The following is a 72,089-nucleotide window of genomic DNA, read 5'->3' as shown; positions in this document are numbered from 1 at the left end:
ACTACTGTTATGTTTTCTGGCGGAAACGGTACCCATTTAATTTAAAGTCCTGGGGTGAATCCTTTGTTTTGCTAAATGTTACAGGGATGGAAGTGTGTTACTGGGGACACCAGACCTTTCCCTTTTTCTTTACATTTCAATGATCTATTCCCAATTGATCACTAAATCAAATACAATTTTACATACATATGTAACTAAGTGGGAAAAAAATACCTTGATTGTACGCTTGATCCTAAGATTTGGTCTCATATCTGGTCTAATACAAAATCTTCTTCTACAAACATATTGGCGGTTGAGACATCATATAAAGTTCTTACACGATGGTATTTGCGTCCTGCCAGAATAGCCAAATTTACATTAGATGATTCAGGCCTCTGTTTTCATGGCTGTCCAGAACAAGGTACATACATGCACATTTGGAGGCAGTGTCCAATTGTGCACACATTCTGGAAAAAGGTCTTTCTGATAGCCTCAACATTTTTTGATTGTTCTGTTCCTCCGGACCCAATGCCAGCTCTTCTTGATTTAAAGTCTCTCACTCAGAAACAATTTAAGCTATTCCTCACGTTCCTGAGAGCAGCAAAACAGACAGTAGCTAATGCATGGAAAACACCTGTTGTGAATATCACAGAAACCAATTAGAATGATTCAATCTTTTATACATGCAAAAATGGACGCTTTAGATACAAATCATTTCACGAAGTTTAACAGCATATGGAAACCATGGATTGAATATTACATGCCAGACAGTTTTGATAATCGAGCACTCTCGTCATGGTGATTGATACTCTTTCAGGGATTATAACAACAAAATGCATTTACAAAATCTGCCTTCGGAGCTCTATAGTCTTCCCCTCCCCTCCCATGTGCCCTTATTTCCTTTTATAATTTTCTTTCTCCTTGTTCCTTCAAAGACTACTATCTTTCTCAAACTCAGTCTTTGCTTTCAATGCAGTATTTGTTATAAACATATATTTGAAATTATGGTCAAGATTCAGTTTAATTCAAATCTCTAAATGGATATGTTCATGCCTACTCCAGTTTATTGAGATTCCCAAATCTTCAGTTATAAACAACTTTTACACTCAAGATTATCTAATATATTTCCATTACACAGAGTATTTGTCATTCTTTTTTATTAACACTTTGAAAACTGAAGTCTAATATAAATTGAATTCATTTCCATTTGTTGTAAACATAGAGTAACATTTTTTCTTGCAACATCTGTACTTCAATATTATACTCTAATAATTTTGTCAGATATTCTGTATTTGTTAATATTCAATGTTTCTAAAATAAAAAACTTTTGAATGAGAAACAAATTTTTCGGTAGTGCACATGTCTAATCTCATTTAGACACCTTTCACACTGGAGGCATTTTTCAGGCTCTAAAGGACTAAAAATAGCACCTGTAAAATGCAAGAAAAATGGCTCCCCTGCAGCCCCAGTGTGAAAGCCTGAGTTCTTTCACACTGGAGGGTGTGCTTGCAGGACGTTAGTGAAAGTCCTGTAAACAGCATCTTTGGAGTGGTTTAGGAGCAGTGTATACACCACTCCTCCACTACCCCTGCCCATTGAAATGAATGGGCACCTCTGCCAAAGCACCTGTAAAGCTCTTTGGCAGTGGCGCTTTTTGGGCACATTTAACAATTTATTCGGCTAGTAGCGGGGCTTAAAAAAGCTCTGCTAGCGGCCAAAAAGAGCTACTAAAAAAGATGGAAGCGGCCATACTGTGAGTGTGAAAGGGGTCTTATAACCAAACCCTACTTGTTTAAATAAAAGCCTATTGAGCAATGCCACCTTTAGAGAAGCCATGCCCATTTTTGTACATTCCCCTATGCCATTTGGTTTTTCATGGGACAGACATTTAACAGTCCTAGAGGGAGGAATAAAGCACTGCAAAACAGGAAACATGACCTGCAAATGTATTAAGCAAATATGGCTGTCATCACATACAAATTATTATGGTAAGCTTTTTAAAATCTTAACAAGTGTTGGTAATAGTTTCTATATCAAGTTGTTCCCTTTTACATGTTTATCTATAAAAGGATACTATACATTATCTTTAAGACTCTCTTTAAACACTGCAGTATCGTTTTTCCTACACCTTTAGAAAACTCTAGGTCACTTCTAAGGTCTATGCATGAGAATCCCATGGAGCTTGACCCAGGGGAAGATTGTACTGCAGCATCACCAAAGTGTTAAAATGCTATACCGTATATACTCGAGTATAAGCCGAGATTTTCAGCCTCTTTTTTGAGGCTGAAAGTGCCCCCCTCGGCTTATACTCGAGTCATCGCTGTCTGCCTGCTCGATCAGCGTGTCGAGCAGACAGACAGCGGCCATTCTATTCTAATTCAAAAGCCGCGCCTCCGGCTCCGCCTTCGCCTGTGATAGGCGGAACACTGAATTTCCCAGCAGCCTGTGTTCCGCCTATCACGGACATCCGCTCATCCTCGTACTACGGACGAGGATGAAAGGATGGCCGTGATAGGCGGAACACAGACTGCTGGGAAATTGTGTTCCGCCTATCACAGACAGGGAGGCGCGGCATTTGAACAGGAAAATGGGCGCCGACGAAGAGCGGTGATCCTGGGACGGGACCGGACGGAGGCTCGGCTCGGCTCGGGACGGGACGGGACCGGACGGAGTCTCGGGACGGGACGGGACCGGACCGGACGGAGGCTCGGCTCGGGACGGGACCGGACGGAGGCTCGGGACCGGACGGAGGCTGGGGACACAGGTAGGCTGGACACACAAGGCCTCACACACACACACACACACACACACACACACACACACACACACACACACACACACACACACACACACACACACACACACACACACACACACATGGATGGACACACACACAGGGATGGATGGATGGATGGATGGACGGACACACACACAGGGATGGATGGATGGATGGACACACACACACACACAGGGATGGATGGATGGATGGACACACACACAGGGATGGATGGATGGATGGACACACACACAGGGATGGACAGGCATATCTCACCCTCGGCTTATACACGAGTCAATAGGTTTCCCAGTTTTTTGGGGGTAAATTGGGGGCCTCGGCTTATACTCGGGTCGGCCTATACTCGAGTATATACGGTACTTACATTTACAGTACATTTACAGTAGGTACTGCTAGGATTGTGCACAGTGCAGCAAGGTAAAGGGAAAAGAACAAAGCACAAGATTTCTATTTTATAGCTTTTTTTCTTTTTATTCTATCCTCTGAACATGTATCGATGCAGTTAGCAGTGGAACTGATAAGAAAGGAGTACAATAGTCACTGAGATCACAAAGTTCTATGGAGTCAATTATTATGACACAGGTTATTACTTTCTATATCAATATCAAAATATCACTAGCTTCTAACTGGTGATAATTCTGAGGTTTCTGTGAGATGAGCCAGAAAAATCAATTTAGGCAATTAAATACTTGTTATAAGTTAAAATACTGATTAATAATAAATCAAGCTTTTCAATAAGTAAATATGCATGTCAAGTAAAAAAAAAAAAAGTTCTAGTAATATAAATACATTTATGAAACTGAACATACTAATGAGAAAATTAATTAATTTTAATAATATTATTTTGTACATCCTGTGAATTTGTATATCTTTAAATGAAGAAATACCTGTACAGAGAAAGATGTACTCTAACATTTTCAAATTAAAGCGGAGTTCCACCCAAAAGTGAGAGCTCCATTTATCTGTGTTCTCTCCTCCCCTGCCCCCCCCCCCCCCCCGTTGTCAAATTTGGCACCTTTTGCGGGGAAGGGGGGAGTGGGTGCCTGGTTTTGGCAGGTACCCATCCCCACTTCCACCAGACCTCGCTGTAGCGAGGTACATCAGAAGTTCGGCCCTCCTTCTACTTCTAACAAGTGATGGTACATGCAGACATCAAAAGTCTGCAGTATTAAAGCATCATCATTTCTATTAAGTGGCATGCTGTAAATGTCTACTTATACAGTGAGAACCTGGCATGCTGTTGTCTTCCTAATTAAATAGCACTCACTGTGGAATAATTGCAGCCTAATGATGCCAATGCTAGATAATTGCAAATACTTTATAACATTGGAGGTTTCCTTGGCTCATATTTTCCATAATTGTAGCATTCCACATGTAGAATTTTTTTTTGGAATACCCCTCAAATTACCTCATTGCTATAGTTAGTTCTTTGAGCCCTAAACTGAATAACCAAGCTCAATATTCCGCATGCACACTTTCAAGAAACCGGCTGTTCAGTGATGCTGGGTGCTGTAGTGACCATAGACTGGAAACCATGGATGATCAAAGTGAAGAAAATGTCATCAGCACACCAAGAATTCATCAAAAGGGTCTAAAGCTTTATTTTGTGGTCAAATTATACATTTTTTACCATGTGACCATGCAATAAAGCTTTGGACTCTTTTGAGGAATCCTTGGTGTGCTGATGACATTTTATTTACTCTTAACTAAATAACAGCACAATTAACATGCATTTCGTTTTGTAAATTATGCCTCAATTTTGGAAAACACCATTAAAGAAGAACTCCGGATACAGACAAATGCAATATACAGTTGTTTGATTTATACTTTGAATACATCCAAGTATATTGTATCAAAAATATGTGATACCTGCTGATGTTTCAGTATACAAATCCTTCTGACAACAGGGATAATTAGCTTTCAGCATAGGATTAATGGCTTCTCTCTAGGACATGAAGGAGGTGAGTTAAGGAAGTTTAAGTAGAACCAGCATCTATTGTACGTGGTAATTCCCAGTGGATTGATAGTACCGACTAGTCATCAGTGTAGGTCAAGGGTGTCAAACTGGCGGCCCTCCAGCTGTTGCAGAACTACAAGTCCCACAATGTCTCTGCCTGTGGGAATCATGCTTGTAACTTGCAATGCTTGGAGGGCTACCAGTTTGACACTTGTGGTGTAGGTAATCAAGGGATGCCAGGTTTCATTTTTTCAATTACTCAGACCTGCTTGCAGTGACATGAAGAGGAGAAGGGGAGCCACACAGATATGCTAAATGTTTACATTTATGTAAGTGACTGCTAGACCATGTGGGTCTCAAAAACAATAAGGGGCCTAAATTTACAACAGCAAAGGCACACTTAAATGCCAAATAAATCACAATATGACACTTTAAAACGGATTGGTTACCTCGACTCAAATGTGACTCTATGAGTCCAGGCAGGAGGAGAGCAGAAGACTGACTCTCTTTATGTCAGACCTCTCTCTTTTGTCCCCTGACACCACAGGCCCAACTTCAAACACTGTATCAAACACTATATTCAAATCAACATTCAATGGATCAGTCCCCAAGATAAACTGTCCTGCACATTTACTTCATATACAGAGCCCTGAACATGTGTGCGTGGGCCTATATGGCACTAGACATGTGCATTCATTTTCGTCCGAATGCATTTTCGTCCGAATTTCAGCTATTTACGTTATCGTTTTTACAAACGATAACGAAAGTGCAGGATCCCAAAAACGAAAGAACCGACATAAACAAATGCTTTATTTTCATTTTCGTTGTGACAACAGTTCGATATAGATAGGAGATTCAACATGATGCTGACAATAACAATCTGTGTCCATCGAACCTGTGGTCGAATGTGCCTAACCTTAACTATATTAGTCCAGGATTATTCTACATAGAGAGAAAAGATTCGACATAGACTGAAAATAATCGACATAAAGAGGAAAGATTCAACATAGACAGAAAAGATCGCTGCTGGAATTGGGTGGGGGAAGAAAATTCAAATAATGATGATGAATGTTATTGGCTGATTGTAACCAAAGAGGAGGATAATTAAAATAGCTAGAACTAAGTACACATGTACAGCCAACTTACTTTCACTTACGATTGCTGGCAGAGAGAGACACACACACTGAATCATTTCAGAAGACAGTCAGAGAACCTAAATTATTTCACAATTAAGCATAAGCACAGCAGTAGAACAATAGTGAAGCAAGCTACAGTTCAACTTAACTTTTTCATAATCTGCTGCTATCGTGTTAGTGTTGTAAACTTGATAGTGATACTAGTGTTGCTAGTGTTGTGTTGTGGGGGGGGGGGGGGGGGGGGATTTATTATTATAGATTCTATATTATAGATTGAGATTCTATATAGATTCTATATACCCTATCTTGTTACCTGTCTGATCAGTGATCACTATCACTAGTCCATTTTATATTTGAACTATATACATTCAACATGAACAACAAAGATTCGACAAAGCAGCAAAAAACATACAAACGTTGAATCTTTGTCTTATGGTGTCTGTCGAAAGTTCTAAGAAGATTCGATGGAGCAGCTAAACTATACAGAGTCATACAGTTTAGCTGTAGAGATGGCCTTGCAGTTCGGCCCCGGCGGTCGGTTCGTGGCGAATTTTGCACGTTCGAGAAACCGGCAGACTTCTGGCGCTGTTTGCTCGGCGGATATATGCGTTTACATTGTGAAAGAACTTTGACCCATGATGACACATCCATCATGGGGTACAGGACAGCCAATTGAGACATTTCAGCACATGTACAATTGGACATTCCCCCTACCTTATAAATAAACCTGATCTGGCGGCCATTTTACATTCTGTCTTATGTCAGTGTAGGGACAGGAGGTTGTGTGGAGCAGGGAGAGACTGTAGTGGCACAAATCACTAGCTATTAGGTCCACAAAAGTCCTTTTAAGGACTGGTATAGGTGTACAGGATATATGGTTCTGGTGATTGCTGAGTGCACTGCTGACCGATTCTGCAGCTGTCTTTTGTCAGTGTAGGGACTGAGGGACAGTCTGCAAATCAGTAGCTACTAGGTCCACAAAGGTCCTTTTAAGGAATGGTATAGGTGTACAGTATATAGGGTTGTACACGTATAATATACTTTCTTCCAATATAGAAAGAATATTATACTTGACTGCTGCCCGATTCTGCAACTGTCTTTTATCAGTGTAGGGACTGAGGAACAGTCTGCAAATCACTAGCTACTAGGTCCATAAAGGTCCTTTTAAGGACTGGTATAGGTGTACAATATATAGGGTTGTGGTGCACTGCTCCTGACTGCATTGCTTCCCAATTCTGCAGCTGTCTTTCTGCCCGATTCTGCAGCTGTCTTTTATCAGTGTAGGGACTGAGGGAAAGTCTGCAAATCACTAGCTACTAGGTCCACAAAGGTCCTTTTAAGGACTGGTATAGGTGTACAGTATATAGGGTTGTACACGTATAATCTACTTTCTTTCAAATATAGAAAGAATATTATACTTGACTGCTGCCAGATTCTGCAGCTGTCTTTTATCAGTGTAGGGACTGAGGGACAGTCTGCAAATCACTAGCTACTAGGTCCACAAAGGTCCTTTTAAGGACTGGTATAGGTGTACTATTTGGTGTGCAGTATATAGGTGTGTAATACACGTATAAAATACTTACACATATAGAAAGCATAGTATTGTGCATTTTTACTGTGCAGCATTGTGACTGCTGAGTGGTTCTGCAGCGATACTACAAAGAGTGACAAACGCAATAAAAAAAAAAAGTATTATAACTGGTGTGATAGACCAGTGGCCCCCAAAAACGACAGATTGAAGTGGGGTGTTATATACCTTCTTCCACATACATACTGCACTTCTCTAGAGACTTTTGTCACAGGGTCATTTAAAAAAATGACAGGCAGAAGAAGAGGCAGGCCCTTCCGCAGGGGTGGTAGGGGTAGGGCAGGAGCAACAGACTTGAGCCAAAGTGGCAAATTGCAGAAGGTGAGTGTGATTACGTCAAAGGATGCACCAGACTTGGTTGAGTGGCTCACTCAGCCTTACTCTTCTGCACCCTCCTCATCCTCTCGATCTGCACCCTTTTCACTCTCTGCTGTGTGCACCCCCAAAGACACTACCATCAACACCACCACCACCATATATCTTCCGCTTGAGTCACAGGAATTATTTTCCGATCCATCACAAGACATTGCCGATGCGCAGCCACTCTTGGCATGGGATTAGGAAGAGGAGGTAGCAACAACCGCCACTCAGCAGTCTGACGACAGTACCCAGATCAGCCCAAGGAGGAGGTTGGTCCCCACTCTTGCTGCCTACTCCGAGATCTCTAATTATAGCGGTGGGGAAGGTGACGTCGATGATGACTGGTCTAGTGATGTCATGTGGGTGCCCACAAGAGAGGAAGAGGAGGGGAGTTCAGAGGAGATATAGACCAGCAGATAGGGAGGAGAAGCAGGCGGAACTTAGATTGCACAGGAGGAACAAAGCAGACTGATAATGTATCAGGAGCGAGACATCAACCATGTACGGTCACATCTGGCGCTCCCGGGACGCCGACACATGGCTCCACACTGTGGGCTTTTTTTAACGTGTCCGCTGCTGACAATAGTGTTGCCATCTGCAATCTTTGCAGTCAACACATAAGTCGCAGAAAGCCCAACACTCACCTAGGGATGATCGCCTTGAGAAGGCACATGAGCTGCCATCACTGAGCCCAGTGGGAGCAACGGAACCCACAAAGCCACACTCCAGGCTCTCACCGTCCAGCCTCGTCTTCTACTTCTCCTTCTCCTCTCTCCTCACAATTGTCCTCCACTCCACCTTCCATCATGCGATCCTCACGTTTTTCTAGAAAAAGCCAGGCTTCCGTGGGCCAAATGTTCGAGCATAAAAAAATTATGACGCCGGATAACCCTCTTGCCCAATGGTCGACGGCTGGCTTGTCAGAACTGATAGCCCGCCAACTACTGCCATATAAACTGGTGGACACGGAGGCCTTTCGAAAATTTGTGACCATTGGAACACCACAATGGAAGGTCCCAGGAAGGAAGTATTTCTCACAGAAGGGCATCCCAGAGCTATATGGCCATGTTCAGCGGCAAGTAAATGTATCTCTGGCACATAGTGTCGGTGCCAAGATACATCTGACAACAGACACGTGGCCTAGCAAACACGGGCAGGGAAGGTATATAACTTTTAATGCCCACTGGGTGAACCTTCTGACGGCCGTCAAGCATGTAACCCGTGGCACCCGTGTAGATTTGGTTTTACTGCCACGGATTGCATGCAGGCCTTGCTCTTCTTCTCCTCCTCCTACTCCATCCTCCTCCCTCTCCTCCTCGGCTGACTCCTCCTTTTCCGCTGCTAGCGTCTCTTCCGCTGCACCGCCCAAGCTCCCCAGAACTTATTCGACATGCTAGGTGAGATGTTGCCATGCTGTGCTGCGTCTGTTGTGCCTGGAGGCCAAGAGCCACACTGGCCCGGCACTCCTTTCAGCTTTGCGTTCACAGGAGATCAGTGGCTAACACCGCTCAATTTGACAGTTGGTAAAGTGGTGTGTGACAACGGTGCCAATCTGCTTAGCGCATTGAAACAGGGCAAAATGACTCACGTGTCATGCATGGCAAACATCTTAAACTTGGTCGTGCAGCGGTTCGTTGTCAAATACCCTGGGGTCCAGGACATCTTGCGGCAGGCAAGGAAAATCTTGGCCCATTTCAGAAGATCTTACATGGCCATGGCTTGCCTTGCTGACATTCAGCAGCGACACAATCTGCCGGTCAGACATCTTATTTGCAATTGCCCGACGCGATGGAACTCAACCTTCTACATGCTTGATAGGCTGCTCCAGCAGAAACGTGCAGTTAACGACTACCTGTACGAACTCTGCGGCAGAACAGATTCTGAGGAGCTTGTTTTTTTTTCCACCACGCCAGTGGCTGCTCATGAGCGACGCATGCAGACTTCTGTGGCCATTTGATGAGATCACCAAACTGGTCAGTCGCAGCCATGGCGCCATCAGTGACATGGTACCTTATCCCTTCTTTATGGAGTGTGCATTGCATCGTGTCATTGATCAAGCCGTGGAGGAGCAGGAAGATGAGGAAGTCGCAATGCTGGATGAATTCCCAGGGGGGCTACTCTATCTGAGACAAGTCAACAACAGGAGTCTGAAGAGGAGTCAGAGGAGGATGGTGCCGGGGCAGATGAGGAGGAGCAAGAAGAGCATGCTTTAAACCTTTCTGGGATCCCTGTTGTTGTGCGTGGTTGGGGGAGGAGAATGAGGAGGACGACATTTAATGGAAGGTTGTAATAAAATTACTAGAATGATCCCTCTGGGATGAATGGACTCTTTCGGGTTTGCCATGTAGGTACAGTTGGTATGCATCCTCCACGAGATTCTCAGGATATTGTTTTTCTTTGAATTTTGTTTTTAAAGAAGAACCAGATTGGATGTAATCAACATCTCATGTACAATTCTGTCTAAGGTGACAGAATTGTCCCTTACGGTTCACCAAGGGTCTACCTCTGGCCTTAAGGTATGGATTACACAACAAATCTCTAGTTCTCTTCCCCTAGCCAAACGTTTTAAAAAACTTTGCGCTAGGGAAACATACTGGATTTATTGCCTCGACACTCTAGCGCCCGGTGGAATCAATGAAAGTATAGAGATTTCCACTATCCACTATCCTCTAATACTCTATTTCTATAATTGCAAAAAGTTCTTTATGCATTGTACTTCTTGCCACATATATATGCATTTACACTGGTTTGTTGGTTCTATATGGATAATATTTTTCCAGTTTATGAACAACACTTTATTTTATTTCGATAAACTTTACTAATTCTTATTATCATTTTTATTTTTATTTTCATTTTTATTTTATCATTATTATTTATTTTTTATTATTTATCATTATTATGTTTCATTTATTTTTCATTTATTTATCTATTATTCTATTATTTTATTTATTTATTTATTTTTATTTATTTTTTGACACATATATATTTTTTCTTTCTCTAATATTTTCCCACTATGCTTTTAGGTATTTTCTGGGTATTTTTCCTTACATTGTAATTTATTACTTAAGGTTCAATGTACCAGCCTGTATTATTTTGTTTCATTTTCATATGTCCATTGCTATTGGCTTCGTGTCCCCTCCCCCTCTTCCCCCTCCTTGTTATTTATATTTCTGCCCTGATCCCAAACGGCTAGCTTGACAAAGGAGCGCAGCCATCATATCACCCACGGTCTTGCCGGCTCAGGAAACGCGTTGCACCCTCTGTGACTTCATCCCTCTTCGCCTGGAGTTCTGCGTGCGTTCCACCCCTCAGATGAACGCACTCTGTCAACATTGGCGTGTATGGACATCAACACGGCCACCAGGAGCAGATACATCCTGACAGGACTCCCCAGTGCGCTGGAATGACTGCACGTTGAGGCTTCTCTCCCCTCCGTTCTTATGGGATTAGTACATCGCCTGACTATTATTGTCATAATGTGAGTGTTTTTAACCACGTTTTTATTAAACATAGTATATACAGTCTACACCCAGAGGCTCCTCTTCTCTTTTATCTTCTACAGTGCCATCGGGAACCTGTTTCAGTTTCCACCAGACGGCTGCCGGGCTTGGACTGTTTTTTAGTTTTTATTGAAGAATTAATTTCTTCTTTTAAATGAATTTTCTTCTGTTCTCCCTCCCCAGTCCTCCCTTTCCCTTCTTTTATTCCCCCTGTGTATAGCATTGGTTTGATTATACTTACAGTATTGTCATTCATTTTTATTTTTTAACTTCTCCTGTGTATATGCTATCTGTCTATAGCATACGTTTATACCAGTAGATTTACATCTGGAATACTGTTTATATATATTCTTTTTCAGTCTTTGAAAATTGCGGTAGACTGGTGTGTTTTTCTGAGGGCCATAATATTTGTATATATCTACTGGGTGGGCAGGCTTGACCTCTGGCCAGAGCTTGCCCAATTAGCAATGCCCAGTTGACTTGCCCCTCGTCCAGTGTCCAGTCCGAAAGCACGTTCAGCGCAGCAGGGGGGATCGTGACCGATAAGCGCACTCACCTAGCTCACGACAGTGTTGACTACCTGACATTTATAAAAATGAATGAGGCATGGATCTCAGAGGAACTCAACACATGTGACCAGTAGACCATGTATATGCATAACTCTATAAACGATTTATTTAATCGAGCACATAGACCTTTTTTCTACCTTTGTCTCACTTCCTTGTGCAAAAAAAGCACACCATACTATATGCTCGTATCCTCCTGTTTGAAGAGGTTGAGCGGTGTCATATTTTTGGGTCCCGCAGCGAGTTGCTGGTATCAGTGCTGCTGTCAGTGCTCTCTATCTCGGTGCAGATGTCAGAGCTCTCTCTCTATCTCGGTGCTGGTGTGGTGTCAGTGCTCTCGATCTCGGTGCTGGTGTGGTCTCAGTGCTCTCTATCTCGGTGCTGGTGTGGTCTCAGTGCTCTCTATCTCGGTGCTGGTGTGGTCTCAGTGCTCTCTATATTAGTGCTGGTGTGGTCTCAGTGCTCTCTGTCACGGTGCCTGTGTCAGTGCTCTCTATCATGGTGCTGGTGTCAGTGCTCTCTATCACGGTGCTGGTGTCAGTGCTCTCTAACTCCGTGCTGGTGTCAGTGCTCTCTATCTTGGTGCTGGTGTCAGTGCTCTCTATCTCGGTGCTGGAGTGGTGTCAGTGCTCTCTAACTCGGTGCTGGTGTCAGTGCTCTCTATCTCGTTGCTGGTGTCAGTGCTCTCTATCTCGGTGCTGGTGTGGTGGCAGTGCTCTCTAACTCGGTGCTGGTGTCAGTGCTCTCTATCTCAGTGCTGGTATCAGTGCTCTCTATCTCGGTGCTAGTGTAGACTCAGTGCTCTCTATCACGGTGCTGGTGTGGTGTCAGTGCTCTCTAACTCGATGCTGGTGTCAGTGCTCTCTATGACGATGCTGGTGTGGTGTCAGTGCTCTCTAACTCGGTGCTGGTGTCAGTGCTCTCTATCACGGTGCTGGTGTCAGTGCTCTCTATCTCAGTGCTGGTGTCAGTGCTCTCTATCACGGTGCTGGTGTGGTGTCAGTGCTCTCTATCTTGGTGCTGGTGTCAGTGCTCTCTATCATGGTGCTGGTGTCAGTGCTCTCTATCATGGTGCTGGTGTGGTGTCAGTGCTCTCTATCTCGGTGCTAGTGTCAGTGCTCTCTATCATGGTGCTGGTGTCAGTGCTCTATATCACGGTTCGGGTAATCATCTCCTGCACCATCTTCATAGCCTGCCCTGACCTTTCCTCTCCTCTATGGCCTTCATGCGCTCCTGAATTGTCAAAATTTCACAGATACTTTTGTTATGTCAGTGTCCATGTGGTGGGACTATGTGTGCACATCTAGTAAGTATTTTGTGGCTGTAAATATGACCTGTAGGTTTTTAAGGTTCGCCTGCCATTAAAGTCAATGGGGCCCGCCGCAAACTTTGCATTTCGAGAACTTTTGGCCACGTTCGCGTTGCGAAACGTCCCGTCGGAAGTTCGTGCATCACTATTTAGCTGCTCTGTCTAATCTTCTTTGAACATTCGACAGACACCATAAGCCTTCAATGACAGATTCAACCTTAATTAATTTGGATTTTTGGACGAATGCAATTTTTAACGAAAAATAAAATAAATAAAAACGAATTTCGGGAGTAACTAAATAAATGTATTTTTCAGACAAAAATGTAATTCCAAAACAAAATATTTCAGTGTGCACATGTCTATATGGCACTAGTAACTTCAGTTGAGGCTTTGTATCTTCAGCTTCAACTCTCATTGGTGCACTTAAACTCCTGAATAGCAGGGCCAAACAACAAAACTGTCTGGATTATCAAGTAAAGAATGCAGGATCTTCCTCAGCAAGGTTAGGGACAATGGTGTCTGTATACAGTGTTTTTATATCTGAATGGCCTTGTGTCCTGCGGCACTACAGGTGTCAGCAAGGTAACTAGGAGCAATGATGTTTGTATACAGTGTCCATATTAGACATGTACAAAAGGAAAACATTTGTTTATTTTCGTTTCGTTTTAATTAGTTAATTAATTAATTTTGTTTAGTTATATTCGTTAAATTCATTAAATTCGTTTTCGTATTTCGTTTAGTTTTCTGCTGAATTCAAAAAATCGGTCACATTCGAAAATATTTCAACCAAATTCGAAATTATTTCAACCGCATTCGAAACTATTTCAACTGGATTAGAAAATATTTTGCGACCCGACTTTAGGGCCATGTATCTCGGGGTCACTTGATGCTAGAAACCCCAAACAAGATATGTTGTAGTGCTAGTTCTATTGTGTGTTGCATACCAAATTTGGTGTTTCTAGCTATAAGTGACCCCGAGATATGTGGCCCCAAATTCGGGTCGCAAAATGTCATTCTCTGCTGCACAAAAAAGCTTGACATTTTGTGACTCGACTTTGGGGCCACGTATCTCGGGTTCACTTGGTGCTAAAAAACCCACATTTATATATGTTGTAGTGCTAGTTCTATTGTGTTTGCATACCAAATTTGGTGTTTCTAGCTATAAGTGACCCAGAGATATGTGGCCCCAAATTCGGGTCTCAAAATGCCATTCTCTGCTGCAGAAAAGTACTTTCATATTGCCCATATCTGGGGTCGCTTGGTGGCAGGTGACGTGGCAAGTGGACAATCCACAACTTGGTCACATGGCACTCATGGCTGGTCACAGGGCACTCATGTCAAGTCACGTGGCACTCCTGTCAGGTCACCTGGCACCCGTGGCCGGCCACGTGGCACTCGTGGCAAGTGGACAATACACAACTTGTGGCAGATGACGTGGCAAGTGGATATAACACAACTTGTGGCAGGTGACGTGGCAAGTGGACAAATACAATACACAACGTTTGGCAAGTGGACAATGATATACAGCATATGCTCTTGCCTTGCGATTGACATCTGTGACTTCTTCAAGCAGGCATGCTGACAACTTCATTGATACCATAAATATAAATGAAATAAGATGTGTGTGTTTTTTTTGCACTGGTACACTGCAATTATGAAAAGTTGATGTGACAGATATATATAAGTAAGTATAAGTAACTAACCATCTTCCAAAATTTCTAGTTCAAATCGAAAAGATTAGAACAGAATAGAAAAAAAATAATTTAATAGAAAGAATATACAACCATCTTCTGAAATTCAAATTTGAATAGAATAAATTTGTATTTCAAATAGTATGAATTCAAATTTTTAAATGAATTAATTTTAAATTTGGATAGAAAAGATTATAATAAAATAGAAAATAGACTAGAAAAATGATAGAACAGAACAGAATAGAATATATTATATTTTATTCTGTTCTGTTCTATTGTTTTTCTAGCCTATTCTTTTATATTCTATTAAAATCTTTTCTATTAAAATCAAAATCATTATATACTAAATTCCAAATTTGGGGTTTCTAGCTCCAAGTGACTCCGAGTTATGGGGCCCCAAAGTCGGGTCGCAAAATGTCAAGCACTTTTCTGCAGCAGAGAATGACATTTTGCGGATATATTGTAGTGCTAGTTCTACTATGTTTGCATACCAAATTTGGGGTTCCTAGCTATAAGTGGCCCCGAGATACATGGCCCCAAATTGGGGTCGCAAAATGTAATTTTTCGAATTTGATTCGAATTTCGTTTGAATTCGTTAGCATTGTAATTCGGTAATTTGGATGCATCCGAATGTCTGAATAATGAAAATTCGTCCGAATTTCGATTCAGAACGAAACGAAATGCACATGTCTAGTCCATACAACTCTATCTGTGTGCAGTGTCCTTGTTTCCTGCAAATGGACAAAAGCCCTCTTACCCAATCCTGCAGTCGAGGCTCAAAGAACGTCCTGGAACAGGCAGGCTCTTCTAGTGATCCGACTGGTCACCTCACACCTGGAACGCTTCACACCGTCGGTTCATGTGCATCTGGATATGCACCTGGGATACCCCTCTCTCAGGCTGGATGTTCCGACTGGCTATGGATGCCTGAGATCACGCAAGGGACTGACCTGGGAGGCAGCATCTCTCACCTACTTCTAATCTCTTCTTCTGCCTTGTGTCATCTAAGAAAATTCCCTCAGATCAGCAAGATGAGGTCTCTTGTTCCTTTACCCCCAGAGCAGGTTGGAAGTTGTAGTCCTAAAACAGTGTGATCTCAATGTGAAACTTGAGTCCTGGAACTACAATTCCCTGTATGCTTTGCTCCTGGTGTTAATCACTCTGCTGGCAGGATGTGATGACATAGTCTTTGCTGCCACTAGAGGGAAACAGTTTCATTGCAGCAATGTTGCAAAGTGTCTTCTGATACTGCAGGTAAGATAGCGGGCTACTGGCTACATCAGCAATTTTGTATAGTAAAACTTAATTCACAAGGCTTTAACACAATGAAAAATATCTTTTTTATACCCATGTGGCTGTAATTTTCAAACCACATTGGACACATTGTAATAACTGGGACCTTTTTAAAATAGTGAAATAAACAATATGAAGATCATGCCATCCAATGTGTTAACATTTAGTCACCATTCTAAAGTGCAGAAGGGTTTAGTATGTTTTTTTTGGCTTTTTTTATATGTTAAGTTCTGTCTGTCAAGCGCTCAGATTCTCTTAGGTCCTGAAGACTGCAGCATCATGATGAAGTCACGACAAAAGACCAGTCAGTGGCAGGCATAGACTGCATGACCAGAGCAATCCTGGAAGAGACAATGGCAAGGGACACATGGTAAAAATTATAGCACATTCACCTGTTTGATTACTCTGCATTTACTGCCAAACACATCCAACATTTGTCGCTATTTGTGTAGTTGGGAAAAGCTATACTATGGAGAATAATTAGTGTAGCGCTAAATAATGTGCAAAAAAAAATGTGTACAAGTGTAACAATTTCTTCAGTACAGACTATATTTAGTCACAGTTTCATTCAATTATACAGATTTTTTCTTTGGGATTTTACATCCCCTTATTATTCACTTTTTATTTTGCTTTTCAGCAATATTGGCACTTTGTATAGTTACATTTGTACACTATTTTTTTGCACATTATTTAGCGCTACACTAATTATTCTCCATTTTGTTTAGCTTTGTTTGCTTCAGTGTCAGTTGCTGTGCCTTCTTGATTTTACATATTGTGTTAGCGCAGTGCCCCCCCCCCCCATCCCAAAATCTATACTATATTTCCAAAAAATGTACAACAAACGTAGTGAAAAAAAAACTGTGCAAGTCTCCCTAACTATTTCAGCATGGCATATCTTAATTTTGCCATTTATATTTTAGTATTAAGAAAGGTAAGAACATTTAGTCTTTCCCATTAAAGAAGGCAGAAATCCACAGGTACAAACAAATGGCAACTAGCCCAACCTATAACTTGCTTTGCAGCAAGGAGCACACGGAAGGGCGACGCATTTCAAAAAACAACAAACAAATTTCTAGCTCACTTATCAGCCAGCCTGCAACAAACTGAATTGACCATGTCTAATAGATTACATTATAAAAACCAAGGGCTTTAGTTTGCACACATTTACAAATACATGCGTAAGCTGCAACAGTCACATCATGGCACTCCAGTGTACTGCAGTCCTAACTCTATACATTTCAGAGTTTCCGAAGCACATATATAATAATGGATAGATTAAGGGCAGGTATGCCTGGAGGAAGCCTACCCCTCCTTAAAGGTAAAGCGAAATCTACAGGTTTGGTCAAATGTTTCTTAGCCCTTGTACACATGGTCGGAGATTCCGACGACCAAATCCATCTGAGTTATTTTGACGGATTAATTCCGGACGAGGTCCGGAAGTGATGTTGCATACACATGGTCGGACAAAGTTGTCGGAATTTACAGTTGCCAAGAACGCAGTGACATAAGCCGCGTACGGCGGGCCTAGAAAAGGGAAGTTCAGCACCATGTCCGGCACCCTTTGGGCTCCTTCTGCTGATCTCGTGTGTATCGCGTGTTAGTAGAAGTTTGGTGAGAGACAATTCGCGCTTTTCATTAGTGATTCAAATCGCTACTGCTCTTCAGTTTCTGCTTGTCTTTGCGTATCTGATAATCAGTGCGTGCAGTCAGTAAGTATTTTTTTCTCATTGTGGACTATATCTTGGTATAGTACACTTTGATTTGCATTTCTTATTGTCTGCTTGCTTCTGCTATTCAGTTAATTTTGCTCCGTGAGATCCAGGAGAATAATCATGATGATTTCAGGAATTATCTCCGGATGATGGACCCCGTTTTTCACCGTCTGCTGGCTTTGCTGACCCCTTATATCACCAGGCAGGATACCTGCATGCAGCAAGCCATCACTCCGGAGCAGAGGCTCATCGCCACGTTGCGCTACTTGGCGACAGGGAGAAGCCTTCAGGACCTCAAGTTCTCTACAGGCATCTCCCCCCAGGCTCTGGGGATCATTATTCCAGAGACCTGTTCTGCCATCATTCAGGTCCTGCAGAAGGACTATATGAAGGTAAGCGTAACATACAGAACACAGGAACTTACAAAGTTCAACTTTGAAAAGTGAAGACAATATCAGACATGAGTATGTACAAACTGGGCTGATATTGCCTTCATCACATGGGGTGTCACCCCTGGAAAATCCAAATTTGGAAGATGCACACAGTGTGTCAACATCTGCTATCTCCCATCATGGGGAATCAATGTACATGTTTTGGGGCAGCAACCCCTTCATCTCAGCCACTTTCCCCAAAACACGTACATTGATTCCACATGATGGGAGATAGCGCATGTTTACACACTCTGTGCATCTTCCAAATTTGGATTTTCTAAAAATACAAAAGTTGTGGTTTAAAATACAAAAAATAAAACCCTAGCTAGTTTGGGCTGTCTCACACTCTCCCCAAAACATCAATGATGTTCTTCATTTTATTTTTAACATCATTGATGTTTTGCTGTATATTTTCCAAATCCCGATTGCACCCATTATCTCCCCCAATCAGGATCTGGGCACTTTCACTGGTAAAATGGGATTCTTCTTCCACATCACCTACATAACAAATCAAAAAAACACACCATGTATTAAAAATATGGTGATATACATTGATGAGCTTACCGGAAGCTGTGTTCTCCGACACTCACCTGTTGTGGTGACAATTTGTCCAACTTCAACGATCTCTCCTTCCTGATCCTCCTCCTCCTCCTCCTGCTCCTCTGCTTTTGGTTTTGGAATTTCGCCTTCTTTGGGAGGGGTGTTGTCCCTGGTGTCCTCATACTCATTCCGAGTCTTCTCTCCCCTATGAGAGTGTAAAAAAAGAATAATTAGCATACAGAGGGCATAAATAGGAATATGAAACATTGCTTGGAAGTGTTGTACAATTTTTTTTGGCCGAGTTCCAAGGTGAGAACATTATTGTGTACACTTTGTTAAGCTGGAATACTTACCTGCAGAACGATGTTTCTTACGAATGAATGAAACCATGAACTTGAAAGTGGCCATTTTAAAATGTACAACATGAAATCAAAGCACATGGAGCATGTATGCAAGCAAGAATTATCATATGAACACACGACAAATACTTACTTTTTTCAAGAACACGCTTGATCCTTATGTACTGCTCGTGCTCCCTCAGTTTCAGGTCTGACCAGAGTTTTCTCAGTTGATCCATGGACACCCCAAAATTCTTATGAAGACTCTTCACAACTTTATTCATGATCTTGGCCTTTCTGATATTTGAGTTTGGGTAAGGTCCATACTTCCCATCATAGTCGGCCCTGTTCAATATGTCCACCATCTCCAACATCTCTCCAAAAGACATATTTGAGGCCTTAAATCTTCTCTTCCTGTATTGGGACGTTTCAGGCTCTGGGCTTTCCTCACCCTCCTCCTCGTTAGTGGAACTGTGATTGACAAATGATTGGTTCACTAACCTTTTGGCAAAAACAACATTGTAATAATGTGCTGACTTTATTTGCCTGATCTCACTAACATTTACCATATTTTATGGAAGTTACAGCTGCATGTCTCAATTTTCTTTTAGCATTTACTATTTTCAGACCCATGAACACATTTCGGCACAGAAATGCAGGCAAATCTAGACTGGCCAATGAATATTAATATAATATACTTCTTACATAGGCTATTTTGATCAATGAAACCACCAAGCCACCAACTCATGTACCCCTTTGTTATTACTTGCCGTGGTTATTGCAACTCCCTTCTCATAGGCTTACCTCTATCCCTCTCTGCCAATCCCTCCACAAGCTTTTGATTGCCCAAGAAATAAAATTTAAAATACTAACTGCAACATATAAAGCCATTTTGTTAGGGTCTTCAGATAGTGAGTCTGACTTAGTGGAAGGGGACCTCTCTTACGGCTCTGGTTCTAGTCTCTCTGGAATGGGAACAGGGAGACCGCAGCGCAGCGGGGTAGGAGAGTCCAGCCAGGTGCAGCAGCAGATGCTAGGTAGATGAGGATCCTCTGGAGCAGGAGCTCTCTGTAGCAAGAAGGCAGCTGGGAGAAGGCCACGGACCGTGGAATCAGGATGGATGGATCTCTGGATGAAGAGGTAGCAGACACAGAAGCAAGCAGGAGCCAGCAGAGGAATCAGGTAACAAGCAGAGGTTCGGCAACAAGAATCAGTCCAAGAAGGGTCAAACAAGCCGGGGTCGGAGCAGGAGAGATCAGCAAGGTCAGACGGAGCCGGGTCAGGTATCAGATAGGGTTCGGGCAGAATAGCAGGTAACTTCGGGTACAAGCTGCAGACGAGACAGCACAGAGCCCCTGCAGCTGTGCCTTTAAAAAGGGCCACTGGCGCCAACCGTGCTAACGCTCGCCCGTGCGTGCGTGTACCGCGCGCACATACGAACGACGTGCACCTGCGCGCGTCGGAAGACGCTCGTGCCCACGATGACCCGCGGCACGAACGCGCGTGCGCGTACGGAGAGCCGATCGCACGGAACGGGCGGATTCCTGACACATTTACTACTCTGCACCAAGCTACATCACCATTCCTGTCTCAGTATACCACCCAAAACTCTCCTCTTCACTCCTCCCAAGACCAACTGTTTTCTAGCTCCTTTGTCTCCTTGTCAGGGTCTGTATTTGAACACAGAACCTCTGCTGTATCCAGCCATATCTCTTCTAGCTGAGCCACCTGGAATGCTGGACAGTTCCCTGGACAATTCCTTGAATGATACTGTCTTGAACATTGTTTGTCTTGAACCCTGAACTCTTTGCTCCTCCCATGAACTTCCTGATTTAAGCCATGTCTCTCCATTTCCTGTTTGCCAGATTATTGTGCTCTCTCCAGCCAGTATCTCGCTCCTGCCTTCCCTGGTGCTGACCATATTTTTCTACCACTTGTTATCAACCCTTGGCTTGTTTCTCGACTATGCTTCTGCCTGATTCCAACCTGCAACTACTCGTTAGAAACCTTTGGCTTGTTTACTGACTACACTTCTGTTTGATCTCTACCTGCTTATCTGCTACTGGGCCCCAGCTTGCTGACCTCCTAGTGGGGTGATCCTGGTGCTTACAAGTAGCAAAATCCATCTCCACCATCAGGAACTCTGATGAACACTGGTTAATACTTAGACTCTGCACCTCAAATGAGCCCGCGCCATTCACCAGGTTGACTGCCCTTGTACCTCTCCCGCTGGTTGGTGGTAGTTTTGCTAGTGCTATAACAACTGGTCTTCGAGCCTGACTGCTGATCGTGACACTCCTCTTCCCATCCTAATCTTAAGAACTTCTCCAAGGTCTCTCCCATCCTCTGGAATGCTCTGCCCAAATCTGTCTGGCTATCTCCTGCTCTGTCCACTTTAGGTGATCCCTGAAAACGTATCTCTTCAGGGATACCTATCCTGCCTTCACTTAACAACTGAATCTTTTATTTCTGCCATCAGCTAATCCCCCAGTATTTGCCTCTTGTTCCATTTCCTCTACCCTATTAGATTGTAAGCTCTCGGGAGCAAGGCCCTCCTAACCCTACTGTATTGAAATGTATTGTAACTGTACTGTCTTACTATATAACAGAAAGCATTGCATAAATCCTGTATTATAATACCAATAATATTAATAATATCAGTAATAATATGCATCCTAGTGCTAGTTCACAGTCCCAGACTGAAAGTACTGAACTACCTGTGCTAGAATAATGCTAGTGCAACCAACTTCTTTGTGATTTCTTCTCCCATAGATAATAAAAATCAACATCAGTGTTTTGCTTGATACGCTTCAAATCCATCTGGTGAATTGTAGACACTTCTAGCAAAGTTAAAATAACTGTTAATGTAACAGTAAAGGAAGTGCTACATCTGAAAATATATATTTATGTTAATGTTCCATATTTTGACATCAAAGAAACAGCTGTTTGCTAGAGAAACGATGCCACAGACAGCCATGCTGCGAGATGCTGATATATTCGGTGTGAAAGCACTGGCAGGGGCGTGCCAAAGGATTACAATTTCTGGCCATGACTTGATTTAGTTTCATATAAATAAGTCAATGGAAACGTACAGACTTGGATTTACGCAAATAGCCGAATGTTTCACTTGTCAAGTTTTATATCTCAGAAATAATACATGTTCGCGCAGCCATTTCCAGCACATGGTTGCCCAGTGCCCTGTGATTCCCTTGGCAGGTAGAGATGCTGCCAGTCAAGCTAAATCGATACATGTGCCCAATTTTTGAGCTGTGTTTGAATTAGTTTCATCAAGCTAACCATCTGGCTCGTATCCCTCCTTCCCAAGCCCTCAAACAATTACAGGTTTTGAATCAATCATTTTCAAACAAGCTGTATGCAGCAAATACATGAATCTCTGAACATTTCGGCGAGAACAACAAACTGTACACTTCATTCAATAATATTAATGCTGCTAGGGACAGTCTGTCAGAAATATTCTTCAGTTTTGGCATCTTATTCCTGCCTCTCTGTCCCTTAGAAAGCAAGTAATTAACAGGACAAATGATGGTAGAGAATAGCTTGCTTTGCTTGGGATACATGCGACCCATCACTGCGTCTGTTTCCTGACATTACATGATAAATTTGCATCCTCCTACCATTTTTATAGTGGTGAAATTGCTGTCTAAATTGTCTCAATTAATATAACTTACCTCTTCAGGGAGCCCATTATAAATATTTAAGCTAATAAAAGAGATGTGAATTGGAAGCTATAAGATAACTTTGCATCATATGCTTGTGCGGGTTATAAATGCAAAAAGGCTGTGCCGTTAAAGAGTAATCGCTGTTATTCTGCCTTTCAGCTAAACTATATCATGCTTTAAATGTTTGACTTTTTTTTTTCCTTAAAAAATCATCTGAATTAGATTCCTGTGGGTAGTGAAAATGTTGGTCCCAAAACTATTCATTTTCAGTAGCTCGAGGATGTATTTGAAAACAGGGCTACTCTCAATGTATTCTTCAAGCTAAAACAATTTATATTAAATATGAAAAATAGCTACCTTCCAGCTATTTAAACTTTAGTTTCACCAAAGTTTACAGAATGCAGGAATGTTTGTATTGCTCTAAATAAAAAAAAAAACAGATTGAAATGTGTAAACAATAAAAGATTTATGGATGCTGAGCAGAGCCTGATTAACATCACAGTAGCCCGCAGGCATACAACCTTTGGAGCACTTATTCCAGCCTTGTGTACTCTGCACACCACTTTCTCACACACGTTCTTGCTTTGCTAGCCCTGCAAAAAGAATAATGAAGAAGAATAATGCAGCACTTTGAAAACATACGTTATTTTTTATTTCCCCCTGGTGATGGATGTAAAATGTTTAATATGATAACTGTGCATTTTCCACTTATCCTCTGCTGCTGTCAGGCACAATCATACTGAGCCTGCTGGTTTATTTAGCTCTAGTCCAATACCTACCTGAAGTTTGAATTTAAAACTATTTGCAATTAAAGATAAAGTTCCAAAATCCGGTCAAGATGGACTCTATGTACACCAAATAAACACAAGCAATGTAAAGGCTTTCTCATGAGTGTAGTAGTCCTTGCCATCCCTCTGAAAAGTATTCTGAAGTTGTTTACTTTCAAAAGAATTTGACAGGCGGCAAGGAGAACATATGTCACCACCTTGCCTCCTTTCGTAACCCTGAAAATGCTGAATTACCATATTGCAACTATGTGTTACAGGGGCGCTTGCAGCATGGCCCCATACTGGTAAATGGGTCACATTCAGCCGAATGCATGTTGTGGCATGTGTACAGCCACGAGTGGCTGCCTACCCTTCCTTAAGTGGGTGGTCAGCGGACCACAAAACCAGAAATCAACCTCCTGCTTTTACTGCCCAATGGTCACCCATGAGTAAAAACCTTATAGTCTAAAACCAGTGCATGACATGCTTTTAAACACCTACTGTAGTGTAAACACTGATTGTTTAATGTTGCTGTAAATCTGATAACACTTGCACAGGTAAGTCCTCGTTTACTGGTGGCTAATAAAACAACATGTCCTATACAGTGTGTTTTTCACAAAGCAGAAGTTTTTAAAGTGGAGCTAAACTTTAAAAATAAAGAAATGATAGGAGGCAGAGATTTTTGGCAGAATGGCATGCAAAGCCTTTTCTGCCAAAATAACTTCTTCTCTTACACCATGTTTTTTATTTTATTTTCTGTGTACACTGTGTAGTGCATGTGCAATGCAATGTACACTCCCAGCTCTTTATCAGAATCTGTAAATGAAGCCTGGTGCTGAGGACAATGTGGTACTGAAGACAATGTAACACCTGTGCACACATGCCGGAGTCCCATCATAATTGACTGTGAACCTGAAAGCAGAACTTGGAAGCAGCAGCACAGGAGATGGTGGTGGCCGGGGACAGAGCTTGGATGTACCATAAGGGTATGCTTGTAAGCCAAGTGTACCATAATGTAGAAGTTTGCTGTGGCCTTGTTAAGCCAGCCATAGATTAATCGAAATTTGGTGGGAGGAACCGGCTAAATTTCAATTAATCTATGGACAGGTTGGTTGTACAGAAGTCAATGTCTCTATCAACTTCTATACAACCAGCCTGTGGGCATTTTTTTTGCCCGGTCAATGCCGTCGGCTATAGCCAGCAACACTAATCATTGTATTCTAGGGATGGGGAGGCTGCTCTCCAACAGAACGCAATAGCACTGTACGAGCGATTCACTGGTTGAATGAAAAAAAAATGTATATGGACTGTCATTCTGTGTACTAGGCTTAAGATTTAGTACAACCTAATAACATTTCTATAGACCCCATCCTGAGTTGTTAGCCTCAGTCAGGAAAAGAAGAGGGAACTCATGCCTGGTAAACGTACCATATATCCCCTGGCCTTCTATGCAAAGCAGGATGGGGCTCTTTAACATTTGTTCATGATTATCTTAACCGGGAATATTCAACACATAGTTTACATTAGCGGCAGCCATTAAAAAATGTAGAGTCGTGACTCACACTGTGTGGTACCACATCCAAATGTTTACAAAAAGAAGAGGAAGGATTAAAGGACTTTAAAGGTACCACTATCATCCCAAGTTGGAAAAAGAAGTGCTCATAAATGTATAAAAATTCACATGTTATTTAGACACATATATAAAAAAAATTATTATAAAAACATAATGAAGTATGTACATGCTAACAAGATACGTATCCCTCCCCTATGTATATAGAAAACACAGACAAGTTATACAGAAAAACATGTGAAATTGTCCCATAAACCAATCACTAGTCAAGTTAAAGAATATATATATATATATATATATATATATATATATATATATATATATATATATATATATAGGGGTCTTGCATATGTAAAGGGCCAGCTGCGTTCACTGTATCAACGCCAATGGATCACTACGCATTTCACCAACAGCTTCTTCGGGAGATCCTATTGGCACTGGGAGTTATACCATACCATAATTGGCACCTAATTACAAATATTTAAATGTATACAGTTATCTCATTCACAGATGCATTTTATATCGAGCACTAAACATGTTTCAACAAAGCAATAAATCTGCTATTTATACCTAGGCATATATGGTACATACCATGGTCAGAACATTAGGCATGGAGAGCTTTATCCACCACACGGGAGGGGAGAAAGAGATGCGCTGCCAGCTGAGAAAAGAGGTTCGGTGTATTGTAGCCAAACAACAGGGGCCCGCCCAGGGACAAATCTATACAAATACATGAATAGATCGAAAATCACTTAGATTCATTACCCTGTCCCACAGGAAAACATTTACCCGTGAGAGGAATAAGGGTCATTGAGGCCATCAAAAAATGTGCTTTTTTTTGCACTTTATTTTGCATAGCACAATAATTTTGCAGGATAATATTTGTTGCTGATATTGGTACAGATATTTGCATATTTGCACCATCACATATGTTGCGCTGGTGTTTGCATAATTGCACACTTTTTCTGGGGGTTGTTATATATTCAGGTGACTATAATATTTATTTATTTTTACTTTTTTTCTATTCTTTTTATTTAAATTTTTTTGCACACTTTTTTTGTCCTAGCATGGATTTGCATTTGTTTTAACTATCTTTAATGTAGTAAAATAGCATAAATGATCTAGACACCTGAGGTAAAAAAAAATGGTAGGCTGGACCCAACAGCAAAAGGGTTAAAAGAGGAGAAAAGGTAATATGTATGAAATATTTGGATATCTTAAGATGTCAGAAAGTCAGTTCCCTTTTAATGTGTTGTTATTTTAAGGTGAGTTTACGCTGGATGTGTTCGTGGGCTTTGATAAGTGGACCTAATTTAGTTATGAGTACTTAAAAAAACACATTATATGAAAAGTGAGTACGTTTATGTGGTGTGTTTTAGTTTGCTTAAAGTAAGAGCAGTTAAAAATCATCTTTCAGGGAAAGAAATATCTCTGTAAATTATTTCCCTTTAATGACCAGTGAGGATACAGGAATATTAGTACCATCCGTGCGATTTGTAATTATTTGTATATTCAAATTTGATGATTGGAATATTTTAGAATATTTTAGTACATCTTTAAATGTTTTCCATTGCTTATATATGGGGGAAGAAATTTAGCAAACTGTGAATTAGAACTGTGAATTGCTATATTGAGGAAATTTTTGATACCTGGAAAATTTATTGTAACCATAAAAGTTCATTAACTACTGATTTTGGCTGTACCAAAGTAAAAAAAAACATTGTTAATCACTTCAGCCCTGGAAGATTTTACCCCCTTCCTGACCAGAGCACTTTTTCCGATTAAGCACTCCGTCGCTTTAGCTGACAATTACGACGTTGCACCTAAACAAAATTGACGTCCTTTTTTTCCCACAAATAGAGCTTTCTTTTGGTGGTATTTGCGTTTTTATTTTTTACGCTATAAACAAAAAAAGAGCGACAATTTTGAAAACAACGTAATATTATTATTTCAGGGGATTCCCGAAATCTGACTTGTATCTTAGGCAGACTTCTGGGATAATTGATGACCCAATCACACAAACAGATCACATAACACCTCCAGGTAGCCATATTGCATATCATTTTCAGAAAATTACAGAGCTGCAGATTGAAAATGAAAGGTATTTTTTTAATGAAATTCAATTACAATATGACTTGTGTCACAATTGTATACGCTATATTATTTTTACTTTTTTTGCTATTTTTTTTCCCAAGAAAGTGGAGTTACCCTTTAAGTGTTTGCATTAAATAATAAAATGTTGAATTTTGAATTACAACATTTTCTCACTGACACATGAAGAACCAGTTGAAGAACTGTAATTGTCTTTAGATGGATAAATGTGTAGTGGGGCATTTTCTGGCATGTAGCAATTAAAGTGGTTGTAAAGCCTCAAGGTTTTTCCCCTTCATGCATTCTATGCATGAAGGTGAAAAACCTTCTGTGCTGCGGCTCCCCCAGAGCCCCCCTTTTTCTTACCTGAGCTCAATCCAATCCAGAGATGTGCATGAGTGCAGCGGCTCCAGCCATTGTCTATCTCCTCATTGGACAGATTGATAGCAGCAGGAGCCATTTGCGCCCGCTGGTGTCAATAAAGTCCAGTAACACTGGAGCAGGGGGGCAGGCCAAGTAACGCGGATTGTGTCAATGGACGCAGCAGTGGGACTCAAGAGGGAGCCCGCATGGGTGCCCCAGGGAAAGCAGTCTTCTGTGGGGGCACCCAATGACAAGGAGGGGCCTGGAGCACCATCGGGGCACCCCAGAAGAAGAAGATTGGGGGTTCTCTGTGCAAAACAATGTTCGGCAGGTTTGTTATTTTTATTTATTTTTTAAGCTAGGGTTTACAACCTCTTTAAAGACACCAGGGTCTATTAAAAACCATAATACACTTTTTTTCCCCAAAGTATTACATGTAGCACCCTCTTAGTGTGGGATGCTAGACAAATTTCATTTTTGGCTCCTCCTATAGTCAAGGGAGCAGTGATTGTTTGCTTTGGACTGTTCAGGGTTTTACAGGCTTAGAATTTGAATGTATACCTCTTGATTCTAAAAGTAGTTTCCAGAATATAGGGCTGGGAGAGTCAACTGACCAATCTGAATATTTATCATACCCAATCTCTGGGGAGATGATAAAAAGTCTGGAGCCCTGGAAAGATGCTTCTTTCCTCATAAAGGATAGTTCCAGAGCCTCTGAGGCTGCTGCCCCTGAGGCAGCCTCTGGACTGTGTAGCTGTTCTCTGAGGTCTCAGTTGTGGCAGAGCTGAGGCCCTGCAATGATCTTCCAGAAATGAAGGCTATAGAACTGTGTCTGGAGGAAGCTGGAACTTGTGCAGCTGTCCTGGGGATCTGTAAGTACTTACTCTGAATTGTAATTCTCAGGCGACTGTGTGCTTTTGGGATGTAAGTGCCGGAGGTAGCTGTGGACTCAGGGTTTCAGAATACTGAGCCTAAAGAAGAGTGTCCTCTGTTACTGTGGAGCTTTTTGGAGTATCCCATGCCCTAACCCGACTCCTGTTTAAGTTTCAAACAATACATTGCAAAAAGACATCCCCTAGACTGAGTTAATGCCATTAGAGATATTATAAGTACTGCATATGAGAAGTTTTATCCAACCAACATCTTCCTTGAAACAAAGTCTACCTTTTCTAGAATGAATTTGCAGATAATGCAGATAATCAGATGCAAAGCTATATCCCCTAGAAGATGGAAGCCAGCCAGAGGATTGCCAATAAAAGTCCCTAAATTGTATTCATAATGCATCTGAAGCAGGGTCCAGCGTGCAGGTAATACCCAAAGTGTGGGATTCCTGCTACCACTAACGCTCAGCCCAGGAAGGGAGAAGAGGATGTGCAGACCTCCCCTTCCTCTTATGCCCCTCCAGAACCTCTGGCCCCTTCCTCCTGGTGCCAAAATGATGTCACCAGTTTGGGTCAGAAGCCCAGATGGACACTTCATATTGCACCCCAAAGCTGGTTTAACAAAACATTGCACACTGTAACTGCAAACAATGCAGAAATATCAAATCTATTATAGAAAGGGAGCAAAGCTATGTCTGTAATTTAAACCAGAATATATCATATTGTAGCTTGCAGCTTATAAATCCATTTGCATTCTGACTTTATTAACAAATTGATACTAAAAAGATCTACACTTTTTGGTATTTTGATGGGATCCAAGGCCAAAAAAAAATTGTCATGGGTGGATCATATCCATCACAATGGGCAAAATGACATGCAATTTTAGAGTGTAAGTCTCTATCTTTTATCTCTCACATGGTCATAAATCTTAGTTTTATGTAAAATATATTACATGAACATTGCATCAAATATATCACATTTATTGTAGAGCAATTTACAAAATGCTTCAGAGAAAATTACATTTATTTGTATTTCTATGGACATAAAGGTTTCGCAGCATTGACTGCAGTGGCCACATCAAAATATTCCTTTAATAGAGGGTAGAAAAACATGTTTGTTTGAATCATAATGACTGTACATCAGGACATCAGTGCCAGTCTAAATGTAATCTGTGGGCGGTCACTGAGAAATTGCTCTAATGTTCTGCCTCCTTTCAGTAAATGCCAGTCTAAATTTAATCTGTGGACTGTAACTAAGATATTGTCGTAATGTTCCATCGCCTTTCAATAAATGCAAGCATTTAGTCAGTATACATTTGATAACATTATTTTGATGATTAAATCTCGTAAATCAGTCTAATTGTAGGATTATAAGTGTTTTTACATTTAAGCTTTAGATCCTCCCTGTCTTTTTATTTTGACCTCATACACACTTTTACAAGGGATGGATAATATTCACAGTTGATCATATGATCATATCCCTCCTTAATCTCCTCTTCTCGAGAGAGAATAAATTCAGTTCCTCTAATCTTTCCTCATAGCTAAGCTCCTCCATGCCACTTATCAGTTTGGTTGCACTTCTCTGCACTTTCTCCAGTTCCCTGATATCCTTTTTTAGACCTGGTGCCCAAAACTGAACTGCATATTCCAGATGAGGTCTTACTAATGATTTGTACAGGAACATAATGATTTCTCTCTCTCTCTCTGGAGTCCATACCCCTCTTAATACAAGAAAGGACTTTGCTCGCTTTGGAAACCGAAACTTGACATTGCATGCTATTATTGAGCTTTTGATCTACCACAACCCCCAGATCCTTCACCACTATGGATTCCCCCAGTTGTACTCCCCCTAGTATGTATGATGCATGCATATGCCTAGCCTCCAAGGGCATACTTTACATTTATCAACATTGAACCTCATTTGCCACTTAGTTGCCCAATTCGATTAAATTGGAGACACCCTGGAAGGATGCTAATCCACTGTGTAGCGGCCACAACCTTTGCTGTGCGTTCTTGACTTGTTGGGCTTACCAGTTACCTTCTCTAGGCCTGCTCTTCCACGTCTAGGGGTTCCCAGGGTTGATACCCAATGACTTGAACACTGACACAGATGAAGTCCTCTTTAAAGGGTTTTATTTTGCAATAATAACTTTCAAGCAACACAGTCTCTTAGGGAACAGCGGGCACGGGTGAAGAACTCAGGCACCTTGAACTGCAGATCTAGCAAAGTCTCTACTTCCACCCAGAGAGTAGCCACTCGCAGCTGGTTACTTCAAGGCTGAACAGATCTCTAGCCAGAGATCATGGCAGTCAGCATGTTGACTCAAAACTTGAACAATCCTATGAATGTGGACAAGTTGTAACTAAGGGTGAACAGGAACCTTTTCCTCGGTACCTGGAACGTTTCCCATCTCCTCAATGGTACTAAAAAAGCGTGAATTCATCAATGTCCTTCCCAACTCAGTAACCAGGCACTTCCCAGGATGTCACTTGCTGGCCCTCCTCCGAAGAGTCCTTCCCCGGTCACTTCCACAAGCTGTGGTGCCTCTCCAAGCCAAGAGCACACCCAGACATCTTGAATCCTCCCTCAGTTACTGTGCTTCGGACCAGCCGGGTCCGAGACTCAGGAATAGACGGATCCCTACTCCAGACTGGATGGGTCTATTAGGGGCCTTCCACAGAGACATGTTGTGGGGTGTCGAACACCCCATGTCCGGGACTCCTCATGGGGCTACCCCGGTCCTGGAACCAGAACAGACCACACAGGTCTCATGAACTCCTCTCCCTAAACACGTGACCCACACCTCTTAAGTACCCCTTCCCAGACTCCTCAGCGGGCCCCAGCACTCCCACTGATTGGTTCTGAGAAGGCTGATACCTAAACATCCAACCAGACCTGGTTATGGCCTGTCATGTGCACCTCACCGTTCACATAACCAGGCAGAACTTCCAAACACAGCCTGGCCAGACTGGTGTCAATGCCCACCTACACAATTAATCCTTAGAACCCCTACTGTTCTGAGGCAAAAACTAAATTTACATGCGTATGAGATTTTGTCCAAAATGTCATCCGCTACAACTGCATGGCTCATTGTCATCTGCAAAGACATAAATGGTACTTTTAATCCCAGACCCTATATCATTTATAAAGATATTAAAAAGTAAGGGTCCCAACACCAAACCTTGGGGTACACCACTGTAATAACCTCAGACCATTCAGAGTAGGAATCATTAACCACTACTCTCTGAATTCAGTTTTTTAGCCAGTTTTCTATCCATTTACAAATTGATCTTTCCAGGCCTGTAGACTTTACCTTACACATTAACCTTGTGTGGGGAACTGTGTAAAACGCTTTTGCAAAATCCAAGTATACCAAGTCCACAGCCACCCCTCTGTCCAAGGTTTTACTTACATAAAAAGAAAGAACTCATCATGTGGTCTTTTATTAACCAGTTCCCAACTGGCTCATGCGGAAATACTGTGGCACAATGGCTCTCTTGGGTGAAACCCCATATGGGTACATCCTTTCCTTTTAGAGCTGCCAGAAGGTGCGCACGCTGTTGTGAACGAAAGCCAGAATTGGGATTTGTGTGTGTAAATACACAAATCCCTGTTCTCTCAGGGGAGAGGAGACATATCGTGTGTTCCTACTAAGTAGGAATAACGATATGTCTCCTCCCCCAGTCAGTCCTATCCCCATACAGTTAGAGCACATCCAGGGAACACACATTTACCCCTTTATCGCCCCCTAGTGTTAACCCCTAGCACTTTTATAGGACTAATAGCTATACAATTGTCAATTGTCCCCAAAAATGTGTAAAAAGTGTCCGATCTGTCCGTCGCAATGTCGCAGTACTTCTAAGACCCCTTTCACACTGGGGCATTTTTTAGGCGTTTTTCAGCCGCTTTAGCGTTAAAAAAGCACCTGTAAAGCACTTGAAAGAAGCCTCACCTGCAATCCCAATGCGAAAGCCAGAGTGCTTTCAAACTGAGATCCCTTTCACACTGGGGCGTTTTTCAGGCGCTTTAGCTTAAAAAAAAGTGCCTGTAAAGCACCTGAAAGAAGCCGCAACTGCAATCCCAATGTGAAAGCCCGAGTGCTTTCACAATGAAGCGCTGCGCTGGCAGGGCGTCAAAAAAAGTCCTGCAAGCAGCTTCTTTGCAGCGCTTTTGGAGTGGTGAATACACCGCTCCTAAAGCGCCCCTTCCCATTGAAATCAATGGGAAGCGCCTGAAAAGCGCCTGAAAAATGCCTGCAAATCGCTTTTGGCAGCGGCGCTTTGTGGGAGCTTTTAACCCTTTATTTGGCCACTAGCAGGGGTTAAAAGCGCCCCATCCAAGGAAATCCATGTTTTCTTCCAGGTCTTCACTGCAAAGCCTTCTCTGTTTGGTCGGCACAGGGCCTGTCCCTCTTCTCCTCCCTATGCGACCCACATACGGGAAGTCCGCTTCCCTTTCAAAAAGTGGTGGACTCATTCTCAATCCCCTCCTCTCACTTTTTTCATTACCGACAGTGCATCAGTTATATCACCCAAACTTGCAGGGAGGGCTCCCGACGATTTCAAACCAGCTTTCTGGATCAGCTGATTCAAAATGAAGGCTTCAAGATCTCAGATATATATAAACCTCTTCTGCAACGGTCGAAGACGTCTGCCTCCTCTACCTCCATTGCTAACTGGACCTCGACCTTCCCGGACACTGATCTTGTCTATAAGATTCTACACGGTCTTAATACGGTTATACGCCTGACGCCAAATGAAACTTGGAGGGAGACTCAGCTTAAGATTGCCCACAGGGCCTACATCCCCTTCCTGTCTCCTAAATCCAAATGTGATTGAGCCTCCTGCCCTCACTGCCACCAATCAAAGCCGCCACTCTCTCATCGCTTTTGGTCCTGCCCTGTAATATCCACCTTCTGGGACCAAGTCTTGGCCTTCATATTTGACATTACCTTGCTGAAAGTCCCTAAGGAACCCCTACTTCTCATTTTTGGTTACTGGGACCCCATTCTGTTACCATGGTCTATCTCTACAGACGCTAGACCCTCTCCAGGGTCACCCCCAAGGCGAGCTACAGTGGACTGGATCCTGTTATGTTTACTTGTGGCCCGTCGCCTCATTTTACGTTTCTGGCTGCAGCCGTCTGGCCCCCCAGCCTCCCATCTGCACAAGGATCTTCTATCCCTTCTCCACACAGAGAGACTTATGACAGATTTCTCCCATGCTAAACAAAAAGCAGCATACCTCGCCAGATGGCAGATGTACATGAACGCCACCATGTCTCACCACGACCAACGCGCATTGGACCAACTCTCTTTCATCTATGATGATTCGCTCCACTCCTGATACCGCATCGTGACTATTCTGCGTAGGCCGACTCTCATTCATTTACTCTCCTCCTCACCAGGATCCTTTTGTGGACAATACCAATGCACCACCCCCCCCCCTCCCTCCCCAGGTCCCCCCAAATTTGTTTTTGTTTTTGCTTGCCTCCCCTTCTTTTTCTCCTCTTCTTTCTTCTTTTATTATTATTACTATGTTATTATACTGATTTGAAATTACAGCTAGGCATTTGGCCCTTAGAGAGCCGGATTTGTCGTCTATTCTACCTGAGGTTCAAAACAGTCGCTGATCCATCCAGTCTGGTCATTATTATCCTCGGTTTTTCATATTTCTACTGTCTTTGTTCACTCCTATGTCCTCGGTTCTTATTCACCCCAGGGATCCACATGCATGTATGCCTCTTATGCTCTGATTGTGCCTTGTTACGATTCTCTGTATTGTTTTCTATTTTCCCTAATAAAAATTATTTAAAAAAAAAAAAAAAGCGCCCCACTAGTGCTCGAAAAGCACTGGTAAAGCGCTGCTAGTTTAAGCGGCGCTTTACAAGCATTTTTCGGATGCTGGCAGTGTGAAAGGGCTCTTAAAGCACTTGGGCTTTCACATTGGGATTGCAGATGAAGCTTCTTTCAAACGCTTTACAGACGCTTTTTTTTAATGCTAAAGCCCCTGAAAAATGCTTTAAAAATGCCCCAGTGTGAAAGGGGTCTAAAAATTGCAGATCACCACCATTACTAGTAAAAGATAAATAAATAATAAAAATGCCATAAATAATTCCCATAGTTTGTAGACACTATAACTTTTGCGCAAATCAATATAAGCTTATGGCGCGTTTTTTTACCAAAAATATGTAGAATATACATTGGCCTAAACTGATTTTTTTTAAATTTTGGGGATATTTATTATAGCAAAAAGTAAAAAATATTGTTTTGTTTTTTTAAATGTCGCTCTTTTTTTGTTTACAGTGCAAAAAATAAAAACAGCAGATGTGGTCAAATACCACCAAAAGAAATCTCTATTTGTGGAATAAAAAGGACGCACATTTTGTTTGGGTACAGCATTGCATAACCCCGCAATTGTCAGTTAAAGCAACGCAGTACCAAATTGTAAAAAGTGCTCTGGTCAGGAAGGGAGTAAAATCTTCCATGGCTGAAGTGGTAAAACTCTCCAGTATCTTCCTGATTATAGAAGTTAAACTAACAGGTCTATAGTTACTTGATAAAGATTTGTATCCCTTTTTAAAAGTGGGCACTACATTGGCCCTACGCCAATCCAGTAGTACCATTCCAATCATTAACAAGTCCCTAAAAAGGAGAAACAATGGCTTTGAAATGACAGACCTCAATTCTTTTAGGATCATTGGGTGGATGCCATCTGGTCCAGATGCTTTATTCACCTTTGTTCTGTGTAAATATTTCTGGACCATATCACTTTTGAGCCATTGTGGATCGTTTGGGGCTGGGCCAATACCACCCCCATTATGGAAATGAGCTCCCCCATGCTCCTTTGTATACACAGAGCTTAAAAAAGTATTTAATAAATTATCCTTTTTTTTGTGTCAGAGTCATCCACTCTAGATAATTTTTTTACAGGGCCTACATGCTCAGACTTGACCTTTTTACTATTAATATATTTGAAGATTTTTTGGGGGTTTGTCCTACTATCTTTTGAAATCTGTAATTTGTATAGAATTTTTGCATCCTTGATTTCCTATTTACATATTCTGTTTTATTCTTTGTAGCATTTCAATGATTATAGTGTTCCTTCATTTTTATATTTTTTAAAAGTTATTTTCTTATTATTTATAGCCATTTTAACTTTAGGCGTGAGCCACATGGGTTTTCTTTTTAGCCTTTTAAACTTATTGCCCATGGGAATATACTTTGCAGTGAGTTGGTATACTGTCTTTTTGAAGAATTCCCATTCCTGTTCTTTGTCCATTGATGCCAAGTCCCATTGATCCCAGTCTAATTCTGGAGAGCAGCCCTCATCCTTGGAAAATTTGTTCTCTTAAAGTGTTTTCATCTTTCCCGTATGTGTTTGTTGCTTACAGCTAACATTAAATGAAATCATGTTATGGTCACTGCTACCCAGATGTTCTTTTATATGAATACTGGTAATAAGCATGGATAATGCATGGTTTGAGATTACCTGATCAAGCAGAGATTCATGCCTAGTTGGGGGTCTCAATAAACTGGACCATAAAATTGTCTTGTAATAGGTTTATAAATGGTTGCATGTCCCAGCAGTGCAATTACTCAAGTCAATTTCTGGGTAGTTAAAATCCCCCACTGTTATTACGGTTTGCAAGCAGACCAGTAATGAAGGGTCCAGGGATTAACATCAATCAATACTTGAATAGATTGCAGTCAGTCAAACAAGCGGCAGGCAAAAGAAAGGGGGGGGAGTCTCACTCATTTCAATTGAAAGTATAGTTTGGTTTAAGTGGAAGGTAGAACATCAACTGGGGGATCATTGATTAAAGCGGAGTCCTGCCGGGGTAAAAAAAATTAAAAGTCAGCAGCTACAAATACTGTAGCTTCTGACTTTAAATATAAGTACACTTACCTGTTCTGGGAGTCCACAATGTCAGCACACGAAGCCGACCCATCCCTCAGCTCCGGGTGCAGGCTTCGGCATCATTACTAAGGGAAACAGGAAGTGAAGTCTTATGGCTTTACTGCCTGTTTCCTACTACGCATACGCGAGTCAAGGTGCACTTTTCTGAATGGTCCCTGCTGTCTTCTGGGACCTGTGTGTCTCCCAGAAGGCAGCAGGGGAAAGTGGAGGGGGCGGACATTACGTACATTGTGCATACATTGTGCAGCGATCTTTCAACCGGAAGTGGGAGCAGATACCTGGATTTTACAGGTATCTGCTCCCCCTGAAAAGTGCCAAATGTGGCACCAAAGGGGGGAGCAATCCAATCAGTGGAATTTCCATTTCTGGGTGTAACTCCACTTTGAGACTCTGAGTTGATACCACTGAGTATATTGAAAGAATTTCATTATGGATCGTTGAGTTTCCCCTGGCAAGATTTGAAAGAAAGATTCTTATACCTCAAAGAATTTTTTAACCTGTAATTCTTTATGCAAAGAGGCCTCCATCCATTACATGCAAAAAAATTATGATAATTTATCTATAAACAAACAGATGGTAGGGGGTACCGGTTATATCTATTTATGCAGGATAGCTTTCTGTGCTACAGGGGATTTGATAATAAGGAGTTTTTTTTGCAGCCCCTTGAAGTTTTATTACGTGGGATATTGAGTAGGCCAAAAAGAGTCGGGGCTAGAAGTAAGAAATTTACTAAGTATGTGGTAGCACAATGTACTACAGAGTTCCAAAAACATAAAATCCTGCCCAGAAAGCATGCAACAGGTCCACATCTAAATGTCCATGTTTAGGCAACAAGAAGAGGAGATAAGGACCAGCAGGAGTGATGTGGACATATAAAGTAAAATTATGAAAAAGCCAAAGCACCATTTCACAGTACATTGTACAGTACATTGTAGACAAAAATGTGTCCGAATTTAATTTGTTTTGGTCCGAATATAAATTCGGACACATTTTTGGTTATTCGGAGATTCGGATGTATCTGAATCTCCAAATGAAATAGTAAAGGATTTGGTTAAAATTAGTTTGATTTTGTTTCGTATATTTGTTTTCTAACGAATTCCACATTTTCGGAACAATTGGAATTTGGATCAGTCAAAAAATGATCAATGATTCAAATTCTGTATGAAGAATAGCTGGTTGTTAAGGAGCGGGCCGGGAAACCGGACGCCGCATCTCTAACAATCGATGACTCATCAGCAGTTCCCCCCACTGACAGTTGAAATGTAAACAAAAGAATGCTTGCAATAAAAAAGTCTGAAAAAAAATGCCAAAATGTCACCCCAAACTTCCAAAATCCATACCAGCATGCAGCCTGGCAGGTCAGGAAAGGGGGGAATGAATCAGGGAGTGCTCCCCCCCCCAAACCAAACCAGGCCACATGCCCTCAACATGTTGATGGGGACAAGTCCTCTTCCACACAACCCTGGCCAGTGGTCATGGGGGTCTGTGGGCTTATCAGTATCTGGAAGCCCCCTTTAACCAGGGGCCCCAGACGCTGGCAGTGAGTAAAGACACAACACTAGTTTTTGACTATAAATTTTTTTTTTAAATGTCCCCCAAAGTAGATCGTATTTCAATCAGAACACCCGCCGCACCGCCGGACCCGAAAGAAGAAAAAAAAGAAAGCCTGGTCTTGTGGAAGGATCCTGCCATCTGCCTGCTCCACCATCTGACAGTTCTTAAATAGGTAAGGGGCGAGGTCACCGAGCGACGTCTCCAGATGGCCCTGCCCCCTCTTGACATCATCGACCAGGGCATGCTGGATCGAAAATGTCCCAAGAGGGTGTGGGTCACCCGATTACATATGACAAAATCTATGCAAATTACTATGAGACCAAATGGGATAATCTCCAAAAAAAATAATACTTATTTCTGACGACTTTGTTGGGGCCCTTACGGTGGTGCACTAATGGTGGTGTTAGGTGGCTTCTGGCTTCTTCCAGTTTAGGAGGGTGGAAGAATGAGGATGGCTTTGGTGGAATTAACTTGCAGAAAGGCTTAATTGGTAGTGAAAATAACATGCAACAAGTTCATAGAAAAGGTAAAGTGGTTTTAAGTTAATGGAAAAATCCTGTATAGGTGGTATGGCAATGTGTAAAGAACGAGAGTGCAAACTGTATCAGGCTAAAGGCCCAGTTCCTGTTGTGCAATGTGCGTAGTGGGTTGACAACCCTCTCATTGATCCTGTGCTTCATCTGTGGATGCCAGCGGCAGATGGGTTCCTAATGGACTGATGGCTTGATTTTCCGGTAAACCTGTTCTGTACTGCTGGAGATGCAGAAGACTACCAGCGAACCAGCCCTGTAGTGCTGGAGATACTAGTGCTTAGGCCACGCTGGCCCTGAATGCTCCATGAACTCAGCACTCTAGCCTTGACATCTGCTTCCTTCCTTGAGCTCAAACCAAGTGTCTCAAGGCTCCCCAAGCAGCTGTAATGCAGTGCCGCCTTTAACGAAACTACACCTCCCATAGTCTCTCTTAACAGCATCCTTTACCAAAGCATGGAGTTGACCAATCAGGTGAGAATAGAAGAAGGCACATAAAGGGACATAATGAATGGGCATGTCTGGACTTGTTGTCCCACTAGAAGAGTTCCAAGGAGTCCTTTGTGGCCTTATTGTCCTTAAAGGGTTCCTTTGCTAGCACTTGGCTACATGTATTGGAGTTCCTATCCCGGTGTGCGACCCAAGCCTTGCTATTGTTTACCCGGAAGTGACGTTTTGTGTATCCCAGCAGCCTCTATGCATTTTGCAAATACAACTGCGTCATCAGGAAGCTCACGCTGCAGTTACACAAGAAGTTACAGAAACACTTTTTTCCTTTTGGGATAAAAGTTTTACATAAGAATATAAAAGCTGATCATTGTAAGCACCCCAATCACCTGTCATCCTTTACTAAGTGGTTTGTCTCAACACTCTCATTGCACTATTATTAATACATTTGTAGGAGAGCATGCTCTGTTACAAAACAACAGACTTACTGGCAGGGTCACCAGGTGAAAATAAAGGAAGGAAAGCCTAAAAAGAAAACTAATAAATGTTTGTTTTTGGGTTTAATACCATACTAAGCCAGCCATGTTCCAGGATACAATTTTGAGCAAAACAGCTTGATGGAAACTAGAAGGAAAAAGAAGAGAAAGGCTGTGGTGTGTAGTAAAATAAAGCCAGTGAGAGCTGCAGAAAGAGTTCATGGGTGCCAGTGGTACTGAGCTGCACAAGTAGCAAAGTTCAGTGAGGGCTTCAGTGAAGTTTAACAAGCAGCGGTCCCAGTCATTGTAGTCAGAGAGCTCTATGGTAAGAAGACAATAGCCAACACACTGTATTCCTTCAAGGGTAGCGAAGGGATAGCGATCACCCATGTGGTGGGGTCTACTGCACCTATGCACATGGAGGTACTGTATACTTCGTACAGAGTATGCTAATCGATACCCAGGCTTGAAGAGGACTGCGATCATGTGAATAATCAACAATTTCACAGTTCAGAGGTGAGTGTAACATTGTAGTGCAGAGTTTCTCTGACAGGTGATTTGTTCCATATTGCTGTACACTGTTCATGAATGTTTCCATCAGGAGGGGTTGCTGAGCTTACAACCTCCCCACTAGTCCAGCATCCTCGGCTACCTAACTCCCAGTAACAGAATAAGGTCCCACCAAACCCATAGTGGGACCCCATGCATTCGCATTAACTCTTTCCTTCCCATACTTCGTGATCAGGCCTTAGACGCTAGTCTGCTCTCGGAAACCAGGGGAGATGGACTGCTAGGGAGAAAGCCAGACATCGACCCCCTAACTACTGGAGGACCTGTCAGCTACCCATATACCATGCCTAATGACTGATTGCTGTAGCTGTTCTTCCTTTCAGTTACCAATCGCAACTATCTCCTCTTCCTTGCCTTGCTGAGTTAACCCTCCGTAGTAATGTTACTCATACCCCATAGTGCTTGCACAGACCCATGTTCTTCAGGATACGCCAGAACCCACCATGCACAAATATGCATATGCAAATGCATAAATAACAGACCAGGCTCAAAGTGGTTGAAACAACTCTACTGTTGGAACTTTAACGAAACTAAATTACAGGCAAAAGTCTAAAACTAACTGCAGCTGCTCCAGCATACCTCTGTAGGTAGTCCATAAACTGAAAGTGCAGAGAGGCATTGTCAATGATAAAGGTATCCTGACAAGTCAGCATTCCCTGGAGCAGACAACAGGTCTCAGCAAACCTCTTCTTCTTCTGTAGCTTTAGAACCCTTTAGTCTTTAGGCCCCTGGAGATCCAGACTCCTCTAGTGTTTATAACACACTGGAAGGCTGCAACCCAATTTGCCCACAAACCAAGCCCAAGGAAGGCAGCCCATTAAAGTGTAAGTCCATGCAAAAATCTAAATTCCTTGCTATCTATAGAGACCAGGAATCTAACACTAACCTCTATATCCCTGTAAAGAAAAAAATAATATACATACCTTTTTGGAAGCCGATCTGACCTGCTCTGACCGCATTCCACGCTGAGCTGTCAGCCGTGGCTTCACTGTAGAGGCGGTGCAGAGGAGACAGAGGGCAACGGAAGCCCCATAGTAAGTCGGGTGACGTCACTTCCCTGTCATTTTACAGCCATTGTCCTTATATTCTTTTGCAGAGCTTCAGGTGCTGGAGATCAGGTCGGAGCGGGTCAGATCGGCTTCCAAAAAGGTAGTTATACTCATCTTTTCTTTACAGGGATAGAGAGGTTAGTGTTAGATCCATGGTGTTTATAGATGCAGGGATTTTAGATTTTGCATGGACTTCCACTTTAACCCCTTCACCATGACTTGGGCAGCCAAAGCTAACTAACTAGCTCAATGTAGACAACCTGCCTACAAGCAAGTTCACTGGCAGTGTGGATTGTGCACTCCAAATGGATGCTGGTAGCTGGGGAGAGATGTGACTCGGGGGAAAGAGCGATCCGACGGGGCTGTCACAAAATGAGTTTCTGACGAGTGCAGGGGAATCTGCAGGTGTGCGGTATCCCAGTGACAATATATGGGATCTTTCAGACTGTGGCGAGCCTGGTAGAAATCCAGCCATCTTTTCCGGCTGCGTCCTGGAAGTTTTAATTTCTACGTTTTTTTATATCAAGCTTTTTTCCTGTATAAATAATGTTTAAAAAAAATACATATTGGCATGTGTAATCTTATGGCACCTTAAACGCTTCCATGACTGTTTTAATTATTTGAATATGAACTTTAAGTATTGTGAATTTTATTGTATGCATTGCCTTTTGTATCAATATTAACAAACCTAGCTGCCTATAACCTTGATGCTGCAATATTTATTTGAATTTATACATGTTAAAGCTGAATCTGAAACAACAGAACAGCAGACCTGAATTTTGAATACTATCATTAATATTGTATTTTACATCTGGGAAGGCATGTTAATTTTTAATTTTTGATAAACTGGAGTGTGTCTGAACCATATATTGTGTTGCACATGTTCCTGCACTGCTGTTTCCTGTGCGTTCTTAAGGTGGACATTATCCTGTACATACTGCCATAGTCACTATGTGCCATAATCCTCATGGTGTGCTCTATTCAATCTACATGATGTGCTCGGTGCAGTAAGAGAAAACATAAGTGAAATGATTATTTTAAATATAAAAGACTCTCTATGTTAGATTTTCTTTCACCTTAATTTAGTAAAGAAAAACAGTTTTATATAAAATCTGTTTATACTGTATGTTCTTACACTGACACCTGTTTGATAAGGTATTTCACCAGTTTAAATCATAAATTATCTGTAAGTACCACAAACTGAAAATGCAATTTAAAGGATAAGTTCACAATTCAGAGCATGTTACACGGTACATGTTACATGTTTAACATGCTCCAGACCTGCCCCCTGCATCCCCTTCCTGTGACAGTGGGCGGGGAATCTTCTCCCCGAACATGTTGTCCCATTTTGATTATTTATTTATTTCTGTATATGGATGATAACACTGTAATTATTTAAAAAAAAATCCTAACTTATATATAGCTGTTGAAGGGAAACATAAGCAGGAAGAGCTTCTAGTCCTCCGCTGTTGGCCATTGTCACATATTCGAAATAAAACAACAACAAAAAAGCCTTTGGAATGCAGAGTAAAATAGATAACTAATATCAATAAACTGTTTTAAATTTAAATTAAAAAATTATTATTCTTTGGCAATAACATGAATATGAGGTAAGTTAAGTCTTCATTAATTTGCATGTAATATCCCTTCCCCATTGTATTTAGCTGGTTAGTGGGCATGGAGGAGGAGAGAGAGAGTGGGCTTTCATTTACCACATGCATGACTCTATAGTCACATGGGCTGCTCAGATGGGATAGGGAGGAACTGCTCAGCATAAAAACTCACTAAAAACTGAGCATGTGCAGAGCTGCCACAACAGCTGCAAAATCGTTAGCTGAATTGGGGACATGGACAGAAGGTCGAGATAGAGAACAGCAGGATCAACCAGGTTTTTTACAGAATACAGAAAACAAATCTCATAGTGAACCAGTGAATATGAACAGCATGTAATACACCATTTATTGATAGTTTTTCATGATGTGGGTTTACTAACAACTTAATTAATTTTTTATATTCAAAGCAAACTCACCAGATCACCTTGAAAAACACCCCCTCGTTTTTCCAGCCACAGTCATTTTGATTAAGGGCAGATGATTTATGTAGCATTTACTTCCTGAAAGTCATCTGCCCTCAGTTCAGGCATGCAGGCAGCAGAGGATGCTTAGCCAAGAAAATATATTCTTCCCTCCTCCAGATGAAAGAAAAAATGTTTATGAAGACTGCTGGGAAGTATTACATCAGTTTGACCTAGGCCAGAAACTAGGAAGCAACTGTAGAAATGTAAAAAAAAAGTTTAAAATAAGTATATATCATATACCATCATAACTATTTACTAAGGCTAACATCATTAGGATTAAAAATAGCTAATGCTGATTAACCCCCTCCCACCCATGCTATAGCCAAAAAACAGCCACAGCGTGGGCCTTAATTGCCAGGAGTCCATGTACATCCTCCTGAGAATGTGCCGCCTGCGTGCCCCCTGCCACTTGATCAGCTGTCATCCAATGATGTAAACAGAAGATCGCAAATGTTTTTTTTTCCTCACGCTAACCGCTAACCACTAAATAAAAGCAGATTACCGGCTTCTGTCAGAGGGACATTAGTCCTGATCACGGTGGGTCACTACTTCTATGCAGTGCCCACCAGTGCCGCTTCATCAGTTCCCACCAGTGCCACCTATCAGTGCCAATCAGTGCAAACCTATCAGTGCAGCCTCATCAGCGCACATCAATGAAGGAGAAAAATTACCTGTTTTAAACATTTTATAACAAGCTACAAAACTTTTTTTTCAAAACTTTCTGTCATTTTTAGTTTTTTTAGTTTTTTTAGCAAAAAAGACAGCAGTGATTAAAAAACACCAAAAGGAAGCTCTATTTGTGTGAAAAAATTACAGCGCTGAAAGCTGAAATTTGGCCTGGGCAGGAAGGGGTATAAGTGCCCAGTAAGCAAGTGGTTACTCGCGGGGGACCTGTGAAACAATAAAAATTAAACATTGTTTTAAATATCATGCATGGGGGGTCTCCTTAGTCTGCCTGTAAAGTATCACATCTTTCCAATGTTTATTACAGTACTGCAGCAAAATTATATTTCTAAAGGAAAAAATTTAAGTTAAAAATTGCAATATAGATTAAAAAAACATTGAAAAAAATGGCGTGGGAGCCCCCTCCCCCAAAATCCATACCAGGCCCTCCAGGTCTGGTATGGATTATAGGGGAACCCCATGCCAAGATGTAAAAAAAGATGTAAAAAAAAAATGGTGTGGGGTCCCCTTCAAATCCATACCAGACGCTTATCTAAGCATGCAACCTGGCAGGTCAGGATAGGGGGGCAAGCAAGCGCCCCACCCCCCTCCTGAACTATACCAGGCCACATGCCCTCAACATGGGGAGAACATGGGGAGGATGTGAAGGCCATACAATGGTTTAACAGAACAGGTTCCACTCAGAACAGACCTCGCCATGGTCGACCAAAGAAGTTGAGTGCACATGCTCAGCATCATATCCAGAGGTTGTCTTTGCGAAATAGACATATGAGTGCTGCCAGCATTACTGCAGAGGTTGAAGGGGTGGGGGAGGGGTCGTAGGGATGGGGTGTGTTGAGTTATTTTGAGGGGACAGCAAATTTACACTGTTATACAAGCTGTACACTCACTACTTTACATTGTAGCAAAGTGTCATTTCTGTAGTGTTGTCACATGAAAAATTATAATAAAATATTTACAAAATATGAGGGGTGTACTCCCTTTTGTGAGATAATGTGTGTGTACATATATATATATATATATATATATATATATATATATGTGTGTGTGTAGTAGCTCTTACCCCCGAAGGAGCAGCTGATTAAATTTGGGCTTATCGTTATCTTCTTGACCTCATATGCGCCTAGGGGTTTCTCGAGGTAGATGGCCCAAAGAACTGTAGAGACTGACACTGGATCCACCTTCGGGATTTTTATTTGTAAAATGGTAGACAAAACACAGTCTCTCAATAAAGGATAGTGGGAATAGGTAGGAAGTTCAGGTACTCTTGGAACTGCATAATTCTCTCACCATAGCATCCAGAGAATAGCCCTTAGCAACTGGATATCACAGCCATCGAAATAAATCTCTCAGCAGATTTAGCAACCGATAGATGGTTCAGATAGAGAAAAGTCTCTGCCACAGACTTGGTTGTAGAACTTGTAAATGCAAAGTCTCTGCTACAGACTTGGTTGTAGAACTGAAGGATATTTGAAGTTAGAGAACCCTCGTACGGTACCAGTATCTTACAGCCGGTCCGGTGATACCATACAAGCGTGGATTCATCGGGTGTCTGTCAACTTAGCTTCCAGGCTCTTACTGAGCAGCCAGCCTCCTGCATGGCCCTCTTCTGAAGAGTCCTCCCCTGGTTGTTTTCTCAGTTGCTGGGCCTCTCCAAAGACGAGACAGCACCGGACCACCTTGGAATCCTCCTTCCAGTTACTGCACCTCGAGCTAGCCAGCCCCGAGACTCAGAAACAAATGGATCTGCACCCCAGGCCATGAGAGCACCTGAGGGCTGGTCAGGACCAAGAAGACAGAGCAATCCTCTGGACCGGAAACCCCGTATCACATCACCTCAGACTCTTAAGTACCCCCTCCCAGAATGCACAGCAAGGTGACACACTCACTGGTTGATTCCAAGAGAGATTGGCACCCAATGTGTCCAACCGGACAACGTTCTTATGCTTGCCAGAGGTGACACCGACACCTATGGCCAAGCAGGACACAGGGCAGTCCAGCAGTCCAGCCAAACTGGTACTGAGACCACAATTTAGAACAATTAACCCCAAAACCCAACTGTGGTTTTAGGAACACTTAAATTTACAAAACAAATAGCGCGTGCTCATTGGAAGCCCGGTGCCATATATATATATATATATATATATATATATATATATATATATATATATATATATATATATATTTTTTTTTTTTTTGCCTTTAATATCACTTTAAGCCTACTTTGAGTGAAACACAATAGAGTGAAAGTCTGCAGGTGGGGAATCCTTGGGTGTCTGTGCTGGGTAAATAAAGTTTTATGAGTGGTGGCATCAGAGTGGGACCCTGTGTTTGGCTTGGGGGTAACCCTGAAGATGATGTTATTATTTAAAGAGTGACGATCCTGTGTGATATCCCTGATGAATTAGTTTTACATGGATTTATTTATACATGCTGATACATGAAATAACATGAAATAACACTGACAGTGATATAATATGATAGTATAAGTGATATATTACCACTATTCACAGAGTAGGCTTAAAAAAGTGCAGTATGCCTCTATGTAAATTAAAACATTTAAGAGATATGAGGTGGATAAGGTGTGGTATCAGAAAACAAATACCAGAAAAAGATATTTTTGGTCAAAAACTGCCTGGTGGTTTTTATTTACCTTTAGGCTACTTTCACATTTGGGCTGCCTGTGCGCTAGTGCTAAAGGTGTGGTCCTGGTGGGGGGCGCACACTCATCCCCCTCTCCTTTTCTGCTAACCTGCATAATTAGGGCCTTGTACCATACCAGAGCCACAGGCCATGCCCTATGCCAGGGGTGCCCAACCCTTTGAGGAGCGAGGGCCACTTTATCAACTTGGTAACCGGTTGCGGGCCACAATGAGCGTAAAGGGGGGGGTGGCAGGTCTGTGTCCACTCTGCATATGTAGAGCAGACACGGATGCAAAAGAAAACTTGAGAGCCACAATCTTAGAATGGCGCCATAATGGGTTCAATTAAATGCATTAACATGTTAAGTAACAAACATCGAATATGGTCTAATAGCTCAAATGTTCCTCCATCCATCCATCATCTCTATTTTATTTTCCTTATGTGCAACCCTGCTATAGACAAGTCAAAGTTTAAAGAAAGCTTTTTTTCTTTTACATAATAATAAAGGAGCGTAACACTGGTACAAACATCATTGTCACATCATTACAATGATGTTTGTACCAGTGTTATTACCTAACTTACCAGTCTTGTCATTTGATACTATAAATCTGTATGTCGATCACTGTTCATCAGTGCTATTTCTCATTCTAGATGTCTTGCCAAGTGTTAATGAGACATTGTTTGATACCATTGTTTGTATGTGAATCATTAAACAGTTTATTTACCCACCATTTATGTGTGGTCTTGCAAACCATTGGCTTCATTTAGTCCCAACCTTTTCCTTCTCTACTCGCTAGCGATTTGCTTGCGTATTTTTTTTAAAAACATACAAAATAGAAAAACTGCAAAATATGTAAATTCCAAAAATGACAGAGATGGAAAACAATTTAGGCACTAGCAAAGAAACTTCCATCAGAAAACCATATATAAACTCTGTAGTCTTCCTTTGTCCTGTAAGACTTGAAAATAGACAAGCAATTCAGCAACATTTAAGAAATAACTAGCTTTACAAAAAAGATTTCAGAAGCAAAATAATTCTGATTCTGTCCCAGAAACAGATGGTTAGGTACATCCACAACTCAACAAAATGTGTTTTTCCAGAACGAGCCCTTAGGAACATTTATCTCTTTAAGTGCACTTTTTCTGAAAACAGAAGATGTTTATTAATTTGGATACTACATGGATTTTCACTTAAATTAGACACTAACTTCCTTAAAATCATGTATCATTTTACCATGGTTAAGCAAGCAATTCAGAACTGTGAACACATTATTATACCACACTGTTTATCAGCACACCAGCACATCTTCACAATTTTCTCTTTTGTTCTAAGGCAGTGGTTGCAACTTGTGTGCTAAAGGGGCGCACATAATGTTCAATATTTGTAATGCTTGAGGATTGTCAGAAACCGCAAACCAAAAAAAAAACTGAAAATGAGGGTTAGAAAGTGTGGACATGCTTCCTTTTTGGCTGGGGACGTGCTGCAGAAAACAAAATGAAACTGGAAACATGTCCAATGAGGCTAGTAGAGATCAGTGCTATTACCCTAATCAATGTTGCCACTACAGACTGAGGTCTGAGGGTGGCAAGTTGGGCACTAGAGTTCTAATCTGCATAAAAAAATGCATGCACAGTGTTTTCCATGTAGTCCAATAGTCCTAATTCACAACAGTGCAGTGCGCACCAGTGCAGTCAACAAAAGTAGAACATGCTGCATTGTTTCTGTATGAAGCAAATATGGACAAGGCTTTTTTTCAGCTGGAAATTGGTGGAACTTAGTTCCACCACCTCTGGCTGAGGCCCTCTGCTCTCTGCCCACCACCATCACTTGTAAACACAGAAGTCCAGCGTCGGTGTTTACAAGTGACAGCTTGTCTCCCAAAGGCTCCCACAGATCTGATCTCCCGAGCAGCTCCCACTGAGTGCAGGATGGGGAAAAGGGAGATGCAGGTTTTCAGGGTGCAGTGCACCCCCCACTGGATGATCTTTCTGCAAGTAAGAAAGACAGGGCAAACTGCAGTGTGAGGGAAGGTACTAGAGCGGGCTGGGTGCTTTAGCTTAACACAGCAACAAAAGTAAGACATGTGGAAGATGATGGAGCTTTTAAGGAGGGGGGAGAATAAGGGGGTGGTGGGGGGGGATTGCATGCAGAGGTCAGAGCTGAAGAGGGGTGAAAGTGAGATGTGGATGGGGGATGGAGAGGTAAGCAGCAATGGAAGAAGGCTGAACTCTGCACTCTGTGTAGCTGCACTATGTAGGTAGTGTACCACCAAACTCTGTGAGTAGCACAACCCTGAACTCTGCACTCCGTGTAGCTCACCCCTGAACTCTTCACTCTGTGTAGCCCCCCCGAACTCTGCCCTTTGTACGTAATGTACTCCTGGTATTTAATGCCCTCTTAAGACCCTCCCATTGTGAAATTTGACCACTATTTGATGGAGGGTGTTTATGGGGGAGAGGGGTATTTGGGGGGTTGTGGTTGAGTTCCTGCGCCTATTTTCAGAGGAAAAAAAAGCCTGCATATGGAACATGTCAAAACACATCATAAATACATCAGAACACACCAGAACACATCAAAAATGCACCGGAAAGCACATGTATTGAAATCATATAACGAAAAAAGAGAGGAAAATGCACCGGGACGCATAAAAAATGTACATGCAGAAACCCATCCTGAAAACAGAAGTTGTGATGTGAACCAGCACTAAAAGGGCAAAAAACATTACACAATTTTTCGGATCAGAATGTTTTTGTAAAACTTGTTTTATTGCATAAGTACAATAAGAAAAAAAAACATACATGCACATAGCAGTTTTCCATACAACAAGCATGTGACAGGATTATTATTCCGAAAGAAAGCAGCTAAAGTACAAACAATCGGTCAGAATGTGGTAACAAACAAGCCGTGAGTGAATATATGTATGCAGCACATACGTCAAACGTCAAAAACACAGCCCAGAATATTACTTGCATTTTACATCTTACCCTTCCTAAAGCTTTCCCTGCCTCAACTACACACTAAACAGTCACCATTTTTGAAAGGGGGGGTGGGCTCTCAAACTGCAGCTGCTGTGTAAGGAGACAGTGACAGTGTGAGACAATTTACTGGAACCCACAACAAGAAAACAGTATGCACTTTTATGAGTCCAGCCACATTAAAAAGAAACAAGTAAAGATACATTTTACAATCCCACATACCCCATCCAAGTATCATAAAGCAGCCAGGATAATTACATTTAGTTCTTCATCAGAGGGGCCCACTCTAATACATTTACACGTTTTACATGTATATCTATTAAATTTTTCATCTTGGGCAAAAAAAAAACATTCCCATAGTGTAAAACCATTTTAAATCCACATTATTATTAAAATATTACTCACATAATATAAAACATAGATATTCTTCTGGATGCACTATATAATGACCTCACTTCTGGACAATGCTTTTTGTCATTCCCCTTGTCAACATACATTTTCTCCTGTGTATTTCTTACACTGAACTTCTGCTATGATCACTAACATCCAGTCAAAACCCAGAAAAGCCACCACATGACTAGAGCATCCCCAATAATGCTGAGGCGTGGAGTAGCCAATCCTGGAGAATTAAGGACGAGTGGATCTGAAGTACACAGAATGTCTCTCTCAGGCTCGTGCATGAGAAATGTAAATCAACTGTCACTCACAGCAAGGGGGAGAAACTGACACCTATTTCTCTGTCTGTCCATTTTTATCACTGAAAAAAGATAAGAGGACTGCTCAGAGCTGGATTAACTCTTCGTGGCAAGACCGGGCATAGATGAAATGAAATCCTATACTGTACAAGGTACAAGCCTTAATTAAAATAAAAAATGTGGGTTTACATGCACTTTAAGCTCATCTGATCCTCCCCATAAATTGTACCCAGTGAGTGTCTCTGCAGAAATCTTGGCAACACAAGGAAGTTGGGAAAATTTCAGTGCCACAGAAGTTAAAACTACTACGACAAGGTGGACTGAGGTCCAGTAACGCATTTCTGAGACATACCACCCAGTTATTATACCAACCTGGGGCTGCTGTGTGTGCTCTTATAGAAATTCCAAATCACGCATTACACAAATTGAGCTGTTAGCAATTGTGACAGAACGTGACCCTCTTTCTCTCCAGCCAAACTCATTAGCGACTTATTATTTTTAGATTCCCTTAAACCCCTGAAATAGGGCTATATCTTTCACAAAGTTTAAGGCCCCTCTCACACTGTCAGAACTGTTCAGGTCCGTCTGTCAGTTTTGTCGGCGGACCTGAATGGGCACTCCATGCTAATCTATGGAGCGACGGATGTCAGCAGTCCGCTGACATCCGACCCGGTCCGATCCGCTAAAATCAGACAGATGGCCCTACATTCGCATCCATCCCTGGCGGATCGGATTGGATGAGATTGATGAAAACTGACATGCTGTCCATTTTCGCCCAATCTCTCCATAGCTATCAGCAGCGCTCGACAGGCTCCTCCCCGCTCAGTGAGCAGAGAGGGACCTGTCATCTGCCGGCTCAGCGGAGATCAATGGAGAGATCTCCCGCTGAGCTGGCAGACAGAGGCGGACTCCGTGGCAGTGGATCCTCCTCGTGAGAATGAAGCCTAAAGCAGTACTCTGGGATTGGTAAAAAAATACCATGTAATTATACCCCCTACACAAAACACTAAACATTTATTAAATTTGTGAAACTCCTTAGCACTGCTCTTCAGTGATAAGGAGTTTCACGTATTGATTAACTGTTTCGTGTTTTGTGTAGGGGCGTGTAAATTACATGGGATTTTTTTCACAGAAAGTCAGCTCTGTAATTCAAAAAATGCAGCATCTATTTTGCCAAGGAGGAGCTGTTAGAAAAGTGATTACATCATATCCTCTCCTCTCTCTATACTATAATCAAACTACACTCCCCATCAGGCTTTGGGAATTGCAGTGAATGTGGGAGGGTACACTAGGCCTGTACATACTGAATGTGAACAACAACACTTCAACTTAAATCACACCTCCTCATTCTGCAGCCAGCCAGCCACAATACTGAGTAATGGCCCATACACACGATCCGAATATCGTACGAAAACTCTCACCGGATGAAGAATCATACGATTTTCGGATCGTGTGTACACTACTTTTAAGAGCTGTTCACGACAGTTCATCCAATATTATTCGATTGGACAAGCACAAAAATTTTCCTTGTAGGATACCAGATCATACAATTTTCGTTTAATCAGTATAGTTGTCGTCCGAAAATACAATACAAATACATTACAACACATGACATCACTTCCGATTTTTTTTTTTCTGACGTACGAGAATTTTCCTGACTTTATTTACCTATTCAATTTCTACTTAGGACTATTAAGCAAAACATTTGGATCATGTGTACGGGCCTTTACACACAGCAGGATACGTAAGTTACAGTCTTATAAATGCAAAGCGTGTTTGTGCTCTCCCCTCCAGCCACAACAGAAGATAAACATATTGCCCTTACTTGCTTTATGTAATCATTGCCGAATTGTAGTCATAATTATATATTTTACCAGCTGTAAATCAGTAATAGAAATATTACAGGACATGCTGCTTTACATTAGCATGTAGCACAAGTAAATGTTAGCAGGAGAAATAAACAAAAAAGTGCAGAGCTAACTTACTAATCAATAACACAATAATGGTGGAACACTCTAATGTATGGAAATCTCAATGAACTTCAATATTACCACAATATCGCTCTCTGTGATATGTAATGTCACATATAATACACATCAAACTAAAAATAAGACATAAAAAATGTAACTTTTCAGGGATGGTGAAAACCCCTACTACAGATATTTGGCAGTGGACGGTGTTAGTAGGGCAGTGGACAGTGTCCACTGCTAATCAGTGCAGCCTCATCAATGCCCATCACTGCAGCCTTATCTGTGTAGCCTCATCATTGTCCATTAGTGCAGCTTATCAGTGCTCATAAGTGCAGTCTTATCATTGCCACCTCTGCGCATTTTATTAGTGTCCATCAGTGCAGCATATATATGCGTGCAGCCTCATCAGTGGGGCTTATTAGTGCCCATAAGTGCAGCCTCTTAATGCCCATAAGTGCAGCCTCATTATGCCCATCAGTGCCCATAAGTGCAGCCTCACAATGCCCATAACGGCAGCATCACCATGCCCATCAGTGCCCATAAGTGCAGCATCACCATGCCCATAATGGCAGCATCACCATGCCCATCATTGCCCAGAAGTGCAATCTCATCATGCCCATCAGTGTCCATAAGTGCTGCCTCATCGTGCCCACAAGTGCCCATAAGTTCAGCCTCATCATGCCCATAATTGCAGCCTATCTGTGCCCATGAGTGCCCATAAGTGCAGCCTATCTATACCCATCAGTGACCATAAGTGCAGCCTCATCATGCCCATCAGTGTCCATAAGTGCAGCCTCATCATGCCCATAAGTGTAGACTCACCATGCCCATAAGTGCAGCCTATCTGTGCCCATTAGTGCCCATAAGTGCAGCCTATCTGTGCCCATAAGTGCAGCCTCGTCATGCCCATCAGTACTCAAAAGTGTAACCTCATCATGTCCATCAGTGCCCATAAGTGCAGCCTATCTTTGCCAATCAGTGCCCATAAGTGTAGCCTCATCATGCCCATCAGTGCCTATAAGTGCAGCCTCATCATGCCCATCAATGCCCATAAGTGCAGTCTCATCATGCCCATCAGTGCTCATAAGTGCAGCCTCATCATGCCCATCAATGCACATAAGTGCAGCCTCGTCCTGCTCATCAGTTCCCATAAGTGAAGCCTCATAATGCCTATAAGTGCAGCCTATTAGTGCCCATAAGTGCAGCCTCTTAATGCCCATAAGTGCAGCCTCATTATGCCCATCAGTGCCCATAAGTGCAGCCTCACAATGCCCATAACGGCAGCATCACCATGCCCATCAGTGCCCATAAGTGCAGCATCACCATGCCCATAATGGCAGCATCACCATGCCCATCATTGCCCAGAAGTGCAATCTCATCATGCCCATCAGTGTCCATAAGTGCTGCCTCATCGTGCCCACAAGTGCCCATAAGTTCAGCCTCATCATGCCCATAATTGCAGCCTATCTGTGCCCATGAGTGCCCATAAGTGCAGCCTATCTATACCCATCAGTGACCATAAGTGCAGCCTCATCATGCCCATCAGTGTCCATAAGTGCAGCCTCATCATGCCCATAAGTGTAGACTCACCATGCCCATAAGTGCAGCCTATCTGTGCCCATTAGTGCCCATAAGTGCAGCCTATCTGTGCCCATAAGTGCAGCCTCGTCATGCCCATCAGTACTCAAAAGTGTAACCTCATCATGTCCATCAGTGCCCATAAGTGCAGCCTATCTTTGCCAATCAGTGCCCATAAGTGTAGCCTCATCATGCCCATCAGTGCCTATAAGTGCAGCCTCATCATGCCCATCAATGCCCATAAGTGCAGTCTCATCATGCCCATCAGTGCTCATAAGTGCAGCCTCATCATGCCCATCAATGCACATAAGTGCAGCCTCGTCCTGCTCATCAGTTCCCATAAGTGAAGCCTCATAATGCCTATAAGTGCAGCCTCATTGTGCTCATAAGTGCAGCCTCATCATGCCTGTAAGTGCAGCCTATCTGGGCACATCAGTGCAGCAGGGATTGTTAGAAGAACCGGCCGGATGAAACAGAGCGAGGATCTCCCGCTGTGACAGAACCTGCAGGTGAAACGCCAGTCCCTGTAAAGTCCCACGTCTTGGACAGGCATTGGACCAATGTGCAGTCTATCACAGGAGCTGGTCCAGGAAGCAGTACATACCGAGCACTATTTGATGGGAAGCACTTCTCAACAGAACACCGCTGCCCACTGCCCACCTATCAGCCACCTGTCACTGCTGTACATGGATCATTAGGAGAGCCAACTAGATGATACAGAGCAGGGATCTCCTGCTGTGACAGATCTTGTAAGTGAAACTCGGGTGTTCTGTCGGCGGGAAGTGCCCCCCGTCGAATAGTGCCCAGTATGCACTGCGCATGCGCCATACGGAACAGCACAACAGCTAATTTGCCAATCACCTGGGCTGACGTAACCAGGGCGCATTCGCACATCTTAGGAGGTGTCTCTCATTGGGAGATACCATTTCACAGGCACTTTAAACCTATACAAACAAGGGGGGAGACCGTAGTTTTCAAATTATGCATTGCTGCTGGAGGGCGGCTGTGTTGATGAGCTATTTTTTTCTGTGTAGCAACCCACCCTTTCATACAGGCAAAACCGGCTATTCAACACAGCAAACCTGCCTGCAAAACAGACAAAACCCGACCATCAGCACACTGTAAAGCCACCCGCAACAGCGAGGCACAATGTGAGAACTACGGTCTCCCCAAATTGTTTGTATAGGTTTAAATTGTGGCCGTGAAATGGTATCTCCCATCGAGAGATGCCTCTTACAATGTGTGCTTGCGCCCTGGTCATGTCACTCCAGCTGATCGGCAGATCACCTGAAGTGCGGCTCCGTCCTACGCATGAGCTGGCACTATTCAATGGGGGGCACTTCTTGACAGAACACCGGCGGCAGGGGGTGTTGGGAGCAGTAATATGATTTAGGGAGGGGGAGTGCTGGCAGGGAGGAGAAGGAGTACACCCTCTCTATTGGCGATACACCCGGGGGTCTGTGAGACCCCTCTGCCCACTACAGCAAGCATGGACAGAAGTACAAGTCCCTGCTTGCTGGATAGGACTACAAATGGAACGTGACAAGACCAGTGGCTGGGGGTATAGGAGGACAAACAGGAAACCCCTGGGGATTATCAGTTTTACTTCAAAATGATCAGGCTATTACAGAGGAACTACTGCGCTCAGAAGAAGAAGGATTACATAGTCGGTGAAGGTAGGAGATCAACAACATGGAAAACATGTTTGCCCGCAGCTCTCCTTTAAACTCTAACTTTCAAACTCACTCAGTAAATTTGTAAAAACAAACAACAAAGAAACCAAACACATGTTCACTGTCAAAAGAGATTGAATCACTCATCACAACTTACTGATCAAGTCCCGAAGAGACTTAGGGGTTGATTTACTAAAACTGGAAAGTACAAAACCTGGTATAGCTGTGCATGTTAGCCAGTCAAGTTTTGACTTTAGCTTATTCTGTTAAACTTTGACAAAAAAACTGGAAGCTGATTGGATTCTATGCAGAGCTGCACCAGATTTTGCACTCTCCAGTTTTAGTAAATCAACCTCCTAGTGTCTCACCGTTATCTGTCCTATTCTCCAAGTCTGACTGATTAAGATATACCAAGTGCCCACATCCTCCACCAATACTGTTACAGTGAAACAAGAAGGGTGTTTATTTACACACACAAGTGTATTGACATTCTCTAAAATTTTCTGAATGCCCGCTAGATGTTCTGTGGCAGAGGTATGTATACAGTGTAGAAAGCACATACATGATTGGTCAACAGTATTTTTTAGACATTAGAACACTTTGATTGCATAACAGATCAGCAAATATAGAATGCCATGGATAAGCAAGGAAGGTATACAATAACTTTTGAAATATGCTGCCAGATGGACATCATGACCATAAAACATTCACATATTCCTGCTACCCCAAAAGGTATTGGAGAGTTCAAGACAGAAAAGTGAGTTATTGATTAACCCAGACTTATTTTATAAACATTTATTTGATTTCCAGGTTCAATTCTTTGTCACAGCAGCTCTGAGAGTCCCACTTGATAAGGCAGAGGTAGATGGGCAGGTGATCTGCAGCCTGGAGAGAGTCCCTCTACTGTCAAAACTATTGTACAGGCAGGCACTTAATAGCATGCAGTTTCTCCAGATGACTCAGCGATTATTGGGGTCCCCTCCCAGATTGCTATCACATTACTCCAGTTGCAGTGGTGAGGCCCTTCATCCTTAAGCCTTGGATCTTTTCAGTTCTTTGCCTGTGTTACCAAAGTTACCCTAGTCTTCAAAGTAAAAGACACTGTTTATAGGAATAATTACAGGTAGCTGTTTTAAAGTGGTTGTAAACCCTTACAAACCACTTTGACCTACAGGTAAGCCTAGATTAAGGCTTACCTGTAGGTCCAAGAAATATCTCCTGAACCTACACGGTTTAGGAGATATTTGCCGAAAGACAGGCACCGCTGTCTACGGCACATGCGCCGCTGTCAACAGTGATATGCCGCGGCGGAGCAGCGATACCCACCGAGAAGATGGATGCTCCGGACTACAGGGGACAGCGGTGACTTCGCTGACTCCTGTGTCAGGTAAGTGACACATAATGGACTACTATGCGATGCATAGTAATCCATTATGCTTTACCTTTGCAGGGAATCAAAGAGGAAGTAAACGAATCTCTTCCATCACAGAGTGATTCCGATAAGCCCCCCGCCCGCAGACCCCGACAACCAACGGCCAGGGTTGTTGGGAAGAGGCCCTTGTCCTCATCAACATGTGAGGACAAGGGCCATGTGAGGAACATGTGAGGAATCCTCCCCCCTTCTTTTTCCCTGAGGAAACCCTGACTATCAGCACCAGCCTTACCTGTACATCAGGAAGTGAGTGGATTACAACTTTCGTAAAACCTTCATCAGCGCACCAAAGCTTGCTGTGTGATTCCTACGGGCCTGACTGCCCTGTGTGGGATCATAGTTCCGGTGAGTGGGGAGCTAAGGGGGTGAGCACGGAAGTCACCTGAATTTTATGTTTCCGAGCACCAGTCACTTTCACCTACTGCACTTTCCTGAAGAATTTGTGGACAATTAATAATTGTTAATAATTTTTTCATTTTTTGGACTGCACTGTATAGGGTATTGCCAATCTGGCTTTACACTAACTATTTTTGGGGTTTATAGGAATGTTTTATGATTTTTTTGTGAACTGCTTATCATATACAAAAAATCTTTTCCTTTTTATTATTTTTTATTAATTATTTATAATTTTTTCACACATTTTTTACATTTTTTCATTATTATACATTTAGCTATCAACTAATTTAATTTGAGGGCACAATGCACTGTGTTTTACTGTATGTTTATTGCAAATTTAGTTTCAACTAATTCTACTGTGGTAACCTTTTAACATACTTACCAATATAGTGGTTCACTATCATATATTATTTATCACTTTTGCACGTTATGCATATTACTGTACGTTATGCACCATAGTAGTAATTCCTGATGTTCATGCATGTGTCAAGATTTGTGTACGCATAGCTACTATTTGTGGTACCCTAAAGGTTGACTACAGGTACGGGTGCACATTATTGGTGGTAGTGGTATTTTTTATAGTAGTAGAGGTCAGCTCAAGGGTTTGGTTTGTACACCCCCCTTTTTCCTCCTTTGTAACTTATATATACACTCCTTCGGGTAGGATTCGATACCTACCTGACAACCACTGTGGTTTTGTGGAGGCCAGTGGTGTGCGTGTACTCTTATTATATGTACACACTCCATTGGAGCCAATTAACAGTGGCGCCCCACCCCGTATAAAAATAAAAACATTTTTGATACTGGTCGCATCCCCTTGGGGCTGCGATTTTTAGGGGTGGCGACACTGGTTGGGTGTCCTTCCATCTACGCCTGAATCTCATTATAGCCTCCGCAGCGCGGCCTGGGATCTGTAAGATCTGAGTATTTTTTCACGATACCAAAGCTATTGGCTACTAGCCTGAACATAGTCCCGCCATAACGAACGCATGTCATCACGTTCCGAAAGATTTTCCAACAACTTTGTCTGACCGTGTGTATCCAACACCAGTTTAGGACAAAATCCGTTGGAAAAAATCAGATGGATTTTGTTGTCGGAATGTCCAACCGTGTGTACAAGGGCTTACTGTGAAGAAACTTGGAGATTAAATCTTTTTTCCTCTAGACACAAAGAGTGCCCCCTTTCCTCTGTGATGACTTTAAAGTGAATAACTCAACACCAAGTTCACTATATGGACCCCTTATGTATTTGTACATGTTGATCATATCCCCCCTTTAATCTCCTTTTCCCAAGAGAGAATAAATTCAGTTCCTCTAATCTTTCCTCATAGCTAAACTCCCCCATGCCTCTTATCAGTTTGGTTGCACTTCTCTGCACTTTCTCCTGTTCCCCAATATCCTTTTTTTAGACCTTGTGCCCAAAACTGCACTGCATATTCCAGATGAGGTCTTACTAATGATTTGATAGAAAGGACTTTGCTCGCTTTGGAAACCGCAGCTTAGCATTGCATGCTATTATTGAGCTTATGATCTACCAAAACCCCCAGGTTCTTCTCCGCCATTGATTCCCCCAATTGTACTCCACCTAGTATGTATGATCCCTGCATATCCTTAGCCCCCAAGTGCATAACTTTACATTTATCAACATTAAACCTCATTTGCCACTTAGTTTCCCAATTAGACAGTGCATCGAGGTTGGCTTGTAAATTGGAGACATCCTGTAAGGACGTTATTCCACTGCATAGTTTAGTGTCCCTGCATTGAGCCCTGCATTATGAGCACAATGCACACCTGAATCCTGCATTCTGAGCAGAACGCACACCTGAACCCTGCATTCTGAGCACAACACACACCTGAACCCTGCATTCTGAAAACAATGCACATTTTAACCCTGCATTCTGATCACAACGCACAGTTGAACCCTGCATTCTGAGCACAATGCACACCCGAACCCTGCATTCTGAGCACAACGCACACCTGAACCCTGCATTCTGAGTATGACGCACACCTGAACCCTACATTCTGAGCATAATGCACACCTGAGCTCTGCATTCTGAGCACAATGCATTCCTTAACCCAGCATTATGAGCACAACGCATTTCTGATCCCAGATTTCTGAGCGTAACGCACTCCTGAACCCTGCAGTCTGAGCACAACACATTCTTGATCCCTGCATTCTGAGCACAACTCATTCCTCAACCCTGCATTCTGAGCACAACACATTCCTCAATCCTACATTCTGAGCACAACGCATTCCTCAACCTTACATTCTGAGTACAATGCACACTTGAACCTTGCATTCTGAGCACAACCCACTCCTGATCCTTGCATTTTTAGCACAACGCATTCCTTATCCCTGCATTCTGAGTGTAACGCACTCCTGATCCCTGCATTCTGAGTGAGTCTGGCAGAATGTTATGTTATTGGTCCCTTAGTGCTCATTCAGAGGGATGATCAGTTCCATCCTCTGTACAGAGCCATTGGTAGGTTTAATTCTGTGTCGGCGCTTTGAAATAAATAAGTTGGTTTTGTGTCGCTGTTTGGGCTCAAAAAGGTTCGCCATCATTGCTATATCATTTTTAACCCATTCCCATCCAGGCCAATTCTGACATTTCTCTCCTACATGTAAAATTCATAATTTTTTTTGCTAGAAAATTACATAGAACCCCCCAAACAGGGGCGCTTAAAAAAAAATTGTTAATTTAACTTTTTTTTTTTTAGCTTGACACTTTAAAAATAAAATAATAATCATTTGATCACTTTTATTCTTATTACATGGCATGATCTGTCCTCTTTACAGTGAGATATGGAGATGGGGTCAATAAGACCCTACATCTCACCACTAGGCTTAATAAAACAATCTCGGCTTCCCAGCTGAGGCAGCACCATTCATTTGAATGCAGAGGCCAGGCGTGACGTCATAACATCGCGACTGGCCTCCGAACGATCATAAAGACTCCGGCGAGCACCGTAAATCTCTATGATCACCATCCAGGGCCAGCGGATACTGTCTCACTCAACTCACCAATGGAAGCGGCGAGTCGGTAGAAGCACCAGAGGACAGCAGGAGGGGGCACCTCTCGCCGCCCGTAAGAACAATCAAGCAGTGGAACAGCCGCTATGATTATTCTTATGGTGTAGGGAATCACTGGCTGAAAAAGCTGATATCTGAATGATGCCTGTAGCTGCAGGCATCATTTAGATATATCCCCCGCAAAGTCAAGGACGTCATATGACGTACCTTGGGTGGGAAGTAGATAAACATATTAAAAAGTAAGGGTCCCAAATCTGAACCTTGGGGTACACCACTGATAACCTTAGACCATTCAGAGTAAGAATCATTAACCACAACTCTCTGAATTATGTCTTTTAACCAGTTTTCTATCCGTTTCCAAATTGATCTATCCAAGCCTGTAGACTTTACCTTACACATGAGCCATGTGTGGGGAATTGTGTCAAACGCTTTTACAAAATTCCAGTATACCACGTCCACTGGCACCCCTCTGCCCAAGGTTTTATTTACCTCCTCATAAGAAATCAGATTTGTTTGACAACTTCTGTCTTTCATAGATCCATGCTGTCTGTTGCTTAACCACTTCAATACAGGGCACTTAAACACCTTCCTGCCCAGACCGATTTTGAGCTTTCAGCGCTGTCGCACTTTGAATGACAATTGCGCGGTCATGCTACACTGTACCCAAATGAAATGTTTATAATTTTTTTCCCACAAATAGAGCTTTCTTTTGGTGGTATTTGATCACCTCTACGGTTTTTATTTTTTGCGCTACAAATAAAAAAATACCGAAAATCTTGAAAAAAAAATGTTTTTTTTGTTTCAGTTTCAAAACTTTGTAAATAAGTACGTTTTCTCCTTCACTGATGGGCACTGATGGAGCTACACTGATGGGCACTGATAAGGCGGCACTGATGGGCACCAATGATGTGGCACCGATGAAGTGGCACTGATGAGGTGGCATTGATGGACACTGATATGTGGCACTGATAGGCGGCACTGATAGGCGGCACTGATGGGTGACACGGATGGGCGACACGGGTGGACACTGATAGGTGGCACGGATTGGCATGAATGGGCGGCACGGATTGGCATGGATGGGCGGCACAGATGGGCATGGATAGGCAGCACAGATGGGCATGGATAGGTGGCACAGATGGGCATGGGTGGGCACTGATAGGCGGCACAGGTGGGCACTCATAGGCGGCACAGGTGAGCACTCATAGGCGGCACAGGTGGGCACTGATAGGCGGCACAGGTGGGCACTCATAGGTGGCATTGGTGTTATACTGTACTAATGGATGCCAATCAGTGCCAAACAATAATGCATGCCAATCAGTGATGCCCATTGCGGGCACTGATTGGCATCCATTATGGGCACTGATTGGCATCCATTGTGCTGACTGGCATCCCTGGTGGTCTAGGGAGGATTACCTTTTCCCTGGTGGTCTGGTGGCGTCCCTGGTGGTCCAGTGTGGGCATCCTCGGGGGGGGGCTGTGCTGATAATCAATCAGCACAGACCCCCCCTGTCAGAGGAGCAGCCGATCGGCTCTCCTCTACTCGCGTCTGACAGACGCGAGTGAGGAAAAGCCGATCACCGGCTCATCCCATTTATACTGTGATCAGCCGTGATTGGACACGGCTGATCACGTGGTAAAGAGTCTCCGTCAGAGACTCTTTACCGAGATCGTAGTTGCCGGGTGTCAGACTGCCCCCCCGCAACAACGATCGCCGCGATGCGCGCCCCCGGGGGCGCGCAGCGGCTCATAATCCTGATCACGTCATATGACGTCCGATCAGGATTATGAAACCACTTTGCCACCGTCAATTCCCTATAGGGCGGGCGGCAAGTGGTTAAAATATTTTTTTCCCAGCAAGAACTCGTCTATGTGGTCTTTTATTAAACTCTCCAGTATCTTCTCGACTTTAAAAGGGCTATAGTTACGTGGCAAAGACTTTGATCCCTTTTCAAATATGGGCACCACATTGGCCATGTGCCAATCCAGTGTTACCATTCCAGTCATTAACAAGTCCCTGAATATTATAAACAATGGCCTTGAAATGATAGAGCTCAATTATTTTGGTGACAAGTAACTCTTAAGGTCTGAGTAACTCAGGACTTGAAATTTTTAACCCTGTATATACATTGTAGAATTTTTCGAGAGAGAGAGGTTTTCCATTTGAAGAAAATGGGGGAGGGGAAGTTGACACACCCAGAGTCGTCCTTACAAACATGCCAGAAAATGGCAAAGTCAGCTTTTACTTTTCAAATATTTGTAACTTAATAAAAATGCTTTGTAACCTTGCTCCTTTTTGTTGCCATTTCCAGTGACAGCCTTGACACTGAGTATTCATTACCTTCAATTCATTTGGAAATATTTATAGTCAGGTTAGTCTAGACAAGTGTCAAATGCATCCGTGATAAATTATAAATGATCGGATAAAACCTTGAAGAGAGAGTAAATTAAATTGCATGTTATGTTTCTTCCTGGGACTTTCGCTCTAGGCAGCTAGTAGACATCAAGAAATAATATGTTGTTTTCCAGTCACTAGACACAACGCTTGCCCACATGCACACAGAATTCTGCAGCTATTCATGGCAGAAACTGGCATCTGGGTTCAGAAAATTCCTGCATCTTACCTGTTATCGTTTGCAGACTTTTTCCATAAAATGCAATAGTCCTTGAGCTCTGCATAAAAGTTCATTCACATCTCTAGACGGACACCTACTGTTCAGGGACTTTCACTTGTGCAATGTTTTTTAAATCACCAGCCTTCTTGTTTAATCCCTTCTCAGTCATTCTTGCTCTGCTATTGAGATTTCAGTCAGCAGTTATTGAGTGCCTTTGTGAAATCATTGGGTACAAATTGACAGCTTTCATAAAATACCTATTTATCTTTCTCCTGGACTGATTAACTAACCTGTAGCAAGAAGCGATCTTGTATTTCATTTAATGATTGCAGCACACAGTGAAGTGAACTGTAGTTTATACTGTAAATTAACCCATACTTATTAGATTTTTTGGCAGTTCATAAATAACTAATTTATTAAATGTGTCAAGAGAAGACATGGTATGCTGTGAGATAGTGGGAGAAAAGCTAGGAAGTAGGCAAAGAAGGACTTACTTAATGGGTAAGTCCCAATTTAAAGTAAATCTACACTATTCCCCATACCCAAAAGTACCATGTTTTTGTATAGGGCTCCCAAGGTAGATCAAGCTTCCAGGAGGTGCTGAATAAAGGTAGGAAAGCATACCTCATGTCAAATCAGATGTTAGTGCTGACATGTCAACATAGTAGATCTTAAAGTAGGGCAGAGAGCTTTTACAGCTGATCTCACTGAACGATGACACAATGCCTTCTGTAAGAAGGCAATGCTGTACCACACATTAATATCTAAAAATAATAAAAACACAACCATGCCCCGTTAAAGTCCATGTATCCTTCTGTTCTGAAAATATCATTGCAGGTGCACTGCATTCACAGTCATTATTTTGTCACAGTCATTATTTTTGCTCGCCTCTTCTCATTATTTTGTCACCGGTTAAAGTATTCTCTGTATACAGTGTCTTGAGAAAAGTATTCATACCCTTTGAAATTTTCCACATTTTGTCATGTTACAACCATAAGCATAAATGTATTTTATTGGGACTGTATGTGATAGATCAACACAAAGTGGCACATAATTGTGAAGTAAAAGGAAAATGATAAATGGTTTTCACGTTTTTTTACAAATACATTTTGGCTGTACTTCTCCTAATGATCACAAGAATGCAGTTCGTTCTGCACTTCTGTGACCCCCTAAAGCCTGCTGTCGGCTGACATCACTGAGCCAGTCCGGATTCTGAAAAGATCCCTACCATTGTATGGCCACAATAGGACTAGGACACTGTAATATAAAATCGTTGCTTTGAGCGCCCTGCAGTGCATTCTGGGAGGTGGTCTCTGCAGAGCGAACACACTGGGGGGCCAAGTCTGGTGTGTGGTGTGGAGAACTACAACTCCTGCCATACAATGGAGTGGCAGCTTTGTGTGTGAGTGAGGTCAGAGGAGGCTGTCAGCAATGATTTTTGGGGGGGCGAACATGGGATGCTGTTAGTGTCTGACAGGAGTGTCATGTGTAGTACTTTGAGGCTCAAAGATCAGCATGCGCCAGCCCTGGCAGGTCCTCTATTACAGATGGGGGTGAAGATGACATGGGGTGGGGTGGTAGTAAGCTGGCAGAGGGGTGCAAGGAGGGGTTGAAGATGACAGTTGGTGGGATGGTAGTAAGCTTGCAGAGGGGTGCAAGGGGGATGAAGATGACGGGAGTGGGGTGGTAGTAAGCTGGGAGAGGGGTACATGGGGATGAAGATGACAGGGGGTAGGGTGGTAGGAAGCTGTCAGAGGGGTGCAGGGGGGGTGAAGATGACAGGGGGTGGGGTTGTAGGAAGCTGGCAGAGGGGTGTAGGGGGATGAAGATGACACAGATTGGGGTAAGGAAGCTGGCAGTGGGGTACAGGGGGATGATAAGTATGATGACAGGAGGTAGGGTGATGGGATGGCAGGGACAGGGAATGAGAAGGAGGATAATGATGATGGCAGGGGTCAGTAGGTGGTATCCTATTCTGGATGGCATGCACATCATCAGTGCTCTGTGTGTGAGTGAGGTCACGGGAGGCTGTCAGTGGTGATTTTCAGGGGGGGCAACATGGGATGCTGTTAGTGTCTGGCAGGACTGTCATGTGTAGTACCTTTAGACTCCATGTTCGGCAGGAGCCAGCTTTGGCAGATGCTCTATTACAGATTACATCAGGGTCAGGAAGCTGCTTAGCCACTGCGGGCATTATCCGAATTTAGCTCTGTCTGCACATGGTAGGAGTTCCTCAGAGCACGTCATGAGGGGAGGAGCCAGAGGCAGAGGAATACATGGAGCCACTCAGTGATCCTGGGCTCTCAGGCAATGCTCAAGTGGCCAGAGAAAACTATTTGTGCGCGCCGCTGGATTTTGCCCCCACATTAAAGGCTCTGAGAGCACCGACCAGGGGACATTCACTCCCACACACGGTAGGCAAATTAGGTGGCTGCAAGGCCCCTGGGAGTGCGAGGCCTTAGGTGGCCGCCTAATTTACCTAATTGGGGAGCCACCTCTGCTCTGACGGGATAAAGCAGCAATTTAAAAAAAAAAAATTATTAGTGCTGAACATGCAGATAGTATAAAGGAAACTAACAAACTGAAAAGTGGCTATAGCAACCAGACCCTTAAGCATCACAGCTATTCACTGGAGTGCTGCCTTATAAGAGGTATAGTGTACCCCATTCATCTAATCAAGAGCCCAGGGATGGAATAATTTTCTCAAAATGTAGGAAGCCATAAAACCAGTGACAGACAATAGATAACCATGTCTCACCTCACTACCTCTACTACCTATGTATATTGAAGCATCTAGAAAACCCATTCACATTCTTCAACATATAATGATACCAAGAAGTGGCAGAAAGGAACACTTGCAATCTTTGATTTTCTAATACTCACCACACATACAGCAATTTACAGGAAATGTCAATCAGTTTTGATTCTCAAAAGCAACCAAACAGATAATCATGTAATCAAAAACCTGCTCTCCTACTAAAAGAATTTGTTCCACCTAACTATTTATTTCCCAGCTGCTGGATAGTATTATCCCCCAGATAATTAGCATGTATTAATATAACCAAACAGATAAGGAAGACCTCCATCAACAATCTTGATAAAACTGTCAGTGATAGGCTGCATTGGTTGTTTTTTTATAATCAGATGTTGCATCAAAGTGATTTAAGTTGCCTTAAAATGACATACTACAGCTGTACTGTTAAAACCCAATTCCAGTTTTGGCAATTACAGTAAAAAGCAGATGCCATCCCTATAAGCTAGGTGTTGTTGTTTTAAAGTCCAGTATGCTCTGTAACATGATTTCTATGAATGTGCCATGTATTTTTTTTTATACGTTTTAGTTTTGGATTAAGTAGTAAGGGATTGAAGCATCTGTGTATTTTCTTTTTTGGTTGGAGAGTTGCCATCAGAACATTTGTCACCATTGATTTCCCGTCACTTCCTGTTCTGGTGATAAAAAGATGTTAGAGTTTCCATCACTTTCTGTTTCAGTAACAAGGGTCACAAGGACAAACAGGGTAAAACTATCTATTAGGCACAAACACAATAATACAAATAACAAATGTAGACAAACAAAAAAAGTAGCACTCTAATGCTCCTATCAATGATATTGGCCAACATGATGTAATAAACTGGTGCAGATCATATAAGGCTACATGTACTAGCCTACCCTGAGCACAGCCATGGGAAAATGCAAACTCTGATTTTGCAAATTGCATTTTCTTGCAGCAGCTTCTAAACTCTGCTAAAAGCCTATGTGTACATGGACACATATGCTTTAATAGTGTTGAGATTAAGAGCTTTGCCAAAAAAACACCAAAAGCTCCTAAACTCAAGTAGTTGCTAGTGTACATGAAACCTAATGCCACGTACACACAACCAGACTTTCCAGCAAAAAAGGTCCGATGGTCTTCCCAACAGTCTTCCCGACGGAGTTCTGACCAAACGGACTTGCCCACACACGAACGGACCAAAGTCCGTTCATTTTGAACGTGATGACATACGATGGGACTAGAAAAGGAAGTTCAATAGCCAGTAGCCAATAGCTGCCCTTGCGTCGTATTTAGTCCGTCGAACCAGCATACAGACGAACGGTTTTCCTGATAGAAATTGATTCCGTTAGACAGATTTGAAACATGTTCTATTTCTAGGTCCGTCTGAATTTTTGAAGAAAAAATATCCGGAATGATTCCATCTGACCTTTTCTGATGGAAAGTCCGGTCGTGTATATGCGGCATTAGACAGCTTGTCAGGCTACAATATGCTACAGAAAAATGGCAACCGAACAGATCGCACAAATATTAAACCCATTAGGAGGCCAAATGCATCTGAGGGACCTCGTCTGTGGGTGGAGAACAGAGCTGAGGCCATCTAGCATTACCTGGTTTCGTTTTGGCTACAGAGTCTGTGTCCTGTGTATAAACACTCTCCATTTTTCTGTAACAAACTTAACACGGCTTTTAATTCTTCTCTGTCTAAAACTAAAAAATTCAAAAGTTTAGCTATAGATATACTTTAATGTTTGCTTTTAAGTATGTATATAATTAATTTAAATTTTATTAAACTTAAATTTGCAAATGTTAAAAAAAAATAACTGACCACAAAAACCTCCAAAGTAAAAATGTGAGCATGAATATATGGCCACTGCCCTCTGAAAATGCCAGTTACCTAGATGACTCTGGGCAAAATATTTTCGGAGTCACTGACCTAAAATCACTATGCAGATCAGCGAAATCAATGTGAAGTCACAGCTGCTAACTTTGTAATACTTTTTCTAGGTAAGTGATTTAGAAAGTACAGAAGACAATGGTATAAAATAAGAGACATGGAATTTTTCTTTTCAGAAAGGAAAGCCAGCTATGGACAGTTTATTCACTTTCCCAGCACAGATTCTCTTTAAATTTAACATTAACAAATAAAATATTTAAAAATTGGAGAAATTCACCACACAAAATAAATGGGATATGGGACACACTAATAATGTTGTTTCCATGTATAATTGCCCTGCCATCATTAATGTTAATTCAAATTGTGGTTTGTAGATGAAGAAGAGTTAAAAAAGAGGCCTTTATGAAATATTCATTGTGGTTATTTTACTCAGAGTTAGATTTTCAAGGCAGCCATGCAGTATGGATTTTTCTAGGCCATAAAGCTTAGAATGAAAGCTGGCTGACACAATTTCCATGTTTCTACAAGGGAAACTAGAGGGACAGTTATGGAAATGTTGCATAGGTAATTGCACAAAAACACTCTTTAGCTTTATTTCAGTAAGAATCTGTGATTTCCTTTCTAAATTAGAAGACAAACGCGTGTTATTGACACATTTTATAGTCCATGATAAATTTCTGCTATACTTTTGTAGCAATTTTAAATCTGCTGAAAATATTTAGAGACAATAAAATTATAGCTATATGCTTAAAGATGAGTTGATAGTCATTAAACCAATTTCCCTTTTTCTCATATACTTGGATACATAAGATGGCAGAGGGTTCTGTTGGATTCTGTGCTGTCTTTCTTTCAGCCCAGCCACAGACTGTAATGTTTTAGTTGCAAATACCAACATTCTGTGAGTTAGTATTCACATAGTAATCTAATATTTGTATGCCCCTGCTACGGTAGAAAAAAATAATAAAGTGCCACAAACTAGTGTGTGGGCTGCTGCTTGTAAAAAAGGTGTTTGGTCTCTTTAACCACTTCAATACCGGGCACTTAAACACCTTCCTGCCCAGACCAATTTTAAGCTTTCAGCGCTGTCGCACTTTGAATGACAATTGCGCGGTCATGCTATACTGTACCCAAATTCAATTTTTATCATTTTTTTCCCACAAATATAGCTTTCTTTTGGTGATATTTGATCACCTCTACGGTTTTTATTTTTTGCTAAACAAATAAAAAAATACCGAAAAATGTTTTTGTTTCAGTTTCAAAACTTTGTAAATAAGTAAATTTTCTCCTTCACTGATGGGCACTGATGGGGATACACTGATGGGCAATGATAAGGTGGCACTGATGGGCACCAATGAGGTGGCACCAATGAAGTGGCACTGATGAGGTGGCATTGATGGACACTGATATGTGGCACTGATAGGCGGCACTGATGGGCACTGATAGGCGGCACTGATGGGTGGCACTGATGGGCGACACGGATGGGCACTGATAGTTGGCACTGATAGCTGGCATGGATGGGCATGGATGGGCGGCATGGATGGGCATGGATAGGCGGCACAGGTGGGCATGGGTAGTCGGCACAGGTGGGCATGGGTAGGCGGCACAGGTAGGCATGGGTAGGCGGCACAGGTGGGCATGGATGGGCACTGATAGGCGGCACGGATGGGAACTGATAGGCGGCATTGTATTATAATATACTGTACTAATGGATGCCAATCAGTGCCAAACAATAATGCATGCCAATCAGTGATGCCCATTGTGGGCACTGATTGGCATCCATTATGGGCACTGATTGGCATCCATTGTGGCACTGACTGGAATCCCTGGTGGTCTAGGGTGGCCTACCTTATCCTGGGCATCCCTGGTGGTCTGGTGGCGTCCCTGGTGGTCCAGTGTGGGCATCCTCGGGGGGGCTGTGCTGATAATCGATCATCACAGCCCCCCCCCCGTCAGAGGAGCAGCCGATCGGCTCTCCTCTACGCGCGTCTGACAGAAGCGAGTGAGGAAAAGCAGATCACCGGCTCTTCCTATTTACACTGTGATCAGCCGTGATTGGACACGGCTGATCACGTGGTAAAGAGTCTCCGTCGGAGACTCTTTACCGAGATCGTAGTTGCAGGGTGTCAGACTGACACCCCGCAACAACGATCGCCGCGATGCGCGCCCCCGGGGACGCGCAGCGGCTCATAATCCTGAGGACGTCATATGACAGCCGATCAGGATTATGAAACCACTTTGCCACCGTCAATTTGTAATAGGGCGGACGGCAAGTGGTTAAATTATATATATGTATTATACTTTTCTCAATAGGATGGCAGGTTAATGGTCCCACAAAGAGGTAGAAAAATCTTCATAGTGTAAATCTTTTTTTGTTAAAAAGATTTAAAACATACAAACTTTCTACTTACAAGTATCCCTATAGAACCAGCAGAGTAGCATGCTTTCAAAATGCTAATCATGACATCACCAGAAGTTCCCACCTAATACAATTCAACCCCCACTGGACATCTTCAGAAGCTCAATGTTGAAGGAAATGTCCACAAATATAAGGCCGGATTAGTTGCCAAGGGATTTTTGTAGAAATTTGGAGAAGATCACAATGAAAAATTCACTCCTGTAGGAAAACACTCCATCATCAAAACGCTTCCTAGCCCAGGTAAGTTTTCAGCTTTCAACGCTGTCACACTTTAAATGACAATTGTGTGGTCGGTCATGCAACACCGTATCCATATGAGTTTTTTATCTTTTTTTTTGTTCACAAAACATTTTCAGAGCTTCCTTTTATAATTGTCCCCAGACTGTGCTTCTGTATTCCTGTTCTCTCTGTGTTAAGCCGCGTACACACGTAGCCGTCTGTCCGACGTACTTAGTCTGGCGGACTTCCCGCCAGACTGTCCGTCTGACTTTCCGAACGGGCTACTTGCCCACACACGGCACTTTTTCAGCGGACTAATACAGCGTACTAAGTCCGCCGTACTATCCGCCCTACTTTTGAAATGAACGGACTCGCCCACACACACGGAGGAAAGTCCGCTCATTTCAAGCGCGTCTCCAGGTAGGCGGGGCCCGCGAAGGAGACGTCGCCGGCCCCGCCGCCTGGTATGGACTTAAAGGGGAACCCCAACGCCGAAAAAAATCGGCGTGGGGGTCCCCCCAAAGTTCACAACAGACCCTTGTCCGAGCACGCTACCCGGCCGGCCAGGAAAGGGGGGGCAAGCGAGGCCCCCCCACCCCAAAGCACCTTGTCCCCATGTTGATGAGGACAAGGGCCTCTTCCCGACAACCCTGGCCGTTGGTTGTCGGGGTCTGCGGGCGGGGGGCTTATCGGAATCCGGGAGCCCCCTTTAATAAGGGGGCCCCCGGATACCGGCCCCCCACCCTATGTGAATGAGTATGGGGTACAATGTACCCCTACCCATTCACCTGTAAAATAAAAGTACAAAAAAAACACAACACACAAGATAAAATACTTTATTGCACAGCCCGGGGGGTCTTCCGTCTTCGGGGGTCTTCTCGCCGAACTCCTCCGCTATCTTCTTGTAGCTCTTTTGCTAGCGGAGGAGTCCGGCTTTCTTCCTCGCCGCCGGCCTCTTCTTCCGACTTCGGGGGTCTTGTCCCCCTCTTCGGTTCTTCTGCCGGGCCACTGCGCCTTCTTATAGCTCTTTTACAGGCGGTGGCCCGGTCTTCTGTCGCGCGCCTTCCGTTCTTCTCTTCTTCTTCTTCAGATGTTGCCTCGCCGAGTCCTCCACTTACAATGACAGGGAACGGGCACGCGGCGACTTATATAGGGACAAGGGGCGGGGTCTTCGGTGGATGTCACATGGGTTCATGTCACATGGGTTGATGTCACATGGCGACAGTCCCAGCATCCTCCGGGACTGTGACATCGTAAGGGGGCGGGGTCACCATGTGACATGAACCCATGTGACATCCACCGAAGACCCCGCCCCTTGTCCCTATATAAGTCGCCGCGTGCCCGTTCCCTGTCATTGTGAGCGGAGGACTCGGCGAGGCAACATCTGAAGAAGAAAAGAAGAGCGGAAGGCGGCGGCGGCGACAGAAGACCGGGCCACTGCCTGTAAAAGAGCTATAAGAAGGCGTGGTGGCCTGGCAGAAGAACCGAAGAGGGGGACAAGACCCCACGGCCAGGGTTGTCGGGAAGAGGCCCTTGTCCTCATCAACATGGGGACAAGGTGCTTTGGGATGGGGGGCCGCGCGGCCCCCCTTTCCCAAGGCATCCCCCATGTTGAGGGCACGCGGCCTGGTACGGCTCAGGAGGGGGGGCGCTCGCTCGTCCCTCCTTTCCTGGCCGGCCAGGTAGCGTGCTCGGACAAGGGTCTGATGTGGACTTTGAGGGGACCCCCACGCCGATTTTTTTCGGCGTTGGGGTTCCCCTTTAAGTCCATACCAGGTGGCGGGGCCGGCGGCGTCTCCTTCGCGGGCCCCGCCTACCTGGAGACCCGCTCGAAATGAGCGGATTTTTCTCCGGGGGGGAAAAGTCCGCTCATTTCAAAAGTACGGCGGACTGGCATACACACGGCCGGATTGTCCGCCGAAATA

General features: G+C 42.8%; 1 long non-coding RNA gene across 1 annotated transcript; it reads right to left on the bottom strand.

Annotated features, from left to right (window-relative positions):
- Window positions 1-19,353: 19,353 nt before the first annotated feature.
- Window positions 19,354-63,049, bottom strand: LOC143976120 (uncharacterized). Its single transcript, XR_013272521.1, has 3 exons — window positions 62,871-63,049; window positions 43,121-43,361; window positions 19,354-19,665 (listed from the first exon to the last, which is right to left on the bottom strand). It is a non-coding gene; the product is annotated as an uncharacterized LOC143976120 (long non-coding RNA).
- Window positions 63,050-72,089: the final 9,040 nt, after the last annotated feature.

The sequence above is a fragment of the Lithobates pipiens genome, unplaced genomic scaffold (genome assembly GCF_037356315.1).
Source record: "Lithobates pipiens isolate NorthernLeopardFrog02 unplaced genomic scaffold, aLitPip1_a1.2 Scaffold_13, whole genome shotgun sequence".
In the NCBI taxonomy this organism is placed as follows: domain Eukaryota; kingdom Metazoa; phylum Chordata; class Amphibia; order Anura; family Ranidae; genus Lithobates; species Lithobates pipiens.
Note: the sequence above shows the minus strand (reverse complement) of the source record. Positions and strands in the feature narration are given on the sequence as shown.